A 72,089-nucleotide genomic window follows, 5' to 3' on the forward strand; every position below is an offset into this window, starting at 1 on the left:
GTCCCGAATTTCGTTGATTTTTGTAGATTGGCACATACTGTATCCTCTGGCTCCCCCTTGGACCCTCTCCCTTACAAGTTCTGGAAACTGTTCCATGGGGAACTCTTCCGCCCACTGTATTCCATCTGGTTCAAGTCCTTCTAAACCGCCATGGTTCCCGATGGCTGGAAGCTTGCAGTGGTTTCCCCCCTTCTGAAGAAGCCCACACTAGACCCCACCTGCTCGGCGAACTACAGGCCCATTTCACTGCTCCCCTTCCCAGTTAAAATCATGGTGAAGTTGGTTACCCAGACACTGTCCAGGTACCTGGAGGATAACATCTGTTTCGACGTGGCCCAGTTCGGCTTCCGGCCAGCGCACGGGCACAGAGTCGTCACTGGTGGCCGTGCTGGACAATCTTCGTTCGCGAGTCGACACTGGTCGTTCAGCCTTTCTTGTGCTGCTCGACATGTCGGCCGCGTTCGACACGGTCAGCCACTCGACCCTCATCAGGAGACTGGAGGAGGCCGGGGTAACGGGGCTGGCACGGGACTGGCTAGTCTCGTACCTTCATAATAGGCAGCAGGTGGTGGCATTGCCGCCTTTCAGATCAGGTGTGCGGAAGGTAGGGCAGGGGGTGCCCCAGGGCTCGGCCATCAGCCCAATACTTTTCAATCTGTATCTCCGCCCCCTAATTCAATTGATCAGCTCCTTCGGTATCATGGTATTTAGCTATGCCGACGATACCCAACTAATCTTTTCTCTGGAAGGTAAAGACGCTGTTTCCTTAGAGACCTTTCATCGCTGTATGACAGCTACAGCTGACTGGTTGTGCTCCAACTCGCTCCAGTTTAACAGGTCTAAAACGGAGATGCTGTACTGTTCCAACGATCGCGTCCCACGCTCCCTGCCAGATGATTTTTGGCTCTCTTCTTTCTCTGGGGCAGTGACAGCAGCAGAATCTGTCCGCAACTTGGGGGTCATGTTTGGCCCTAATTTACAACTGGATGCTTTCGCCAATAAGACCATTGCCACTTGTATGCTGTTGCTTCGCATGCTACGCAAAATCCTTCCTGCGGGGGATTATTTTAAGCAGGTTGGACTATTGCAACGCATTGCTTCTGGGTGCTCCTAAAACTCTGTTCGGAAAGCTCCAACGGATACAAAATATGGCAGCGAAGCTGGCTCTCTCTCGTCCGCGAACTGCCTCCTCCACTTCAGCGCTGCTTGATCTCCACTGGTTGCCTGTCCAACAACTGATTCTTTTTAAGGCATCATGTTTAGTTTTTAAAGCTTTGCATGGACAGGGACCTGTTCTGTTGCAGAATTTATTCTCCTGGTATACTGCTCCTCGAATCTTGCGTTCTTTTTCTGCATGCCTGGTAACGGTTCCCAGGTTTCAGAGGTCAAGAATGGGAGGTCGTTCTTTCAACTTTTCCGCTGCTAGTCTTTAAAACTCTCTCCCTCTTTCATTGAGGAGCCAAAGTGAACTTCCACTCTTTAAGAAAAATCTGAAAACCTACTTATTTCCTAAAGTAGTGTGATTCTGCGTGTGCGTGCCAGTTATGCACTGTCAAAGCGCCTGGATACCCTTTGGGTGATTTGTCGCGCTATATAAAACCGAATACAATACAATACAATTTATTGTAATCCCTGGCAGGCGGTAAGGTCATGATCGGTGAGCAGCAATTTAAGGTCCTTAGGGTGCGGCACCATTCTCAAATGGGGTCGCCCAGGGGGAGGGGCCAATGGTCTCTCCTAGAACTTCAGGGGCAGAATATCCACTTGGTTGGAAGGGTGCCGGGGAGGGAGTCACGCTTTCCTTGGGCTGTTAGCCACCCCGCACATGCACTATGACGTCATCAAATGGCGTGAGTGAAAGGGCCCTCCTTTTTGGTATAATGGAGTTCACGGAGCGTACGGGATAACCAGGAGAGGGACGTACTCTCCCGGTAACCGGGCCCTGTGGCGCATGCGCACTTATACATGAGGGCGTAGCTGGACAATAAGGATCTGACACGGTTAACGACCTTGCCGTAGGCCCAAAAATGTTAGGATGCAAAATTCATACGTAGGATGTTAGATTCGGTTAGGAACACACGGTATTAGACATTTGTTAAGGTTAGCCCTTCATACCTGTCTACATTGCTGTAAATCTAATGTCAGAATTTTGCATGTTAATGATTGTGTAAATAATGTTTATTTTAACAATTTTAATTTGTTTTCATATTTTAATAAATACAGCCGGGGTTACGCGAGACCCCCTGCCTTCCAATGAAAACTCCTCACATGGCTAATTACTTTAGGGGTTGATGTGGTGTTTTACATGACAGGGAGGGGGTGGTCGGTAGTCCCAGACCATAACACCAAATCAACTGCAGGGGTGATTGATGACGTCCTTCCAGCTGAATGCAGGCTTCCTTCACCATGGCAACTGTAAGGGGCCCTGGACTTGGCATTATTCAAAAGTGGATGTGCGACTGGAACCTGACTGCGTTAAGGGGTGAGAGTTAGTGGAAAGAGTGCAAGCTGCAGTTCCTGTAGGGGTCCAAGTGCTCTGTGAGTGGACAGAGGCTGTTCGATGCATGGCTCTTCTTGGTTGCAACTGCACAATAATGGCAGCTTCTTCCAGTGTAGTATACATGTCTGGAGAAAGAAGGCTGAGTGGTATACAAACTCCACGTGCAGTTGCAGCTGATGCAGCCCAGCGCGTGTGCACAGCATACGTTAGATGAAGTGAGCCTACTGTTTTTAGTGTTTAGACTGGGGTTGGCGCTGGTATAAATCTGCTACGTGGCGGAGGTCGAGTTTTTGCAGAACTCCGCACTCCAAGTGGAGCACAGAGTGGCATAAACTTTGCTTACCCTGCTGACCGAGAGGAATTCTTAGCCCACCCCTACTGGAACACAATGTCACTTTTCTCCTGCAAATTCATCTAATTTTCTAATCAAAATCATTTGTAATAGGACAGTATATTTTGAACTTGAAGCAACGCTAGGATAATTTGAAAAAATCAGTTCATTTAGGATGAATAGAAGCCTGTTTGGAACAGAAATATTCCTTGGCTGCTAAAATTCTGGAAGATTTCCTCTTGGGAAAAGTCCTACATCTTCATGATCTGCTTTAAGCCATTTTCTAAAATTCTGTTTACACCACTGTGTATTTATAGTTAGGTCAAAATTTCCATAGGAAAGTTCTTTTTTGTTTTGCTCATAATAATATCGTTTTATGAATCTGTGTAAACTTTAAAAAAAACGTTCACCTATCACTGTTCTTTCCTGGACATTTTTGGGGGTAATCTGTCAAGTGGGAGCCAAGAAAAAGAGTCTCCCAACATGTCATTTTCCAATGTTAATTTCCATCAGACATTTTGAGACGTGATATGGAAATAAATCAAAACAGAATTGCACCAAAATTGGCAGAAAGTTAGAAGTTTACGCAGAAAGTGTGCTGTTCATTATTTTGTTCAAATACTTCAGCCATTTTCGACAAATTCTTATTTAAAGTAGTGCTTGGGGTGGAAATGAAGGGGTTTACATTTTAGTGATATGTTACTAGCTCATCTGGTGATAGTTCTGCAGGAGTGCTTCAGTACCACAACTTTAAAAAAAGGGGCCTCTTATTTGCCAAGGATGCTTTTTCTCCTGTCAGACTTTTCAAAATTGTTGGGCAGCTACTGGTTCTGCAGTACTGATAAATATTTCTGATTAAGAAATGATGTTTCCTCAATAACATGAATATGTTGCACCAAAAACGAGGAAGCTGCCTAGAGTATGCCTATTTTGTATTCTTTGAATCTATTTTTTTTGTCTCACACTGTACCTACATGCAGCAGAATGTGGAGGAATCAAAGCTTTTATTGTTTTGTTGTACTTAGTTAACTCAGAAGGATTCTTCCAAAGAAATGTAGCTGTTCTATGCCTTTTCGTGCCTGCTACAGCAAGCCTATTCAGAATATGAGTATATCATTGTTTCTAGTCTAACTAGACTTTCTCTGTCATAGCTAATGACATGTTAAAAGGGGCTATATTATTATTTTTTAGAGAACGGTTTTAGATGATGCTGCATTACATTCTGTATTCTGATTTGTTAAATATTGTGTAACAATTTGATGATCCTACTGACAAGGCTTCATTTTGAAGGTGAGCCATATCTGGTTTGCACTAACTTTAGAGAGGAGACCCACATCAGTCTATTTCATGTTTAGTACTTAAAATATGTTTATTAGATTTACTGCTGTATTTGTCAGACTTATGTTAATTCCTTATCATGGCTGATCAAGTATAATTTTGCCTTCTATACTGATTTTTGATCTTTAATAAATGTTTATGGTTTCTAACTTTTTTTGTCTCAAGAAGTCCTATTTTACTGATTATGCTGACTTTTTCATTGGTGATTTTGATTAAGTTAGGGGCGCACTGTCTAATAAGTTTTTGAGGTCAAGACCGCACCTGTTCCTGTGAAGATGATTTACCAGGTTATCAAAAATAGTGTCAATAGTATCCATCAATATGATTAGCTGCAACTTGAAGAAAAATGTTGGTGGCCACCATTCCAAGACCAAGCCTTGGTGTCCTAAAGTTGTATAAAAAAACATATTAGTGAGCAGGCTAGGTATTCGAAATGACCATCTTTTGCATAGGACACCTCCAGTGTTTTTTTTTGCTTTGTTTTGCAGAGAACTCTGTGCACATCACCCGTTATAACCAATGGTGAAGTGCCTATAACCCCACTTTCCACATAATGAAAGTGACACCCCCTGGAGAGCATACTTAATTTACTCTTAGGCCCCTAATCATGGCCTGCAAGTTAAATCGCACAAAAGCAGACTGCAGCACGCATTGTCCCATTCAATACAGTGACAGTGCAAACCTCATTGCAGGCCTACCCTCTGTAGCTTAGCTATTGGCATTCCTATTTGACTCTTAGAGTGTATCCATTTGTATCTCTTCCTTAAATGACTTTGCTTTTTGTACATTTGCAATTTTTCTTTCTGTTTGTATCTCTTTCTTGTGTTACTTTACATCTTGTACATTTTCAATTTTTCTTTCTGTTTGTATCTCTTCCTTGTGTGACTTTACATCTTGTACATTTGCATTTTTTCTGTTTGTATCTTTTATGTAACGCATGTAATCCTAAGTCCTTATGTTTTGCAACTGGTTCTTATGTAAAGCACTCTGACACCTTCAGATAAAGTTTGCGCTCTATAAAATCACATTAAATAAAAATAAATAAGTAATAAATTGTACCAGTCAAAAAATAAGACACCCCTAAGTAGGCATTACTACCCAGAAGGCAGGGTGCATGTCATTTAAAAGCAGCACATTAACACGTTTAACTCATCCTTACCATGGAAAGGCCCCATAAGCTATTTTCACTGTAGCAGGGATGGCTGCTCCTTATGAAAGCAATAGGATACACTATTACATTTAATAATGGTATCCCCAGCTATGTAATAGTTGCAAATTTCCTTCTTGAATGTTTTACAGTATTTAAACAAGCCCAATTCACTGGAAAAGTCAGAACTGTAATACATATTCTGGGAAATTTACTTTTGTAAAGTTACCATTTCCCTGTCAAAAGACTCTGGATGACCATTTGCATGAGACCAACAACCACCTGGCAGCTGAATAGCTCCCTTAATGAAGCGTATGCTTGCTATCTGAGAGTAAGATGTTGAGTGTGGCGAAGTATTCTTTTACTATTATGGCAAGATGTTGATCTGGCCTGTGATCAGAAGCTCAATTAATTTCAAACAGTCTTACTGTGTCACAGCCAAATATTAGCTAAAAGCCTGACACCTGGACAGGGCCCTCTTTTGTCCCCTCAGCCAGGCCGGCTTTAATCCCTGTGGGGGAGGAGCTGCTTCCCAAACTGGTTAGGAGTGGCTACAGAGGAGGGGTTGTTCATTTCCTTGGGCACACCTCTCAGGTGAGCACACAGGGTCTGCACAGAAAGAGAAGGGTTTCAGAATCTAGGATTTAGGCAGAGATGAGCACTGTGGGTTTGTTTGCAGTAGGACACTCAGGAAATGTTGCAAATGTGTCTAGGGTTGCCCTTGGAAGCCTTCATCCCATTGGTAATTCAGGGGCCAGGAGTTACCCCACAGGTTGGTGCCAGGCATAAATGTGACACCCACAGTGCACTAGTCAGAATATAGTCTGGACCTGTGGTAGAAAAGAAGGCTGGATCTGCTGTCTGTAACCTACTAAGAGTCCAGAAGACTGGGCCTGTAATCACTCTAATAGCCAGACAAAGAAGTAGACTCCAAGGGTCTAAGGCTGACCTTCTGTTCAAGGTACAGGAGCACAACAAGCTACAAGAAACCTTGCATGCAACTGCCCAGCTGACCTGCACCAACTGGACCTGCCCTAGCTACTGGAAACTGCCGGAATGAGTCTTGACCCCAAGTGCTGTCTCCAAGGTCATGGACTTTTGGCTGGTGTCAAAGTGGATTCCTCCCAGCTTTTCCTGAAACCTGTTACTTAAAAGCTGTTTGACTCCAAAGACCTCATATAGAACAGGACCAACCTGCCAAGCCGATCCAATGAAGCTATGTTTCCTCTGGGCCAAAGTTTTAAGTTACTCTCGGCTTGGAGATTTTTTGAAGCAGTAAATCCAATTCAACAGGACCTCATGGAGAAGGTATCCAGCCTTGTGGAGCCCTCTTTGGCTAGAGCCTGCAGCTGTGCCCTGCTGAAAAAGTCTGAGTACTAAGAAAGTGCGAAGGTAGAAATCTTCACCAGGTGAAGATGGAAAATGTAGCTGGCTGAGGAGGGACCTTCTCTTGGCATAAAATTAAAATTTCTCCCACCTAGAGCTTTCCTGAAAAAAGTCAACAGCTTCACTGAGAAATTTTCGAGTGGCTATCCAATGATTTGGAGCTCTTTTCAGCCATAGTCTGCTCCTTCCCCCAATTAAGATTTTTGACTTCCTTTTCAGAGACTAAGGGCCTGAATAAAGTGTGGCAGTCCGACTCCCCGATTTTGACCATTAAGGTTGGACCGCCACAAGACCACCACCAGAATCATGGATCTCATGGCGGCAGTGGGGAAAGTGGTGAGGATTGGAGTTTGTGCAAATGCAGACACCACCGTCCCAATCACAACATGCCTTTCCACCTACCTTGAAAAGGTTGTCGGAAAAGCAAGGAAGAGGCCCCAAACAGGGTCCCAGGGTGATTTAGCCAATTGGGCAAAGTGCATGGGGGGACAAGTTGTGCCCCCCTCTTATTACACTGTCATGCGTGCACTGTGTGTCATGCATGAAATGGTTCATGATACACAGTGCACCCAGCTTGCAAATGGCACGGCCATGGTGGCAGCATATGCTTCAGGATTTCTATGAGCTGAAGCATGCCACAGCCATGGCTTCTCCAACACAACACTGCCATCCCAGCGAAGTAATCCTAATACTGCGGTTGGGATGCAGCTGGCTTGGTGATGTTCCCCCGACAGCCCCAACGGCAGTCGCACCGCCAAACTCATAATCAGGCTCTAAGTTTGAAGGTAAACTTCCCACAAGGTTGAACCTGTTTATTGTATCCGACCTGTATTCCATTGCATTTGGCTTTAACTTGTGGATGTGTATCAGTCAAATGCTTAATGCTTGTTGGCACTTTTTGTGCATTAATACTTAAAGAATTAATATCTCCTATTTTCTCAAAATTGGATGTTTGTTGGTTTTTGTGTCATTTTATTTATCAAAAGATTTCTAAATTGGTTTGGGATTTTCTCTGTGTAATATTTTTATCTTATTACTGTTTTGGTACTGCATAAAAAACATAACATATTGCCAGTCTGCTGTGTATCATAGCTACCAGTGAGTTGAGCTCAGTTCACCTTGACACAGGTTGTGGTTATTATTTAAGGTGGCTACTCAACCCTCTCAACTAATACCCCAATTTCTTACAGTAGGGACACCATAACCTCCTGGAACTAGTGCATGTGGGGAAGGGGGCGGAGGGGGAGTGGGGGGGGGTCTAGAGGGATCTTTCCCCAGGGACCAAAAGAAATTGTGACACAGTTGCTGTGGTACACTGTAGTGTAGTTCCTATATACCTAATAGGCTCTGCACATTGGAATAATATACACTGTAGTTTTTGTATAGGACTGAGGTCAGTATATCTCTATCGAGTTCATTAAACTTAATTACTTGTGTGTGCCAGCTAACTCAGAGGTCACTAGAAACTTCTCAAATGAACAAGCAGGGATTATTTTCTGACAACCACATAAACATGACAACTTTTTTCCCTTAGAATTGTAACAATCTCAGAATTGTGGAAACAATAGATAACCGTTTCACTCAGTCAATTGTGCATGCTTCGTTTCTACAGAGTTTACACAGAAATATGTTGACGGGCGTTTCAATAAAAAGGGTTTATTGAACAGTCTTATTTCTCGTGCAAGAGGTATGAACTGATACAATCCTAAGACAGAATGCAAAGTATAATACATTCAGAGTTAGCAGTAAGATGAAATAATACTGCATAGCATGGCTTGTAGCTTTGGCATATATTCATAAAAAACATACATAAATAAAACAGGCTAAAATACTCATCTGGTGCTTCTAAAATAATCCTACACCAATGTACCTAACCTAAGTGTAGTAAGAGGCAAGATATACTCTTCAGCGGACACATACTTCAGAGGACACAATCTCTCTTTGAAGTCTTAGATTTGTGTTCTTACAGAGGATTAAGCTGTTGACCTAAGCAGCTGTCTCTTTATTGACATGGATAAATGTTTGTTCTACCATTTGCAAAGGTTCCTGCAGCATTTTCAAAAACTGGATCAGTTTGACTCACTATGCTCTCCTCCTCGCTGCTCTCAATATCTCAAAATGTACGTGTATATTTGGGTAAAGCACTCCATTCGTCCCCTTTGTTCACCCTCCATCATCATGGCTTTAGCTACTGCATTCACTTTCCTTTGTAGCACATAATCATTGAGAGCCCTGTATTGCTGAAACAGGCGTTGCAATATGTAGAATGTTGAGTACCAACAGGGGGTGCCTCCATTATGAGGGCTTTTCCAGAAACTCTTTTAGCAGGCTGAATTATCTTCAACTTATTCCTGTCGTTGAAAGAACAAAATTTGTGCAAATCCCGCGGCCGGTGAACAATAGCTTGTTGACTACTACTTTGAGGAAGTTCATCATCTTCCTCACTTTCAAGTCTTTTGAGAACCTTCCTTTTCCCTTGTCTCTCATGGCAGTTTCGATCGGGGTCCAATACATGTCAGGGGGACTTGGAGAAAAAGGGGGGGGGGTGCTTCCTTCCAAGAGAAGCTCCGTTTTCTGCTCTGCTGATATCTCCGGAAGATCAAATTTAACAGACTGTAGTTGTTGTTGAGTGACTGTTGTTTAGTGAGTTCCCTGCTGGGAAATACAGATTTTATGCTCACTGCTTTCAGCCATGACTACAGTCATTGCAGCACTGAGAGACATCTGTTTTGATTTGGGGTTAGTACCATTGTTGTTCCAGAGAAGATTCGCTTTCCAGCCTCTTCCTACCCAGAGGAGGTTGCATCATGAATGTTGTGCTGCAGGAAAAAGGATGAGAGAACCATCCCAGTGGTGGCAATAGAAAACTTCTACTTACTGGCCACATTCTCGGCAGGAGCTCCCTTCTTTGGCACCATTACTTTTGATTTTTGTATGGGTCAGTAGCACAAGCAGAAGCACTTAGCAAAGATGCATCTTGACTCTAATTCAGAGACTTCTTTCTGTCTCAGTTAGTATCCGCTTGCGTCCCTACCAGCAGTAAAAAAATAAGAAGAAAGAGAGTCAGATATGTCGGTACTTCTCAATGAAAACATGTAATTAATATCATCATCATCAATATTATTACAATTGTTTAACTCAATAATAACAATAGCTAGTTGCTCTACATGGCCCAAGGAGCAAACTTTTGAAGGTGGGCAGAAATTGAATAGTTTATTAATAAAATTCCTGATGTAACTTCCAGGCCATTTGGGAGGCTGTAGGGAGGAAAACAATGGAATGGAATAATAGAAAAATATGTTTTATCCCTCCACAGTCCATAGGGTGCCAATAGGAGGCAAAGATTAAGAAAAAAATAATAATATGTAAATACCTCATGCCTCTCCAAGGCCTATGAGGCACCTATGGGAAGCAGGGAGAAGCAGGCACAAATTGAATAATCTAATTTAAAAAAAAACTGTTTACTATAGACCACTATAATCAGCCGCAAGCACAAATTAATATACCAGGAAACGATATTAGTAAAATGAAAAATGAGCAAAAATGACACAGGTTTCCTCTAATATTATTGTTGATAGAAAATGTTGTTAAAAAGTGGAATAAAATAATGAATAATCAGAAAGATACACTGACTCCAGCAAATGGTGGTTGCGCACCACATGGCCAGCAAATAAGGAGATTTGGAGAATAAAGGCAAAATGGCCACACAAGCACACACACACCCACACGCATACACACCCACACAAACACACAGAAATATACATACACAACAGACATACACTGTACCACAAAATTGTCACCCATAATACAGCCTCACTGTCTCAACAAAATGGTCCTTGCCACATGGCTAGCAAAGAAGGAGGAATGAAAATCAAAGAGGACATTACCTTCAGTTGCCCTGGTAGAATTCCTTCCTCCCCTCCACTAAAAAAAATGAGCAGGAGTGCATGGAAAGGATAGTACAAATATACACCCAAAATGTGGTTGGGCCTCTCAACAAGCCTCAATACACCACCAGTAAAGTAGTAACAACATTGTAAATGGAATAAATACAAGCTCTATCCTGGCACCATCTGTATCCTGATTGAATCATGGTTAAGTTCCCCCGACTCTGTTTATTGCAGGGGCAACAGAAAACTAGTGTGACCGGAGTACAGCTTCGTTGTGGGCGGCGCTCTCATACAGTGCCCAGCAAGAAAGTGACTGTGCCGTCTTCCGTGTGTGGGTCAAGACCCCATTAGAGGCTCAGAGGGGCAGCGCAGATTCTGAGACCTGGTGAGGAGACACTCTGCCATCCGGCCTGTCTGGAACACTGGCTTTTTTGAAGAAATGTGAGTCAGTTCCTTCCCCACTGGCAATGCTGTGTGGCCAGCACACAGAGGCTGACCGAGCCTTGCAAGTAACAGTGAACTTGTACGCTGGGACCACGTTGGGTGCTCAGAGAGCGTTCCTCCGATTTGGCAAGGTGTCAACCCATGGAGACCAACCAGGATCGGCCCACTGTGAGGGGCATTTTGCCAGCCCTTGGGGAATCCATGTTTGAAGCAGACAGGCTCCCGTAATCGGGCACAAGGCAGTAGAAGCACCTTCCCAACATCCAGCCTCTAATATAATCAGGCGGGCCCACTCAACCACCATTACTCCTTTGCTCTTTTTCTAGTGAGGGCCAGAGGGCATGAGGGAGTAGGAAGAGGCAATCTGCTGACATTCTGGATCCAGGAGGCCTGCCATTGTGACACTAGGGGCTGGGACAGAGCTGTCCGATGACATCGGAGCGGTCCTGCTGGATGGTGAGACCTACGCAGTGCTATATGTGAGGGACTACCTGTACCCTGGGGCTATGCCCTCCACCTCATTCAATGCATTGTAGGGGCATGTCGACCCCTGCAGGGTGTGCCAGGTCCAGCCGCAACAGTGGAACTGAAGGCGTGGGAGGAAGCAGCAGACCTTCACAGAATACCATGACATGGACACTAGGGCAACAATTGCTCTCCCTGACCCCTCTTGAGTGCTGAAGTACTAATGGGCACTGGCACCTATGTGGATTCTCGTTTCAGCTGTGGACTCATGGATGAAAACAAAACGTGGCAGGACGATGAGACACAGATGCAAATATTCTTCTGTACTGAACTCACAAGTAAATACTTCGAGGTACCTATCTGGGGAGTTCATATAACACCTGAAAATGGAACTGTCACAGCTCCTATTGAGGAACAAGAGTGAGACATTTTTGGTCACTTTAAGGGATGGATGTATGTCTACGGCCTCTTGGGAAACCTACAACCGTCAGATTATGAAGGTATACCTTGAATGAAGAGCGCTACCCCAGGCACATCCCAAAAAGGGGGTGGGGTCGCACACCACTCACTCACCAGCGGGATCGCCCCCAAGGACTATGGTCAGTGCAGTTCCGTATTCCGCGATGTATCCATCTTCGCCATCCCTGGACACGTGTTTCAGGGTATTTACCCCTCATCAGCAGGGAATAGGCCATCTTCTTATCTTCTGGGGTTGCCGGTGGCTGCCAAATATTGCCAGGTCTAGTACCACACGGGCGCGCGGGTGCGGGGTCCCAGGCTCGTCAGCCCGCTTAAATATTTCAAAAAGGGGGTGGGGTCGCACACCACTCACTCACCAGCGGGATCGCCCCCAAGGACTATGGTCAGTGCAGTTCCGTATTCCGCGATGTATCCATCTTCGCCATCCCTGGACACGTGTTTCAGGGTATTTACCCCTCATCAGCAGGGAATAGGCCATCTTCTTATCTTCTGGGGTTGCCGGTGGCTGCCAAATATTGCCAGGTCTAGTACCACACGGGCGCGCGGGTGCGGGGTCCCAGGCTCGTCAGCCCGCTTAAATATTTCAAAAAGGGGGTGGGGTCGCACACCACTCACTCACCAGCGGGATCGCCCCCAAGGACTATGGTCAGTGCAGTTCCGTATTCCGCGATGTATCCATCTTCGCCATCCCTGGACACGTGTTTCAGGGTATTTACCCCTCATCAGCAGGGAATAGGCCATCTTCTTATCTTCTGGGGTTGCCGGTGGCTGCCAAATATTGCCAGGTCTAGTACCACACGGGCGCGCGGGTGCGGGGTCCCAGGCTCGTCAGCCCGCTTAAATATTTCAAAAAGGGGGTGGGGTCGCACACCACTCACTCACCAGCGGGATCGCCCCCAAGGACTATGGTCAGTGCAGTTCCGTATTCCGCGATGTATCCATCTTCGCCATCCCTGGACACGTGTTTCAGGGTATTTACCCCTCATCAGCAGGGAATAGGCCATCTTCTTATCTTCTGGGGTTGCCGGTGGCTGCCAAATATTGCCAGGTCTAGTACCACACGGGCGCGCGGGTGCGGGGTCCCAGGCTCGTCAGCCCGCTTAAATATTTCAAAAAGGGGGTGGGGTCGCACACCACTCACTCACCAGCGGGATCGCCCCCAAGGACTATGGTCAGTGCAGTTCCGTATTCCGCGATGTATCCATCTTCGCCATCCCTGGACACGTGTTTCAGGGTATTTACCCCTCATCAGCAGGGAATAGGCCATCTTCTTATCTTCTGGGGTTGCCGGTGGCTGCCAAATATTGCCAGGTCTAGTACCACACGGGCGCGCGGGTGCGGGGTCCCAGGCTCGTCAGCCCGCTTAAATATTTCAAAAAGGGGGTGGGGTCGCACACCACTCACTCACCAGCGGGATCGCCCCCAAGGACTATGGTCAGTGCAGTTCCGTATTCCGCGATGTATCCATCTTCGCCATCCCTGGACACGTGTTTCAGGGTGTTTACCCCTCATCAGCAGGGAATAGGCCATCTTCTTATCTTCTGGGGTTGCCGGTGGCTGCCAAATATTGCCAGGTCTAGTACCACACGGGCGCGCGGGTGCGGGGTCCCAGGCTCGTCAGCCCGCTTAAATATTTCAAAAAGGGGGTGGGGTCGCACACCACTCACTCACCAGCGGGATCGCCCCCAAGGACTATGGTCAGTGCAGTTCCGTATTCCGCGATGTATCCATCTTCGCCATCCCTGGACACGTGTTTCAGGGTATTTACCCCTCATCAGCAGGGAATAGGCCATCTTCTTATCTTCTGGGGTTGCCGGTGGCTGCCAAATATTGCCAGGTCTAGTACCACACGGGCGCGCGGGTGCGGGGTCCCAGGCTCGTCAGCCCGCTTAAATATTTCAAAAAGGGGGTGGGGTCGCACACCACTCACTCACCAGCGGGATCGCCCCCAAGGACTATGGTCAGTGCAGTTCCGTATTCCGCGATGTATCCATCTTCGCCATCCCTGGACACGTGTTTCAGGGTATTTACCCCTCATCAGCAGGGAATAGGCCATCTTCTTATCTTCTGGGGTTGCCGGTGGCTGCCAAATATTGCCAGGTCTAGTACCACACGGGCGCGCGGGTGCGGGGTCCCAGGCTCGTCAGCCCGCTTAAATATTTCAAAAAGGGGGTGGGGTCGCACACCACTCACTCACCAGCGGGATCGCCCCCAAGGACTATGGTCAGTGCAGTTCCGTATTCCGCGATGTATCCATCTTCGCCATCCCTGGACACGTGTTTCAGGGTATTTACCCCTCATCAGCAGGGAATAGGCCATCTTCTTATCTTCTGGGGTTGCCGGTGGCTGCCAAATATTGCCAGGTCTAGTACCACACGGGCGCGCGGGTGCGGGGTCCCAGGCTCGTCAGCCCGCTTAAATATTTCATAAAGGGGGTGGGGTCGCACACCACTCACTCACCAGCGGGATCGCCCCCAAGGACTATGGTCAGTGCAGTTCCGTATTCCGCGATGTATCCATCTTCGCCATCCCTGGACACGTGTTTCAGGGTATTTACCCCTCATCAGCAGGGAATAGGCCATCTTCTTATCTTCTGGGGTTGCCGGTGGCTGCCAAATATTGCCAGGTCTAGTACCACACGGGCGCGCGGGTGCGGGGTCCCAGGCTCGTCAGCCCGCTTAAATATTTCAAAAAGGGGGTGGGGTCGCACACCACTCACTCACCAGCGGGATCGCCCCCAAGGACTATGGTCAGTGCAGTTCCGTATTCCGCGATGTATCCATCTTCGCCATCCCTGGACACGTGTTTCAGGGTATTTACCCCTCATCAGCAGGGAATAGGCCATCTTCTTATCTTCTGGGGTTGCCGGTGGCTGCCAAATATTGCCAGGTCTAGTACCACACGGGCGCGCGGGTGCGGGGTCCCAGGCTCGTCAGCCCGCTTAAATATTTCAAAAAGGGGGTGGGGTCGCACACCACTCACTCACCAGCGGGATCGCCCCCAAGGACTATGGTCAGTGCAGTTCCGTATTCCGCGATGTATCCATCTTCGCCATCCCTGGACACGTGTTTCAGGGTATTTACCCCTCATCAGCAGGGAATAGGCCATCTTCTTATCTTCTGGGGTTGCCGGTGGCTGCCAAATATTGCCAGGTCTAGTACCACACGGGCGCGCGGGTGCGGGGTCCCAGGCTCGTCAGCCCGCTTAAATATTTCAAAAAGGGGGTGGGGTCGCACACCACTCACTCACCAGCGGGATCGCCCCCAAGGACTATGGTCAGTGCAGTTCCGTATTCCGCGATGTATCCATCTTCGCCATCCCTGGACACGTGTTTCAGGGTATTTACCCCTCATCAGCAGGGAATAGGCCATCTTCTTATCTTCTGGGGTTGCCGGTGGCTGCCAAATATTGCCAGGTCTAGTTCCACACGGGCGCGCGGGTGCGGGGTCCCAGGCTCGTCAGCCCGCTTAAATATTTCAAAAAGGGGGTGGGGTCGCACACCACTCACTCACCAGCGGGATCGCCCCCAAGGACTATGGTCAGTGCAGTTCCGTATTCCGCGATGTATCCATCTTCGCCATCCCTGGACACGTGTTTCAGGGTATTTACCCCTCATCAGCAGGGAATAGGCCATCTTCTTATCTTCTGGGGTTGCCGGTGGCTGCCAAATATTGCCAGGTCTAGTACCACACGGGCGCGCGGGTGCGGGGTCCCAGGCTCGTCAGCCCGCTTAAATATTTCAAAAAGGGGGTGGGGTCGCACACCACTCACTCACCAGCGGGATCGCCCCCAAGGACTATGGTCAGTGCAGTTCCGTATTCCGCGATGTATCCATCTTCGCCATCCCTGGACACGTGTTTCAGGGTATTTACCCCTCATCAGCAGGGAATAGGCCATCTTCTTATCTTCTGGGGTTGCCGGTGGCTGCCAAATATTGCCAGGTCTAGTACCACACGGGCGCGCGGGTGCGGGGTCTCAGGCTCGTCAGCCCGCTTAAATATTTCAAAAAGGGGGTGGGGTCGCACACCACTCACTCACCAGCGGGATCGCCCCCAAGGACTATGGTCAGTGCAGTTCCGTATTCCGCGATGTATCCATCTTCGCCATCCCTGGACACGTGTTTCAGGGTATTTACCCCTCATCAGCAGGGAATAGGCCATCTTCTTATCTTCTGGGGTTGCCGGTGGCTGCCAAATATTGCCAGGTCTAGTACCACACGGGCGCGCGGGTGCGGGGTCCCAGGCTCGTCAGCCCGCTTAAATATTTCAAAAAGGGGGTGGGGTCGCACACCACTCACTCACCAGCGGGATCGCCCCCAAGGACTATGGTCAGTGCAGTTCCGTATTCCGCGATGTATCCATCCCTGAAACACGTGTCCAGGGATGGCGAAGATGGATACATCGCGGAATACGGAACTGCACTGACCATAGTCCTTGGGGGCGATCCCGCTGGTGAGTGAGTGGTGTGCGACCCCACCCCCTTTTTGAAATATTTAAGCGGGCTGACGAGCCTGGGACCCCGCACCCGCGCGCCCGTGTGGTACTAGACCTGGCAATATTTGGCAGCCACCGGCAACCCCAGAAGATAAGAAGATGGCCTATTCCCTGCTGATGAGGGGTAAATACCCTGAAACACGTGTCCAGGGATGGCGAAGATGGATACATCGCGGAATACGGAACTGCACTGACCATAGTCCTTGGGGGCGATCCCGCTGGTGAGTGAGTGGTGTGCGACCCCACCCCCTTTTTGAAATATTTAAGCGGGCTGACGAGCCTGGGACCCCGCACCCGCGCGCCCGTGTGGTACTAGACCTGGCAATATTTGGCAGCCACCGGCAACCCCAGAAGATAAGAAGATGGCCTATTCCCTGCTGATGAGGGGTAAATACCCTGAAACACGTGTCCAGGGATGGCGAAGATGGATACATCGCGGAATACGGAACTGCACTGACCATAGTCCTTGGGGGCGATCCCGCTGGTGAGTGAGTGGTGTGCGACCCCACCCCCTTTTTGAAATATTTAAGCGGGCTGACGAGCCTGGGACCCCGCACCCGCGCGCCCGTGTGGTACTAGACCTGGCAATATTTGGCAGCCACCGGCAACCCCAGAAGATAAGAAGATGGCCTATTCCCTGCTGATGAGGGGTAAATACCCTGAAACACGTGTCCAGGGATGGCGAAGATGGATACATCGCGGAATACGGAACTGCACTGACCATAGTCCTTGGGGGCGATCCCGCTGGTGAGTGAGTGGTGTGCGACCCCACCCCCTTTTTGAAATATTTAAGCGGGCTGACGAGCCTGGGACCCCGCACCCGCGCGCCCGTGTGGTACTAGACCTGGCAATATTTGGCAGCCACCGGCAACCCCAGAAGATAAGAAGATGGCCTATTCCCTGCTGATGAGGGGTAAATACCCTGAAACACGTGTCCAGGGATGGCGAAGATGGATACATCGCGGAATACGGAACTGCACTGACCATAGTCCTTGGGGGCGATCCCGCTGGTGAGTGAGTGGTGTGCGACCCCACCCCCTTTTTGAAATATTTAAGCGGGCTGACGAGCCTGGGACCCCGCACCCGCGCGCCCGTGTGGTACTAGACCTGGCAATATTTGGCAGCCACCGGCAACCCCAGAAGATAAGAAGATGGCCTATTCCCTGCTGATGAGGGGTAAATACCCTGAAACACGTGTCCAGGGATGGCGAAGATGGATACATCGCGGAATACGGAACTGCACTGACCATAGTCCTTGGGGGCGATCCCGCTGGTGAGTGAGTGGTGTGCGACCCCACCCCCTTTTTGAAATACCCAGGCACATCCCCCACACAATAGCTCATTTGTGGTGCTGGTACATTGGGTACCGCAGGATAGACAATGGCTGTGACCATGCTGGCAGGGGCGAGAGAAGGTGGTCGAGCAGAGGTAGTTACCTAAAGCTTGGATTTTACTTGGAGCACCATGATGGCATGACAAAGGAGCTCTAAACTTGTGAGATCTTGCAGGCACCAGCCTTTAATGAAGTGTGCTCTTTTCACACTGTGATGCCCCTTAATGAGAAGCATGTGATACAACACTCTAACCGCAAAATATACAGAACTTCTCACTGCTTTGCAAAATCTAAAGACGTCACTGGAGCCTTAGTTAGGCAATTTTCTAGCATAAAGCCTGTTTTGAATCACTTTTATGAATAATAAGGTTTGTTTAAATGTAGTATATAGGGTTTTGATCATTATATTACATTTCACATATTTCACTACGTTTTGTCTAGCACTAAATAACAGACCGTTTGAGTACAGAACGCCATATGTATAAAATGAGCTCTTAATAGATTACGATACTATTTATAAATAACGTACTATTTGTAATTGTCCATTTACAGTTACCCCTGACGAAGGGCTGGACTCAAGCCCGAAATGCATTGCGTTTTAAATAAAAGAATGCTGCTCTGAACTATTCAGTGTATTTGGATCTTATTTTCTGAAGAAGTCCGGATGGGCGCACGAAAATATGAGAAGTTCTTAAAATGCAGGATGATGTACATGTGGATTGGATAAATGAGATGGAGAAATCGAGGCAAACATTAAGAATATTATTGGATAAACTTTGAAGAAGGTTATATGGTTGAAAATAGGTTGGATCTGGTATCCATTGAAACGCAGTGCATCTGGGAGTGGAACGTGTATCACGCGCTCCCCACATGTTTGTACTAAGCCAAGTGCATTCAGGGCTTTGCACAGCCCAGTACTGCACGCAATCTGTAAAAATTATATGGACTTGATTAAATGGACTATAATATGTGAATTACGGTGTGCAGACCACCTCATTCACTGTTTTAATACAATTGCACTACGTTGTTTTTGCACCCGGTACATAGTAAAATTTGAGAGAAGGTTTATCACGTTCCGAGCAACATTTGTAGACGGTGGTAACGAGAAACCTATGGAAGGATTACAGTATGTTTTGATTAAGGACATTTTGTGAAACTGTGTGTTTTTTAATATTGCAGCCAATAATAGCACGGACTATATAATGTGCATTCTAGTGCATTATGGGTATTTTAGTTTTTGCACAAGCTCGTAAGGAGTCAGGTGATGACTATGTGGGTGGAGCAAGAATGGTTTAAAAGTTAGGTTTTCACACGGGGAAGAAACGTTTACCTGCAGCGCATACTGCGCGTAGAAAGATATGACTGAGCAAGCAGGTATGACAGACCTTTGGATGATAGAAAGGTGGTTAGTAATACAAAGGTTTAATTTGCAAAGAAGGCAAGAACATATGTGAAAGTTGTTTGCACCCATTAGGAGAGAGATTGGAAAGGGAAGACCACTCGGTCCCCCCGAACGTATGGATGGGTGCCCCGATCCCCCCGGGAAACCGTGTGGGCGGGGGCGTGTTTCGGCTGGTATGCCCAAAGCGGCGTAGCCGGAGCACGCCCTTCCCGCCCAGAAGGGGTTGTCCTAGACACCCGCCCGGAAGTCCGCGCACGGATGGGCGTACCTGAGGCGGGCCCCGCCCTCCCGCAGATGGATAAATAGAGACAGGAATCGAACAAAGCTTCCTCTTGTTCCAGTGCTCTGGAGGCTGCACCACTCGTCGCTCGTGAGCCCTCGAAGGAACAAGCGGCAATTTTGACCCACCCACCATCCCCTTTTTTTGCAATGTTTTTGTTTGAATAAAGTCATTGTTGGTGATATTCGAATGTATTAAAAAGATACAATCACTTTTTGCATCATGGATGTATGCCTTTGATTGAATAAATGTTTGTAGGACTTTTTTCCTTTGTAGAAAAGTAGAGGAATGTATCAAATAATAAAAATTGTCTTGTGTTTTAGGACTTTTTTCCCTTTGTAGTAATGTCTAAGTTGGCGAATTATCAAGCTGTTACAGATTAGGCGTATTTTTCTTTCCTTAGTAGGTAAAACAACTGTCGTATTTATTTTTGTCGGGCAGTAACGTCATGATCGGTGAGCAGTGATTTCAAGGTCCCTAGGGGGGGCGCCACCCAGTACAAATGGGAGCGCCCGGGGGAAGCGGCCATTGGCCCCTCCCACGGGGAGGCGGCACCCACTACGGATGGGTCGCCTAGGGGGAGACGGCCATAGGCCCCTCCCAGGGGGAGACGGCTATATGCCCCTCCTACGAATTTCCCGGGGGCCGGATATCCGCTCCGGCGGAAGAGAGTGTGGGGAAGGGGGGGAGTCCATGCTGTCCTTCTTACGGATACCTCGCACGAGAACTCGGACGACCTTTAAGATGGCGTCGAGTGAAAGGGGGCCCCCACGACAAGGGAAGTTACAGTTGGCAGCGAGGGTAAAGTCCTCTGCGCATGCGCCACTCACACCGTGAGGGCGGGAATTTGGTAGTAGGGATCTGACACCGGTTAAGACCTTGCCGTTGGCTCTTAATGCTAGGATGTACAATTTTATTTTAGAATGTTATGCATTTTCAGGATGCTAGACTCGGCTAGGAAACCTTTGTATTAGAGATCTGTTAAGGTTAGCCAAAGAACTTGTCTTCAGCAAAATGTAATGGAAGTAAAATTGTACATATTTCATGAAACGTTTTAATTTAAAGTTTTAAATTTTGTTTCATATTTTAATAAATACGGCCGGGGGGGTAACTCCCCCCCGCCTTCCAAAAGTTCAAACTTGTGTCTGTCTCCTCCCATGGGGAATTGGTGTTGGGAGGGGGTGGCGGGCATCCCGGCCCATAATAAAAATGGCAGTTTCACGTACGTCAGGAAGGACGAAGAGAGCTAGTATACACACATGATTTAAGTATGTGAAGACGAGGTGAAGCGTGGAGGGGAAGGGTTCGTGATTCTATTTTAGGATGCAAGATGATGTTTGAGCTAATGTTCGGTGGGTTTACTTCCAAAGGTCAACATAATAGAAAAGATGGGGTGTTATGTGGTTGATGTTTTCATTTTCTAGCATAAAGCCTGTTTTGAATCACGCTTATGAATAATAAGGTTTGTTTAAATGTAGTATATAGGGTTTTGATCATTATATTGCATTTTATATATTTCAAATTTTTTTGTCTAGCACTAAATACCAGACCGTTTGAGTAAGGAACGTTATATGTATAAAATGAGCTCTTAATAGATTACGATACTATCTATAAATAACGTATTATTTGTAATTGTCCATTTACAGTTACCCCTGACGAAGGGATGGACCAAGCTCGAAATGCATTGGGCTTTAAATTAAAGAATGCTGATCTGAACTTTTCAGTGTATTTGGATCTTATTTTTTGAAGAAGTCCGGATGGGCGCACGAAAATATAAGAAGTTCTTAAAATGCAGGACGATGTACATGTGGATTGGATAAATGAGATGGAGAAATCAAGGCAAAGATTAAGAATATTATTGGATAAACTTTGAAGAAGGTTAAATGGTTGAAATAGGTTGGATCTGGTATCCATTGAAACGCAGTGCGTCTGGGAGTTGAGCGTGTATCACGCGCTCCCCACATGTTTGTACTAAGTCAAATGCATTCAGGGCTTTGCACAGCCCAGTACTGCACGCAATCTGTGAAAATGATATGGATTTGAATAAATGGACTATAATGTGTGAATTACGGTGTGCAGACCACCTCATTCACTCTTTCAATACAATTGCCCTACATTGATTTTTACACCAGGTACCTAGTTAAATTTGAGAGAAGGTTTATTTAAACTCAGGAATCCACACATGGCGAAACATCACATTTCGAGCAATATTTGTAGACGGTGGTAACGAGAAATCTATGGAAGGATTACAATATGTTTTGATTAAGGACATTTTGTGAAACTGTGTGTTTTTTAATATTGCAGCCAATAATAGCACGGACTATATAATGTGCATTCTAGTGCATTATGGGTATTTTAGTTTTTGCACAAGCTCGTAAGGAGTCAGGTGATGACTATGTGGGTGGAGCAAGAATGGTTTAAAGTTAGGTTTTCACACGGGAAAGGAACGATTACCTGCAGCGCATACTGCGCGTAGAAAGATATGACTGAGCAAGCAGGTATGACAGACCTTTGGATGATCGAAAGGGGGTTAGTAATACAAAGTTTTAATTTGCAAAGAAGGCAAGAACATATGTGAAAGTTGTTTGCACCCATTAGAAGAGAGATATAAAAATGGCAGTTTCACGTACGTCAGGAAGGACGAAGATAGCTAGTATACACACATGATTTAAGTATATGAAGACGAGTTGAAGCGTGGAGGGGAAGCGTTCGTGATTCTATTTTAGGATGCAAGATGATGTTTGAGCTAAGGTTCGGTGGGTTCACTTCCAAAGGTCAACATAACAGAAAAGACTGGTTGTTATGTGGTTGATGTTTTAATTTTCTAGCATAAAGCCTGTTTTGAATCACGTTTATGAATATTAAGGTTTGTTTAAATGTAGTATATAGGGTTTTGATCATTATATTGCATTTCACATATTTCAAAAATATTTGTCTAGAACGAAATAACAGACCGTTTGAGTACAGAACGTTATATGTAAAAAATGAGCTCTTAATAGCTTACGATACTATCTATACACAACGTACTTATTATTATTATATTTCTTATATAGCGCCTGAATCGACCCCCGAAGGGGTATCTCTGCGCTTGCCTTGGGAACCTGTCCTGGCTTTTCCCTGTGAGATAGCCCCTACAGGGCATCCCCAAGGTGAAAGCCAAGCATCCCGCCGCGGAGGGCCGTTGTGGAGATTAAGCAAGCTTAATGCCCAGAGTTGCAGAGTGTGAACCATTGATTAGGTCAGGCACCGAAGCGAGAATTATCGAGTCCATGGACATTTGAGCTCAAGACCCTGCCGCGTCGGGAATTGAACCCTGGTCCCGGGTCTGACCTCTGCTTCAGGGTCTGCCTGCTCTAACCAGTGAGCCACACTTCTCCACGTACTATTTGTAAATGTCCATTTACAGTTACCCCTCTCGAAGGGCTGGACTCAAGCCTGAAATGCATTGGGTTTTAAATAATAGAATGCTGCTCTGAACTATTCAGTGTATTTGGATCTTATTTTCTGAAGAGGTCCGGATGGGCGCACGAAAATATGAGAAGTTCTTAAAATACAGGACGGTGTACATGTGGATTGGATAAATGAGATGGAGAAATCCAGGCAAACATTAAGAATATTATTGGATAAACTTTGAAGAAGGTTAAATGGTTGAAAATAGGTTGGATCTGGTATCCATTGAAACGCAGTGCGTCTGGGAGTTGAGCGTGTATCACGCGCTCCCCACATGTTTGTACTAAGCCAAGTGCATTCAGGGCTTTGCACAGCCCAGTACTGCACGCAATCTGTGAAAATTATATGGACTTGATTAAATGGACTATAATGTGTGAATTACGGTGTGCAGACCACCTCATTCACTGTTTCAATACAATTGCCCTACGTTGGTTTTTGCACCCGGTACCTAGTTACATTTGAGAGAAGGTTTATTTAAACTCAGGAATCCACACATGGCGAAACATCACGTTCCGAGCAACATTTGTAGACAGTGGTAACGAGAAACCTATGGCAGGATTACAATATGTTTTGATTAAGGACATTTTGTAAAACTGCGTGTTTTTTAATATTGCAGTCAATAATAGCACAGACTATATAATGTGCATTCTAGTGCATTATGGGTATTTCAGTTTTTGCACGAGCTTGTAAGGAGTCAGGTGATGACTATGTGGGTGAAGCAAGAATGGTTTAAAAGTTAGGTTTTCACACGGGGAAGAAACGATTACCTGCAGCGCATACTGCACGTACAAAAATATGACTGAGCAAGCAGGTATGACAGTCCTTTGGATTATATAAAGGGGGTTAGTAATACAAAGTTTTAATTTGCTTAGAAGGCAAGAACATATGCGAAGGTTGTTTTCACCCGTTAGGAGAGAGATATAAAAATGGCAGTTTTTTTACGTACGGCAGGAAGGACGAAGAGAGCTAGTATACAGACATGATTTAAGTATATGAAGACGAGTTGAAGCGTGGAGGGGAAGGGTTCGTGATTCTATTTTAGGATGCAAGATGATATTTGAGCTAAGGTTCGGTGAGTTTACTTCCAAAGGTCAACATAATAGAAAAGACCGGGTGTTATGTGGGTGATGTTTTAATTTTCTAGCATAAAGCCTGTTTTGAATCACGTTTATGAATAATAATCTTTGTTTAAATGTAGTATATAGGGTCTTGATCATTATAATGCTTTTCGCATATTTCACTAATTTTGGTCTAGCACTAAATAACAGACCGTTTGAGTACAGAACGTTATATGTATAAAATTAGCTCTTAATAGATTACGATGCTATCTATAAATAACGTACTATTTGTAATTGTCCATTTACAGTGACCCCTGACGAAGGGCTGGACTCAAGCCTGAAATGCATTGGGTTTGAAATTAAAGAATGCTGCTCTGAAATATAGTATATTTGGATCTTATTTTCTGAAGAAGTCCGGATGGGCGCACGAAAATATGAGTAGTTCTTAAAATGCAGGACGATGTACATGTGGATTGGATAAATAAGATGGAGAAATCGAGGCAAACATTAAGAATATTATTGGATAAACTTTGAAGAAGGTTAAATGGTTGAAAATACGTTGCATCTGGTTTCCATTGAAATGCAGTGCGTCTGGGAGTGGAGCATGTATCATGCGCTCTGCGTTTTTAGAAGGAGACAGAGCATTTATCTTCCAGTTGGCACAGGAGGGAATGGAGTGGCTAGAGTTCAGGGAAGGGTCACATGCCTGCAGGACAATCCAAGACTGACGGGGAATGGAAGTCCGTAAGGAACAAATGTATGTCTACCCACAGGTTGTGGGCCCACCCACCTAAGGAGTCCGTGGTTCACAAACATGCAGAGGTGGTGGCAGAGCTGGAAAGGACTGGCTCCCCAGGGTCTGGTTCTGGCGGCCCATGTGGAACTGGCAGCCCTTACTTTGTGGCTCCCTTCAGGACCAGATATCAGAGGCCCTATTGAGGGGTCGTTATAATAGAGAATGGCCAGCAAGGGGTTTTGTTTGTTATGTAAATTTTCAGCACTGTTAGGGCTTGTTTAAGGGCAATCAAAGTACCTAAACCTGAGATTAATCAGCAGCTGTTCTGTTAAATTCAAAAGAAAAAAGTTCCTAAAACAAGGAACACAAGATGTTACCACACTAACATCATATATACAATGAATGATTAATAAAACATGAAACCAGGATTTTTGTTTGTCTGAAAGTTATTATTTGAATTCAAGGCAAAAGATATAAATTTCTGTACAAAAAATGAACATTGACATAGGACAGGGTACATACATAGATATAATATGGATATTCAAGGTGTTGGTTGCTTTTCCTTTGACATATCCAAAAATAAAGTCCAGACTGCTGAGACACAGTACTTAATTGATTTCAACTACCAATCAGAAGAAAATCAAAAGCTGACATGAAACAAAATATGCAGAATTGGACTAAACAAGTCGACGTTTCGGTCTTTTTTCGAATTTTCTTAAGATCATCATCAGGACAAAATAGTGGTATATACAATTGATGACCCTTTTTTGTATCAAAAACACGTCAGTTTGGAGTTTGTGACGGCACCCGCACCTTCAATTATGGCGTAGAAATCGGGCAATGAACTAAATCAATTTTACGTAGCATACACTCGTAGTGAATACGGTGCTGTAGTGGACAGGTTCTGGCGGTTAGTCCAATTTGTGTCGCTTTTCAAATCGCTTGAGTTTGTTTGGAGTTTTTGGCTACAGAACGTCTGTTTGATTCAAAAAAGGGTCATCAATTGTATATACCACTATTTTGTCCTGATGATGGCCTTAAGAAAATTCGAAAAAAGACCGAAACGTCGACTTGTTTAGTCCAATTCTGCATATTTTTGTTTCATGTCAGCTTTTGATTTTCTTCTGATTGGTAGTTGAAATCAATTAAGTACTGTGTCTCAGCAGTCTGGACTTTATTTTTGGATATGTCAAAGGAAAAGCAACCAACACCTTGAATATCCATATTATATCTATGTATGTACCCTGTCCTATGTCAATGTTCATTTTTTGTACAGAAATTTATATCTTTTGCCTTGAATTCAAATAATAACTTTCAGACAAACAAAAATCCTGGTTTCATGTTTTATTAATCATTCATTGTATATATGATGTTAGTTTGGTAACATCTTGTGTTCCTTGTTTTAGGAACTTTTTTCTTTTGAATTTAATAGAACAGCTGCTGATTAATCTCAGGTTTAGGTACTTTGATTGCCCTTAAACAAGTCCTAACAGTGCTGAAAATTTACATAACAAACAAAACCCCTTGCTGGCCATTCTCTATTATAACAAACCCTGCCCGAGCCCGCAAGGGTATATTGGGTTGCTCACCTTCTTATACACTATTGAGGGGTCAGCAGGTAACCCTGGTGAGAACTGTTCTCCTGAAAAGATCCAGACCTTTCTGTATCCTTTCTGATGAAGCTTTGGAGAAAGTAGAGCTGCCGACTCAGTTGCTTTGTATTGTAATGCAGGGGTTTGCCCTGGCAGGATGTGAGGGTGGGAAAGAGCTCACACCAGGTGAGCCATCAAGAAACTCACAGACCACTCTAAATGTCCTTAACTGCTGTCATACATTAACCCGCACTATCCACAGAACTATTATTTTGTTTCCTATGTTGTGGAAGATTTGTGTCCAATCACTGCACTGTTGATATACGGTCTGGAGAGGGGAGTTTAGGGTAATTGTTTTATTTGGTGACATGTGTGTGATGTTGAGAGTGGTAGCCCACCCCCCCTCCCCCCACACCCCAGAATATACTGGGAGCTCACGCAGGTAGACTCTACATGACTCCACAGAACTTCAAACTGCTCCAAAGAAACATGAGAGACATAGGCTCATATGTTAAGCACCACAATACCTCTCCCTACTTACAGAGACAACAGGAGAATTTTGCAGGTCTTCAATAGACACACCTCACAGAACTTATCAAATTACATAGGTACTAGAGGGGCAGTGCTTTTGGCACTTCTTTCTTTGGCTTTGCAAGGGGAATGTTGGTGTTAATGGCCCCAGGGGTCCCCTTCATGGTCTTTCATACCACAATAGATCTTTAGGGCTGTTATATGGTCATGGGAGGGACATTCGATGAAGTGCCTTTGACACTGGTGGTGGTGCACGCCCCAAATGCAAGACACACATCTTTTTTATGTGACCCTAACATCCACCTTACCGGCAGACCCTGTGGTTCCCACAATTTGACGCAGCGACATCAATGGGGTCATGGATCTTACGGATGATAGATCTATGCCCCCCACTTCAAGGGGCTCAGGCAGTCACGTTCTCAGACCAGGTGCTTACATGGGCACACAACATGCAGTTTGGGGGTCTGTGGAGATTGCTACATCCTGCAGAGAGGGAATTCTCCCATTACTCACCAGTGCACGCACTACACTTCAGAAAAGACATGATGTTTGACTCCTGCAACTGATCTCACAGTGCACACAGACGGAATACTGAGGGTGCACCATATCGGATCATAACCCTTAGTGATGTTGCTCAAGTGGGGTAGACCCAGACAGAAAACCCATACTTTGTGCCTGCCTACATCTGCACTGGATGATGCAGGGTTTACCACCAAATAGGTGAAGCCATCAAGTGCTATCTTCAGGAAATTAAAGGACTGCCTGAGGGGCACAGATTGAATGGGAAACATTCAAAGTAGTCCTGAGGGGGTTGTGTTTAAAAATAGTATATGCGGGACAGAAGGGCCTGGCAACAGAAATCCTCACTGTAGAAGAATGCATCAGAGTACAAGAGAGAGATTTTGTGGCCGACCTAGCTAATCGGCAAGTGTTGATGGACTTACGAAAAGACTTGAGTGTGGAATCCCCAAGTTGCCTGATTGCGGCTCTCCGCCTAAAATCAGGATAAGCAGTGAACTCAAAGGCTGTGATCAATGCAGCTTTTGAGGGGTACTATAATGGACTATATGGGGAGAATGCAGAGATAACAGCAGATGCAGCTGACGTGTGCCTGGCAAGGATATAAACCCCCACTAATAATCCCCCACAAAGGCACGAAGTGGGCAGCGCACTGACAGTATAAGAAGTGAAAGAATCACACAAATGGTACATGGAAAGGTGCCGGGCACAGATGGGCTGCCAATTGAGTTCTATGCCTTTTATCATTCTAATTACTGAAAGTGTACGAGGAGGTGGTAACTCAGGGGCATCTTTCATCCTCCATGAGAGAAGCGATGAAAGTCATACTCCCGGTTTGCGAGGCAAGATGGCCGCGTTGAGGCTGTGGTGAGAAGTCGCACCAAACTCCTCTCCCTCCTATACTGCCTGATGGTGATCTAAGGAGGATCCTGTGCTCCCCCCGATGGAACTGGTACACTGGGCACAGGCAGGCTTAATTTGGTGTAGACTTGCGAAGAAACACCTGACGTGCGGACTAGTTTTGGCCTGGCTCAGAAGGAAAACCTCCGGCTGGACCTTCGAACTTCGGGGGCTGAAGCAACATTTGGCGAGGATGCCCCCCAGACCTGCGAGGCAAGAGAAGGCGATAATACAGCTGGACCCCACTGTACCAAAGCTCGGTATGAACAGCTCAAGGATGTAGACTGTCAGCGAGCCGGCCGAGCATCCGCAGAGGGCACTCGGAGCAATTCGCAGAAATACAGTCGTTGTCTCTAAAGGAAAGAAGATGGAGACACACTCGAAAGTTCTGGCTCGGGCTGAGCAGGTCACCCCCATGAAAGATCTGCTTGATCCTGAAAAGCAGAAACAAGGAAAAGTGGGAGAGAAGACTAGAAACAAGGATTCTGCTCTAAGGCAACCCACCTCAGCTGAAGCCTTTTCCCCCAAGCTCACGCTGCAGTCTGGTGAAAAGCCGGTCCCGAGTGAAAACGTCCTCGAGGACGCCACAGACGCTGTAGACGCTCCGGTTGCTAGGCAACATGCTGATTTGAACGCTCGCAGCAGCGAAGGCTCTGGAGGTAGAGCGGACACGGGTAAAAAGATCCCGGTAACTCTAGCGGCAGTCTCAAGCTCCGATAAAACAACTGCTCCTCTGGGGATTCCAAGGAATACAGAAAGCGGAGCCGGAGCGGAAGCAAAGGAAAATTACGGTGAGGAAGCCGCCACCGCCGCTGCGGGGGGGGTAAACTATACTGAGTCAGAAACAGGAGTGAAGAACTCTATGACAGGGAGTGCTGACATGATGGAGGCCCTTATGATGGTTGAGGCTGAGCTCCAAGAACCACGACGGGCTAGAAGCACCTGGGGTAGTAATGTCAGCTTGGTAAGGAGAGGTGAAGGAGGTTCAGGCGAAGGGGAACGTTTCTTCTCTCCTTACGAGGATACAGACACAACCCAAACCAGTGATCTCAGCTCAGATGAGTTGTCAATCTCTGGGTCCAGCACATCGGGCAAACAAAGTACCCAAAAGAAAAGATGGCCCAGGGTAAAGAGACATGGCCCGGGGTCGGAGTCGCCCATAGATCCTGGGAATATGGAGCATGGGAACAAGCTGGCATGTTATGTTAAATGTTATGTTAAAAATACTTGTTACCGTGCACGGTCACCAATTGGTTTCATGGCGCTCAGAGGCAAATGGAGAGAGGGCGCAGGGAAAGGAGTTCCAGGTGGACGGGGCAAGAAAAGAAAAGCAGGCACCACCGTGTTTCTTACGTTTAAACCTGGGAGTGATTAAGAGATTGTGGGTGGAAGACTAACCCTGGGCGTAGTTCGCGGAGTCGGACTCCGCGGAGCTACGCGAAGACGTAGTTGCACTCCGCGAACTACGCGTAGCTCCGCAAACATGCGGAGTTGCTTGCTGGGCCCGTTCGCGCGCCGTTTTTCGTCTTCGGGAGCGCGGTGCGCGTGTTCGGGGCGTTGCCTGCATGCTCGGGATGACTAGCGCGCTAAATTACCACCGAGGTTTGTCCCGCCTGCTTGCGTTCCCTTATTTCCTGTTCCGGGTCACAATTAACGTGGTCGCGTTGTGCAAGACATGTTCGGGAACTCATCTTCTCGTTCGCACTACAAAAGTGCGTGATCGCGCTAAATATCGCGCGAACCTACCCATGCGGTCGCGATGGGCGCAGCCATCTTGTGGATCACACACTCTGGCTATGGTTTTGGGCCTACTTTTGCATCCTGTTAAAATCTCTTTAATCCTTGTCTTTTTACCCACTTTTTCTAACTTTCTTTAGTTATTACCTATTTCTCTCTGTGCCTAGGTTTATATTTTTCATTTTATTTCTACTTTTACAACTTTTCTATTGCTTTTTACTTCCTTCTTGTTCTTTTACCTTGCTTCTTCTTTCCCCTACCTTTTTGTCTTGAACTTTTAGTTTTCTTCTACCCTCCACCCAGAACCATGGTCAAGGGCGCCAGCAGCAGCGGCGGCTCAAAGGGCAAGGCGCCAGTGCCCCAAAAAACTAGGCTGCCTTGCGGCAGAATGCGCCCCCAAGGGGTGAGGCCCCGCCAACTTTTTGGGGAGGAGGAGGTGGCTGCCCTTGTTTTTTTTATCCAGCGCTACCTCCCCTTGATGTTGGCAGCAGGTGGCAGGCCCGGCTCCGGCTACCAGCATATTGAGGAGCGTCTCCGGCGGTGGGTGAAGGTGCGCCGGGCAGTCTTCCGCTGCTCCGGTATCCGGCGTACCCACCACCAGCTGACCCACCGTTGGGCAGACATTTTGGACCGGGAGCAGGACCTGTTGGACCTGCTTGGCGTCGAGGTCGTGGGTCTTGGTGAGTGGCTACCCAAAAAAAAAGTGTGTGTAATATATCTCTATACTATAGTAGTATAAGTATTGTTGTTGTATCTTTGTAAATCTTGGCTGAATAAGTAACGCAATGACTGGTGCTCCTAGTTACATTTCCGATGTATTCCGTTATTATATCTACTGTAATTGTATGCCACTGGTCTATGCTGCGCTTCTTCATCTTCACTGACTCTTGCGTGTTCAATTTGGCGCTAGCTTTTGCTGTTTATTGGTGTGAGATTTTCTTTATTGTAGAGAACTGAAGTTAGTTAATGCTATTAATAGAGTCTTCTTGTCCTTCCTTTGTCCGTCAGTGAAATAGCCGTTGATGGATAATTGTACGTGTTTGCAATGCATATTGTATCTTTTTTTCACGGCCTTCTCTTCTGCATGAATAATACTCCTCTGGCAATGAATGCAAAAGTTACTTTGTTCTTCTTACCTCAGCCAGGGCCGGATTTAGGCATGTTCAAGCTGTGCAACTGCACAGGGCCACCAAACGCCAGGGGCCACCCCACCAATATATATCCTTAATTTAATAATCCTCAGAGGATGGATACATATTTGCGTGGCGGCCCCTGGCAGGGATTTGGTGCCTCCGGCTCTGTTCCACTTCCAAACACCCTGACTCCCCCCTCTTCACTGGCCTCCGTGCTCCGCCCCGACCTCCTCTTCCGGGCCCCCCACCTACGCTCCCTGGCCAGGAGTCCAGGACCACCATGAGCCTATAGCTGCCCCTGCCTCAGCCCTCCATAGAACTGATGTAGTTTGTTTATTGAGTGGGTAGGGCAGCAGTAGCATTCAGTCAGTAGCAAAACAAAATATGATGCCATGAACGTACAATTTCGTGTTAGTTAGTATGCACAAAGTTAAGCTTGTCTCCTCCTTGCGATCTATGTATTTTGCTGGCAAAAAATGAAAAAGAAATGGCTACTTACATTCTTGAATCTGTGGTGTTGTTCAGGTCTTACTGCCTCTGTGTTACTTAGTAATCTGCAATCAGAATGTTTATGGAACATTTGATTTGTTTTCACCAAGTACACTAGTCAGTGAATCATGCAAGGCAGTAGTCATTTGGTAGACCAATGTTTGTTTCTTTTAATGTTGTAGCAGTGGTTTTTGAAATGCTTGCTGTCTATGTTTCACAGCACTCAATGTTTTCTCTTTCTTTATTATTTCTTACATGAACCACAGAACCCAGGGGCAAGCAGAAGGCTGGGACCGAGTCGGCGGGTGAACGTGATTGTGAACCACAGGCACAGAGCTCCTCTACTGAGGATCCTGCTGCTGTCCCTAGTAAGTCCAACAGTGTTTTCTTTTGGAACAATGATATTTCCCTAACTTTCTAACGGAGCTTTTTTTCCAACCGATTAATGACATTTCACCTAACTGTTTAGTTAAGGTATCAATCTTTTCAAAAAATCTGTGATCGAATAGCGGAAGGCACAGGGTCCACTCCTGTCTTATGCTTTTTCCTCTATAATGTCTCTTCTTTGGCAATTGACACCAACCAAGTATGCATGCAGATAATGGTCTACTATTTTGTAAGCGTTAGTAAGAAGAATACCACTACTACTCTTGCGGGTATTCTTCTATGCAGTGACATACATAACTATGTATGCACCCCAAAATTGGATGTTGTTGTTGTTGATAGGCAGGTTGGACCTTACTTACTTACAGTCTTACACCTCAGTCACAGAACTCAGAGGAACCCACAATTCAATGAACGACAACCTATATGGGCTCAGTCATTGGTCAATTATTCAATTACCCCTTTCCTGAACCCCAATATGAAGATGCCAAATGCTTTTTTTATTACACAATCCATACCCTAAGTAACCCCCTTTTTCTCACTCTCTCGTGTAAGTCTACAAGACAACAGACACTGAAAATATACTCCCGAGTCAATGTGGTACTTCAAAACCTTTATTTTGTTAGAAGTAACTAAGTAAGTAACATCAATGTTTTTAAGTTGTTCTGTCAAATACGTCAAGGGCAGGGCCACCAGAAGAAATCCAGAGTTAAAAAAGGCTCAATAAAAAGTATCCTACATTTGTACAGCTACCAGTGCACGATAGGGAAATGTGGGAAATGTCCGAGACCCCTCACCATTGAACGTATACTGGTTGCATATGCCTCTTGTTGGTAAGCTCTGCAAATCTTTGCTTCGTAGAAGTAAATCTTCTCATCTGCCGAAAGATAATGACAAAAGTGGTGCACGTTAGACAGTATGAAAACATTACATACATTTATTCAACTTTTTAGCTGTCATGCAAAAAAGAAGGTGTAACCTGAGGCTGTAAGGAAACTGGACTCCACAATCCACATTCAAAAAGTAAATACGGGCCTCTATTTTCCAAACTCTTCAGGTGTATGCTTTGAACTATCATGTGGCCTCAAAGGCGTCTCCTCGTACTGCGCAACAAGCTGTGAGGTAGCATGCGCAAAACTGTAGACATGTCATTGATGTACAAAGTAAACTGGTTAGGTTACATGGTTCAGTCTAACTTTCCAAGGACTAGAGTACCAGTATAGAATAGATGAGATGAGCTTGGGTACCATACCATACCAAATAAATGCTGATATGTGTAGTGTGTTACTTACTCTGCTGTACTAGGCAATGTGGACTACTAGTGATTACGTTGTACTTAACTGTTTTGCAGAACTCCGTTCTTGGTGAACAAGTACAATGGGGGCTGTGCATCCATCTAAAAAGGTGTACTTAATTACTTATTTTTATTTTTGCAGAACCGGTACCATCCACCAGTGCCGACGGGGGCAGCGGCGCTGCAACGCCGTCAGCAGAGGCGATCCCGGAGGGGAATGGAGGACCACCAGAGGCACCTACAGCAGCACCGGCAGCAGCGGGGGAGGAGACAACAACGGTGGGCGATGGTAAGTTACATTCAATAGTGATCCGCATTACTTGGTGGGTGGGGAAAACTTCCTCACTGTACTCTGATATTTATAGTGAACTTGAAGTTCTACTGGACAATATATGACGCGCGCCACTGTTCTCATTACCAAGCTTAGCAAAAGCATTACCACCGGCCAGAATTGATAAAATTAGTTATACATGCCTCTTCTATGTGACTACAACTCAGCTGTGAAAGGTTGGTGGCAGACTAAAAAAGTCTTATCCACAACATTACATGACCGCGATGGATTAACATGAGATTGATTTTAACTAAAGTATGATGAAAGTTGCAAGGAAAAAGCTCTAATCATATAATATAGAAGGATACTTTGGAATCAGCAATGCAGGTGTTTGAGAGCAGTTGGATGCGTGGGTTGTTGTGGAAGCATAGAAAGTGGAAAACACAGCTGCCTGCGTGGGTGGGAGACACATCCAATATTGGTGGTTAGTGGATAGTGGATACTAGTGTTGGCAGCGGTGTTTTGGTTAAACACAAAGGCAAGGGAAGGAGGGGACCACTGGATGCATTCTGGGTCGTTGCTGGCGAAACACAAACCACCTAACGTTTGTTGGCGATATAAAGAATGATAGTCTCTAGAGTAGACATTTATTAGTACTAGCTGGCCACTGTTAATTTAATGTTAGTTTGAGACTGTCACTTTTCCCGGAAGCACAGAGTATATGATATAAAAGAACGAGATATGAAAAAGACAGGTGTTCGTATGTGACCGTTCAAGTACACCCATACTATGTTACTAGGGCAGGCATAATGCCGTGCCAAAAAGGCAGACAAATGAAGTATATAAGGCGTAGAATAGAATGTTCAAGATAGATAAAACAACATTTTAGGTACTCAACTTGCTTGCTATTGCTACTGTACTGTGCCGCCCACTATGTGTTGGATCCATTTTGCGTTCTTTATTTGCTGGGATTTTTGATTACAACAATTCTGTCTCTTTCTTTATAGTTACTCCTTCTAAACCAACCAGGAAGGAGCTGGCAGTCCGGGCCCGTCAGCGGAAACTGCAGGCCATCGTTGAGGCCTACCGCCGGCTGGTGGCTCAGGCCGAGGAGGAGGAGGAGGAGGCGGCGGCAGCAGCTGCTGCCTCTTCCAATGCCCCGGCCCCCAAGCCTGCAGGAGTACGTCGGCGTGCTCAGGCAGCCGCCCGCCGCCAGATTTTCCCTGCATCGTCCACCCCCCCACAACAACATGGCTGCCAATGTAGGTGCCGCCAGTTCGAGCGCAAAATTCTCCTCCGGGTAGCCAGGCTGGAGGCTCAAAGCAGTCAGACTAAAAAACAGATAGAGGAGCGTGTCAAGATCCTGGTGGATCAACACTTAAAAGCCCGCCGGCTATGAGATGGACCCTGTTTGCCCCTTTTTCAATCCTTTTGTTGGTGGGTGGGAATTGGGTGTTGGGTTTTTACTATTTTTTTACATGACATTGAGCGTGGGAATTTGGTTGGGGTTAGGGGAGGCGGGTAGGGGGACAGCTTGGTGTAGGATTTATATATATTTTTGTATCATCTTTAGTTTTATATATATATTACATTATGTTAAAATAAACGAGACAAAGTTATTGTAAAAAGAAAACATTTGAAGTTCATTTGCGTTTCTTGTGGGGTTGGAGGGGGGAGTGTTTCACCAAATAAACGTTGTGCAACCTCGCAAGGTTTAATTTGGCCATGCAGGTCGGCGGACAGTGCTTTTTAATAATAAAATATATTGCCCACATCTTTAACATGCAAACAGATAGATGCAGTAAACCCTCACCGAGTTATATTGGTAGTATTAGAAGAACGACCAGTCTGTCTTGCGTTATACCTCACTGCAAACTTATCTTACCTGTGATTGCTGATGAGATGATGATGATTTATCATGAAGTGTGGCACTGCAAGGGCTGCATTTGATTTCCAAGACAATGGCGAAGAATCTGTGGTTCAGAATCAGAACTTCTGTGATAGTAGACAGACCCTGCCAGTAGCGACAAAAAGAAAGAGACAGTCATTCGCGTGACAGACAATGTGGGGGTAGTATAAGTAAGTACAGTACATTGCATGGGTGACCCAATATTGCAACTGCTAAACTGAAACAAAACAATGGTTTTGGGGACTGGAAACAAAGTGCAAGAGAAGATAAGAAGTTCAACGTTACTTGTAGTACTCACGGCAACGTCAAACTCTTCTAAATCATAAATGCTTTACACTTTAAACCCAAAAAATAAATTACGCCAATTCATTAGATGCATTCGTTGTTTGATGTTAAATGGTAAATTATTTGGCGTTATACACAGAGCTTGAGTTGGGAAGCCGCAGAAGATCCTGGCCATGCCTTGTTGACATTTCACTATTGTTGCTTTGACCACATCTGCCCCAGCAAGCGCGTGATCAAATTGTTGGTGTATATTTAATGTAAGAAACATCACACCTCAATGTAACCACGCAGCCCGGGGGAAGAGGGTTAGGGATTGTTTAATGGATGGGTACGGGGGTTTTGGGAAAGGTTTGAGAAAGAAAAACAGTACGCATGGAGATTGGAGACAACAAAAGCAAAACAATGAAGACGATGATTTATGATGTTGATCAGCTAGCTAATGATTGTAAGCAATGGACGTAAGAAAAGGACACGCTGAATATGATTCTTGGTTTCCCGCAATCCAATTGCTTGATGATGAGGATCTGTGGTAAGGATGAGAGTTGATGCTCATACTATAAAGCAGTGGGTGAACCGTGAAAGATGTCCAGCCTGAAAAAGAAAAGGCAAATACAAAAGAATGTGAATGACCTAAACAAATTGTAATACAGTGAAGATAAAAAAACAATACAAAACAAGAGGAGTAGTCGTATGAGAGGACTTTCAGACTGAGGCGGCTTGGATACAATTTGTATAAGTCTACTAGTTGCATATCATTTTTAATGTAGAAGTACAAAAAAAGACAGGAGCAAGCACACAACAACAGGCCCACGACGACACAGGTTTGGCAGTTATACAAACTGCATTTCCCTAAAAATTTCAGACCCACAGAAAGGTGAATGAAATTGAAAAAGCAACCTAGCATTTACAAAATTAATCAACAAAATCAATGCGTCATTCTCAGTCATCAATCATACCACTATTGTACTCTACCACAGCACTGTGCACAAACATGTAGTAGCCTGGGTCTACTGTGCTGTGACTCTTATTTGTATTTTATTTATTACCTTGTATTCCACTCCAAGAAACATCGTGCATCAATCAGCTCAGATCCAACCGCCGGACAGCAAAGATAAATTAAGTCCTGACTGCATCTGTAGTAGTAGGAACACAAGTGCGTAAATAATTTCTATTATTAGTAAATAACATGGAAGAATTGGCTATCACGTGAGTCTGAACTGAAGTTACTAATATACTTCAACTCCATGCACATTAGCTCAGAGTCAGCCAAAAAATACATCCCATGCAATGCATGGCATTCATTTTTATACCTGTTTTGCTCTTCTTCTCTTTCACTGTCAGAAGATTGATCACAGATGCTGCCGAGCCTTTGTAATGCGAGTCATCATCACAACAAGTTGACTTCAGTTGTGGATGCCTGCTCAAGTTTCTTTTGACACAGAAGAGTCGTCTCTGAATGCCTGCAGACAGAGGTGGTAGCCTTAACAGTAAGACTCAGCAAGGCAGTTATTATGAGTTGCAGATTTCAAATGAAATAGAGGATGGCTGTAGTCATGTACGGTTCACTTATTATGGAGGGACTGTTAGAGGCTGCATTATTGTTATTGTACTATACTCCATCTACAACATCAAATGTATGGCTGCCAAGATGGAATTGTATTGACTTGAGTGGGAGTCAAGAAGATGCAGCAAGACTCTGAGGAGTGCAGTCAACATGGAACATAAATGCACAGGCGTGCAACTCCAGGAGGTAACTAAAAAAGATACAGCAAAAATAAAATGCACAGGTGTGCAACTCCAGTAGGTACATTAAAAGAATGAGTGGTGGGGATGGATTTGGTTGAGCTTTTTATTTTAAGATTAGCAGTTATGCACCAGAAAGTCATTTTTAATAAGAAAATAAATAACACAAATAAAAGAAGGGAAAAAGTCACAATTTAACAGCCTATTGGTCAGGGAAGAGGTGCTCGTCCTCAAACTCTGCGGGTCCGGACAGCAGTAGGTCATGTAACCCAGCAGTGATAAATTCTTCGGGCTCGCTTTCTTCATCCTGCTCTGATTCACGTACAGTATAGTCTGGTGGTATGAAGTGTTGATTCATTTTTATCATTGTCAGCCTCTCGACGCTTTTGGGGGAGAGACTGGTCCTTTTCGATGTCACAATGGCACCAGCAGCACTGAAAACCCGCTCAGAGGCGACACTGGCTACAGGACAAGCCAAATACTTTATCGCCAGCCTGCTCAGCACTGGCCACTGTCTCCTTCTTTCATACCAATAGACCAATGGGCTTTGCTCCATGAACACCTCTGTTGTGTCATCCAGATAGGCCTGAACCATCCGCTCAGTGTTCAATGGTGCTCGGCTTTGCTGCTCCTCTTTCCCCTTTGCAACAGCAACGGACTTACCCATTCCCTTCTGTAGAAAAAAAGCAGTTATGCTTTTGGTTGTGTCTGCTGAATCAGATCGTGCAGGTGCTGCTTTTGGTACTGTTGGTGCCTGCTGGGAAGCGGACGCACCGCTCTCATGCTGTGATGAACTTGCCAGAGTTGCCTCAGGAGGATGGCCTGGAGTACTTTGACTGTCCTGGGCTGGCACTGTCAGGCCTTAAAGTAACAGCCGTTCAGTTTCGAAATCATTAGCTTCCACAGCTATGGAACTTTTGTAATTGGCAACATCCCCATCTGAAAAAGGAATGACTGCGCTACTGCTGACAAACAATTTGTACCGTGGATCCAAGATTGTTGCAGTTATGTAATTTGGATCTGACACAATCATTTTAAGCCTTGCATTTACAGATAAGCGGTTGCGTAAGGCCTTGGCCAAGGTACATGCATCAACTTTTTCTTCGTCACCTTCGTATGCTTCACAGACCTCCTTCAGCTGTTGCTCGAGCATGTACAACAATGGGATGGCTTGGCCCATAGTACAGTCCTCCCTGCTAACTGCACGTGTGAACACCTCAAAAGGTTGTAGCATCTCTGTCAAGCATTTAATGATGTCCCACTGCCACATCTCAACGGTCAGGCTTTTAAGATTAACAGTAGGATCCACTAATCTTCTTGACATTACATAAGCATTCAGTGGTATGTACTGCTCAAAGAGACGCTCAAGCATGAAATAAGTCGAGTTCCAACGTGTTGGGACCTCCTGGATCAGTGCTTTGACTGGCAAATTATGCTCCCGCTGAATGACGCGTAGCAGCTTCCGCGCTTTGAAAGAATGGTTAAAATGCGTGCATATTCTTCTGCAGATGGTCAGTATGTTGCTGACTTGTTGTTCATGTTTCAGAAAGTCTTGCACGACTAAGTTAATGCAGTGTGCCAAACAGGGTACCCTGAAATACTGTCCATCTTTCATTGCCCTCACTACATTACTGCCATTGTCGGTGGCAACAAAACCAATCTTAAGGCCTCTTGGTTTCAGCCATTCAAAGACCTTGCTGTTAAAGTCAGACAAAATGTTGTCAGCAGTATGAGTTTTCTCCATACCAAACATGGCTACAGTTGCATGTTTGCGAGTGTCATTGAAAATCCCAGCAACATCAAGAAGGCCTGATGTTAACTTGTCTTTCACACCTGCAAAAGAGATCCAGTGTGCGGTGATGCACATGTAATCTGCTGTGGCTTCGCGACTGCTCCACATGTCGGTTGTCAGGTGGATACAATGGACAACACTCTGTTGTAAGGCTTTCCCAATCAATCCCAGCACGTCGTGGTGTAGTGCTGGAATAGCAACTCTTGCAAAATAGTAGCGACTGGGAACGTCCCATTTTGGGGCGAGTGTTGCCACTAATTGCCGAAATCCCACTGCCTCAACAAATGAAAATGGGAGAAGGTCCAGTGCCAACATTTTTGCAAGTTTCGCATTGTACAAACGTGCTGTTGGGTGGTTCCGCTCGTACTTTCCCTCCTGCCTAAACATGCCAGTAATGGTAAGCTGCTTGGTAATTCTGTCTGTTCTGCTAGACGGACCACCTTTCAACGCAGACTTTTCACTCCTTGCCCTTGGTGTCTCCGGCTGACTCTGGTGCCACTGAGAAGTTGCTGATGCTGAGGATTTGGACTGCACCACTCCAGTGCTGGCGACAGGGCTCATTGGTGTACCACTCCCAGATAGGTCATCGTCTCCCTCTTCTTCCATGAGTGGACCTTGTAGTACTGTATCCTCCCCACCAACACCAGTGCTTACATCTTTTTGTAAGCTTGCAAGGTGGTTCTCCCATACAATTGTGTGTGTTTTTTTCATATGGGTCGTTGGGCCTCCAGTACCATAGTTTGTACCAATCTTACCACGACTAACATTGGTGTGACAAATGGAGCATATAGCAATGTTCTCCTGATGTGGGTGAACCGTAAAAAAATCCCAGACTGGGGAGCTAAACTTTTGTCTCCTGCCATAGGAAGAGGAGGACCCACTTCCAATCCCGGATGAACTGGAGCCTTTTGGTTGCATTTCCCTATGTGACAGTTCAGTACTAGTACTGCCACTACCTCCTTCTGTTGAGGTGGCGCTTGCGCTGGATGTCGCACGCTGCCGGGCCTTCGCTGATGCAAAAATGGGAGCTGGTGTTACTTTGGGCGCTGAGTGTGTAGGAGTTACACGTGCTACCTGCTCATCACTAATCGCAGCCCTTCTAGATAGGGTGAAAATGCTGGTCTCTACATCCTCTGCACCAGGAATAACGCTTGTGATGATGACATTGTCAGTGTCAGACCCGTCTTTATCACCATCAGCATCCTGTTCACCTACATCGAACTCCGGAAGTTCAAGCCTTGACGGATCCTTCCTTTTTCCCAGCCTGGTCTTTTGATGCCTCTCCTTTGAATGCTCAGTTCTTCGTCGTGGATGATAATCCTCATCAAGGTCATCTGAAGGGATGCTATGCGAAGAACTCGATGCACTGCCACCAACCCTCCTTTCCTTTCGTAAATTTAAAGACAGTAGATCACCTCCAGAAGTGGCTTCCTCTTCTTCTTGCTCGGAATGAGGCTCTACTTCCTGAACTGCCCCGACATCGGGAGGAACAACTTCCACTATTGCGTGTGGAGACGGTGGTTGTTGTTCTTGAGGAAGTACTATAGCGTGCTGTGGTTCTTCAACAACTACTACTGTGGGATTTGGTTGTTGTTGTTGAACAACTATTGCGGGCGGTGGTTGTGGTTGTTGAACATCTACTGCTGGCGGCGGTTGGTCAGCACTTTCAGCTTGCATAGATTGTGTGCTACTTTGAGACGGCGATAAGTTAAGTTCAGGCTCAGTATCACTGCTTTGTAACACTAGGTCGGCTACCTCTTCGACCCTCATGTGCTTGGCCCTGGGTTGGTGGCTTGCCCCCGCTAATGCCGATGTGCTGGCTCCAGCTTGCACCATGGACACCGCTGCTGCAGGCGTACGTTTTGGGGGCCCAAAAAAGGTTTGGGGGTCCATACCAGCCTTAAGTGACACTTCCTTTTTCTGTACCTTCTTCTCAGCAACTTTCTTGGTGGTGGAGGACCTGGTAACTGCTCTCTTAGGACCCATCTTCTTCTGATGTCAGCAGCACACAGCAGCACTCAGTAGCACAAATTGCAGAGATGTGTGGTCAGATGAGTCACACCCCACACGTGGCGTACAATTGAAGGACGTCCGTCTGGCAGTTGAACGGGCGATGGATGAAAACAGCCAGCACCTCCTCAGTCTTTTTCTGTGCACCTACAAGCAAAGAAGACAGAAAACGTCAGTCAAACAAGCAGTAAGCCAACAACACATGAACAATTGAAAGACACACAGGGCAATGTATAAAACACAAAAAAGAAGACTAATAGTACGAGCACCACAGCTCCCAGCTAGAAATAACCAATAATAAAGTCAAGCAGGCCTATCATATACCAACATGGACAGAAAAAGGAGGTTGCCTGGTACACATGAGTCATGACAGGTTAATGCAAGGAAAATCAAAATACACCATGGCTAAGAGTTTGTAAAACTTCACGGCAAAAACACATACAAGTCATAAAATTATTCCACACACAAAAAAGTTACCTACCCCCCTGCCCAGACAACCAACTTGGAAATGCAATGGCATACACACATGCCGTAATGATGGTAATTAAATAGACCAAATAGAAACAGCTACATAAAGCAGCCCCGTTCACTAGTAACTAACTACCACCTCTGGGAGTCTGTCCTACTATCAGATCAGACCAAAAGCAGGGAGGCCAATGATAAATGCACAAAGGAAGTACCTACAAAATGGCCGCCACCACATGGCCTGTCCAGGAAGACAAAGCTACAACCAAAGAAGTAAATAACACAAAAAATGAGGACTTTTTGGTAGCACAGGGGACACATTAAACATTTTCGAGGAACTTTTATGCAACTCGGGACATATTGTTCGCGAGAATGCAAAATCGGCGTGTTCGGCAACGCGAATCGAGTAAAAAGTCGTTATCGCGTTCCCGAGCCAGTACATTGAGCGCGCGAAAAAGACAAAAAAGGTAAGGTCGCGTTCCCACACGGCGCGACGTTACCAAAACTACCCGAGCTGTATTCCTAGGGTTACCTAATGGCAGGGAGTGCCATAATAGCTACACACAAGCAACCAAAAAACTAAAAGTACCACCATTACAAAAAAATGTGAAGCAATCCAAAGCCATACACGGTGTAATTAAAGTTACACCCCAAAAATAGTTGATTAACTTGAATGCACCTATGGCTTTGAGTGGTAGTACCTACAAAAGCCTTGGATGGCTATGGCAAAAGAAGAGGACCAGGGAAGGACACAGAAAATGGCCGCCTCCATAGGGCCAGGAGGACAGGGACACCCAAAGACAACATGGAAAGGGGATGCACCCAAAATGGCCTCCACCACATGGCAAAATCAGTCACAAAGGAAGCATACACAAAATGGCCGCCACCACATAGCCTGCCCACCAACAACAACATAGCAGAATCATCACAAAGGAAGTACACACAAAATGGCCCTCACCACTACATGAAAAGAAAGAGAGGACAGACAATAAATGCCTATGCCAAAGGGACAATGCTTTGCTTCACAAAATGAACACACCAGACACCACCCCCCAAATTGCTCACCCCAACCATAAACAAGAAATCATTACATAGAGGACAGAAAGGAACTGGGAGTGGCCCATGCTCCAGGAAGACAAAGCTACAACCAAAGAAGTAAATAACACAAAAAATGAGGACTTTTTGGTAGCACAGGGGACACATTAAACATTTTCGAGGAACTTTTATGCAACTCGGGACATATTGTTCGCGAGAATGCAAAATCGGCGTGTTCGGCAACGCGAATCGAGTAAAAAGTCGTTATTGCGTTCCCGAGCCAGTACATTGAGCGCGCGAAAAAGACAAAAAAGGTAAGGTCGCGTTCCCACACGGCGCGACGTTACCAAAACTACCCGAGCTGTATTCCTAGGGTTACCTAATGGCAGGGAGTGCCATAATAGCTACACACAAGCAACCAAAAAACTAAAAGTACCACCATTACAAAAAAATGTGAAGCAATCCAAAGCCATACACGGTGTAATTAAAGTTACACCCCAAAAATAGTTGATTAACTTGAATGCACCTATGGCTTTGAGTGGTAGTACCTACAAAAGCCTTGGATGGCTATGGCAAAAGAAGAGGACCAGGGAAGGACACAGAAAATGGCCGCCTCCATAGGGCCAGGAGGACAGGGACACCCAAAGACAACATGGAAAGGGGATGCACCCAAAATGGCCTCCACCACATGGCAAAATCAGTCACAAAGGAAGCATACACAAAATGGCCGCCACCACATAGCCTGCCCACCAACAACAACATAGCAGAATCATCACAAAGGAAGTACACACAAAATGGCCCTCACCACTACATGAAAAGAAAGAGAGGACAGACAATAAATGCCTATGCCAAAGGGACAATGCTTTGCTTCACAAAATGAACACACCAGACACCACCCCCCAAATTGCTCACCCCAACCATAAACAAGAAATCATTACATAGAGGACAGAAAGGAACTGGGAGTGGCCCATGCTCCAGGAAGACAAAGCTACAACCAAAGAAGTAAATAACACAAAAAATGAGGACTTTTTGGTAGCACAGGGGACACATTAAACATTTTCGAGGAACTTTTATGCAACTCGGGACATATTGTTCGCGAGAATGCAAAATCGGCGTGTTCGGCAACGCGAATCGAGTAAAAAGTCGTTATCGCGTTCCCGAGCCAGTACATTGAGCGCGCGAAAAAGACAAAAAAGGTAAGGTCGCGTTCCCACACGGCGCGACGTTACCAAAACTACCCGAGCTGTATTCCTAGGGTTACCTAATGGCAGGGAGTGCCATAATAGCTACACACAAGCAACCAAAAAACTAAAAGTACCACCATTACAAAAAAATGTGAAGCAATCCAAAGCCATACACGGTGTAATTAAAGTTACACCCCAAAAATAGTTGATTAACTTGAATGCACCTATGGCTTTGAGTGGTAGTACCTACAAAAGCCTTGGATGGCTATGGCAAAAGAAGAGGACCAGGGAAGGACACAGAAAATGGCCGCCTCCATAGGGCCAGGAGGACAGGGACACCCAAAGACAACATGGAAAGGGGATGCACCCAAAATGGCCTCCACCACATGGCAAAATCAGTCACAAAGGAAGCATACACAAAATGGCCGCCACCACATAGCCTGCCCACCAACAACAACATAGCAGAATCATCACAAAGGAAGTACACACAAAATGGCCCTCACCACTACATGAAAAGAAAGAGAGGACAGACAATAAATGCCTATGCCAAAGGGACAATGCTTTGCTTCACAAAATGAACACACCAGACACCACCCCCCAAATTGCTCACCCCAACCATAAACAAGAAATCATTACATAGAGGACAGAAAGGAACTGGGAGTGGCCCATGCTCCAGGAAGACAAAGCTACAACCAAAGAAGTAAATAACACAAAAAATGAGGACTTTTTGGTAGCACAGGGGACACATTAAACATTTTCGAGGAACTTTTATGCAACTCGGGACATATTGTTCGCGAGAATGCAAAATCGGCGTGTTCGGCAACGCGAATCGAGTAAAAAGTCGTTATTGCGTTCCCGAGCCAGTACATTGAGCGCGCGAAAAAGACAAAAAAGGTAAGGTCGCGTTCCCACACGGCGCGACGTTACCAAAACTACCCGAGCTGTATTCCTAGGGTTACCTAATGGCAGGGAGTGCCATAATAGCTACACACAAGCAACCAAAAAACTAAAAGTACCACCATTACAAAAAAATGTGAAGCAATCCAAAGCCATACACGGTGTAATTAAAGTTACACCCCAAAAATAGTTGATTAACTTGAATGCACCTATGGCTTTGAGTGGTAGTACCTACAAAAGCCTTGGATGGCTATGGCAAAAGAAGAGGACCAGGGAAGGACACAGAAAATGGCCGCCTCCATAGGGCCAGGAGGACAGGGACACCCAAAGACAACATGGAAAGGGGATGCACCCAAAATGGCCTCCACCACATGGCAAAATCAGTCACAAAGGAAGCATACACAAAATGGCCGCCACCACATAGCCTGCCCACCAACAACAACATAGCAGAATCATCACAAAGGAAGTACACACAAAATGGCCCTCACCACTACATGAAAAGAAAGAGAGGACAGACAATAAATGCCTATGCCAAAGGGACAATGCTTTGCTTCACAAAATGAACACACCAGACACCACCCCCCAAATTGCTCACCCCAACCATAAACAAGAAATCATTACATAGAGGACAGAAAGGAACTGGGAGTGGCCCATGCTCCAGGAAGACAAAGCTACAACCAAAGAAGTAAATAACACAAAAAATGAGGACTTTTTGGTAGCACAGGGGACACATTAAACATTTTCGAGGAACTTTTATGCAACTCGGGACATATTGTTCGCGAGAATGCAAAATCGGCGTGTTCGGCAACGCGAATCGAGTAAAAAGTCGTTATCGCGTTCCCGAGCCAGTACATTGAGCGCGCGAAAAAGACAAAAAAGGTAAGGTCGCGTTCCCACACGGCGCGACGTTACCAAAACTACCCGAGCTGTATTCCTAGGGTTACCTAATGGCAGGGAGTGCCATAATAGCTACACACAAGCAACCAAAAAACTAAAAGTACCACCATTACAAAAAAATGTGAAGCAATCCAAAGCCATACACGGTGTAATTAAAGTTACACCCCAAAAATAGTTGATTAACTTGAATGCACCTATGGCTTTGAGTGGTAGTACCTACAAAAGCCTTGGATGGCTATGGCAAAAGAAGAGGACCAGGGAAGGACACAGAAAATGGCCGCCTCCATAGGGCCAGGAGGACAGGGACACCCAAAGACAACATGGAAAGGGGATGCACCCAAAATGGCCTCCACCACATGGCAAAATCAGTCACAAAGGAAGCATACACAAAATGGCCGCCACCACATAGCCTGCCCACCAACAACAACATAGCAGAATCATCACAAAGGAAGTACACACAAAATGGCCCTCACCACTACATGAAAAGAAAGAGAGGACAGACAATAAATGCCTATGCCAAAGGGACAATGCTTTGCTTCACAAAATGAACACACCAGACACCACCCCCCAAATTGCTCACCCCAACCATAAACAAGAAATCATTACATAGAGGACAGAAAGGAACTGGGAGTGGCCCATGCTCCAGGAAGACAAAGCTACAACCAAAGAAGTAAATAACACAAAAAATGAGGACTTTTTGGTAGCACAGGAGACACATTAAACATTTTCGAGGAACTTTTATGCAACTCGGGACATATTGTTCGCGAGAATGCAAAATCGGCGTGTTCGGCAACGCGAATCGAGTAAAAAGTCGTTATCGCGTTCCCGAGCCAGTACATTGAGCGCGCGAAAAAGACAAAAAAGGTAAGGTCGCGTTCCCACACGGCGCGACGTTACCAAAACTACCCGAGCTGTATTCCTAGGGTTACCTAATGGCAGAAATTGACAGACACCCGAAACCTGACATACCCCACACATAAACATAAGATTTTCTAAATCAATCCAGTCCATCCATGATTTCCTAATTAGAGGTACACCAGAAAAACAGTTGATTACCTTTCATGACCCTATGACTAGTACCTCTGGCCTACTGGAAGAGTAGGCCACAAGTTTGGAGGCCTATGGCAAGACCAAAGTGGCTGGGAAACATAAAATGGCCGCCAACAACACATGGCCAGGCCAACCACAGAAAGTTATTACAATGAACTCAAACATGCCTACACACTAACTACATGGAGTACTAGGGTCAGCTATTGGCTTAAAAAAATAAAAAAACTTTTTCATTACACAAACAGAAATTCCACAGCAGACATTGCTATTGCAGAATGATGACCATAATCCAATGCCAGCCATGATGTTTGTTTACAAACTTGAATAAAAATTTAAACACAGAATTATGATTTTACCCATGGGTACCTCTCTATGTAGCCTGGATGAAATTTAAAAAGAAATACAAGTTGGGACCTCATAAAAGTAGGCACCCATCAATAATTTAAATCAAGGAATGAATAATGTAGTTAAAACATTTTAAATCAAACAAACACAAGTCTACAACATCATACTCACTCATACATTACTGAACTTACTTGAAAAAGAGAATTCAAAATCCAAAAGTCCTCAGTAAGATTCAAAAAAAGCAGTAATGCAGCCAACACACACAGAAAGTGATCCTGCCAGCTCAAAATCCAAATGAAAGTGACCACCTCATGGACAAAGCACTGGGAGGAGCCTGGTGGACAGGAACAGGAAGTTGTAAACTCCAGAGCCCTTCCTCCTTAATATTCAAAAATACAGTAGAAACAGAAAGAGGACTCCTTCCCCCCAAAAAATACATCCAAAGGTACAACTTTGAGGGGTTTCTCACTTGTTTGCTAACCAAAATGGTAATTTATTATTATGGTTTAACTTTTAACATGCTCGCGAGTTATTCTGTGCAAGATTGCAGGTTCTGCGTGTTCGGCAACTCGATCTTACCAACAAACATACTCGCGCGTCCTTATGGCTTTATCGCGCTTCCAATGACGTTATCGCGTTCGCACAGCTGCACGGAAGGGTTTACAAACATGGTGGCCGACGCGACCGGGAAAAAGCGAACGCAGAACCAAGGTAAGCCATTGCCGCGCACGCGATAATGTTATTTAGCGCGCGACAATGTTATGTAGCGCGCGACAACTACGCTCCGCACCGGATAGCGGAGTTATCGGCAGCTACGCGAACTCCGCGGAACGCGGAGTTGCCAAAACTCCGCAAACTCCGCAAACGGAGCGTAGTGCTTCGCCCATGGTTATGGAAGACCTAAGGTGTCGTGAGGGGACGTGAGGGTGAAGGCTGAGAGAAATAAAGGCAGGGGCAGAAGCGGATAGAGATTTGAAAACAGTGCATCCCATTTTAAAAATGCAGCGGTGCGCAACCGGGAGCCAGTGTAGTTTTTTCAACATAGGCGTGACATGTTGGTATTTGGGCAGTTGAAAAACCAGTCTGGCTGCCTGGTTTTGCACCAGCTGGAGCCGGTGAAGGTGGTATGCGGGAATCCCCAGGGTACAGACAGTTGGCATAATCAATACGTGAGGTGACCAGGGCCATGATGACAAGGATGAGAGCCTCTGATGATTAGAACCTTCAGATTTTCCCAATTCTGCGAAGGTGATAGAAGCAGGCCGAAGTGACAGCGTTAATTTGGGGCCGCATCTATAGGTCACTAGAGAAGTTGCAGATCATCTGCGTAGTTGAAGATAGTGACAGAAGAGTGACGAAGAGAGGCAAGAAGGGGCTGCATATATAGATTGAACAAGAGAGGGGACAAGGCGGAACCCTGGGGGACACCACAGGAAAGTGAGATTTGGGGGGCAGAGAAGGTGGACAGCTGAACCGATTGGGAGCGGTGTTGAAGGAAGGACCCAATCTATGACAGGGCCAGGCCCTGGATGCCCGCATTTCTGACACGGTCTATCAGGATGACATGGTCGACCATGTCAAAAGCGGCCGAGAGATCTAATAACACCAGGGCCTGGGCCAAGTTCTTGTCGGCATGGGACTACTCTGCTACTCTACAGACTTATCAGGATGATAACAATCCGCCGCAGACACCTGAGAAAACTCCTATCGACTCTGCCCCCCCAGGCCCCTTTTGACTTGCTATTCAGCACACTTAAGCAGATGCAGGGGGAGGCAAGAAATGAAAGTCAGAGGGCAAGGCAAGCCATAAAACAAATCCATAATACACTAAAAAAAAGTGAATAAACTCTATGATTAGATTGCCGGCAGAATCACAGAAGTAGAAGAGAGAACAGGGAAACTGGAGGAGGAGGTTGGGGCCTGGCAGGAATTCAAAGAGACACAAGAAAAGTTGACGGAGGATTTGCAGTGGAAACTGGAAGATTTTGAAAATCGCCAGAGGCGTAATACCACTCGCCTTCTGGGTGTGGCAGAAGGGACAGAGGGCTAAGACATTATGAAATTTGTAGTGAGACTACTAAGGGGGGCTTTCCCTGATTCAGAGTGGCGGTGGGAGAAGGAGGTGCAACGGACCCACAGGTTCCCCTTTACGTTAAGGAAGGAGCGGGGAGCAGCAGGAGGAGGGGGACAGGCAGGTCTACCCAGGGCCATTCTGATTAATGTAGGGAACTATCTTCTCAGACAAGAGATAATGGACAAGGCAAGACCGGATAGTAGACGGTCATTTGATGGCACCACCTTCTTTGCTAGGCCCGACTTCTGTCATGTCACGGTGGAAAGAAGGTGGAGGCTCAGGCAATTAATAAAGCCATTTCAGGCAGCAGGCTCAGAAGCATACCTCCTCTTCCCGGCTAGGTTGAAGGTAGTTACAAGGGGGAAAGTGAGGATGTTCCTCTCCGAGATTAAAGCCCAGCAATTCCTGGTGGAGCTCAAATCCCAGAAAGGGGGTTAAGTGGCTTAGCAATTAATTAGATACAAGGAAGGCTGGAGAATATCTAAAAGTAGTGGGGGTTCACGCAGGGATGAAGTCGGGCTGGGGTCAAGGGTATAGAGGGAGATGGGGACACAGTGTATATCCCCTTCGCTGCTCATGACGAGCTCAGCTCGTCATGAGGCACAGTGGAGCTGTGCTTATGATGAGCTGAGCTCGTCATGAACAGAGGGTTTCAAAGCCTCTCAGCACAGGAGGGGAAAACCATTAGCAGACAAGCTGATAACAACTAGGGGGGGCACAGGGTACTAGGGTGGATGGAGGGAGAGGGGCGCGACATCCACAACTCAAGGCAGCCACATTTAGGTCATTCTTGACCTATTTGCCAGTAAAGGGGAGGGGGGGTGGGGTAGTTTGGGGGGGCAGGGAGGGAGAGGGGGATAAAGGGAGTAAGGGGGGCGAAAAATGGACACAAATTTATATAGGTAGGAAGGCACAGCACAGAACAAGAATCAGCAGTGAAAAATGTACACAACGAATGCATTATGCCATGGTTGTTTTCTTTATTGTAAAAGAATTTCAGAACAAAAGCAAATATCAATTGATGCTCTGTGAACGGTTCTTCATTTTGTGCAAGATTTTTGTTGTATTTTAAATGGCCTGTAGAATAGCTACAATCAATGTCTGCAGCCTTAACGACATGAATAAGAGACTCAGGGTTACCGCATTACTTAGAACACTCCGGTTAGACTTGGCTTGCCTGCAGGAGACACACAAAGAGGTATCAAGAGGTTACCTCTTGGAACAATTGGGGTTTACGCTTCTGGCAAATTCTAAGCAGTGAACAAGAACCAGGGGAGTAGCCGTATTAGGGAGAAGCAGGGACGTTGTGGTGATAAAGAAAAAGAAGGATCAATGGGGTAGATGGGTTTTACTAGAGATACTTTTTAAGGGAGAGAAGCTTACACTCGCCACAATTTATGGGTCAACGGAGGATGACCCTGATGTTTTTCAATACCTGGATACAGAGTTGGCATTGTGGCCGGAGCCCATAGTATGCTGGGGGGACCTCAATATACATGACCCCAGCAGTATCTTTCTTCAGCCACACGGACAGTATATAGGGAGAAAGAGGAAGTCACACAGGGCACTCTCAGATATGGTGCTACATAACTCTCTGGGCGATCCATGGGTCAAGACTCATCCGTATATTGATGGAAGCACTTTTTACTCATCTCCCCACAAAATTATGGTTAGGTTGGATTATTTTTTGATTTCCAACTCATTGATGACTGGTGTACAAATTGAAAAGAAACCCCAAATTATTTCTGACCATAGCCCACTAATTTTAACGCTTAGACTAGGGCAGACGCAAAGAAGAGAGGTCCAATGGACATTGGAAAAAGCGCTACTGAAGGACGAGGCATATAGAAAACACATGGAGGGGTGGATTAAAAACTATTGGGATATCAATAGGGAAACCACTCCCACAGGGGTGGTATGGGACGCCTTTAAGGCGGGGGTCAAGGGAGAGACACTGAGTTTTGTACTGTCAGTCAGAAAAGGGAAAAAGCTAAAATAGAGGAACTATCTAGAAATCTCCTTAAAGAAGAGGATGAACTAGTATTAGCCATACAGCAGCAGCTATCTTTAGAACAACATCTGCTTAAAATTGTAGCTCTTGGAGCTGAAGCCACGGAAAATATCGCTAAGAAGGCAGCTGAGAATTACCTGATTAAAAAAGAAGCCGCATATGAGCTAAGTGAGAGGGTGGGCCATATATTAGCTATACGAACCAGACAGAGACTAGCGGCATCAGATGTTAAGGAAATAGTGGATGGGCAGGGTAGCACAATCACCAAAGCAGACGCAGTGAGAGAGGTTTTCAGACAGTTTTATATGGACCTATATGCTAGTGGCAATACAGGAGAACTTTTTGAGATTGAGAGCTACTTAAGGGATATCCCTCCGCCGCCGCCCCTAACGGACGAGCAAAAGGAGGGGCTAGACTCGTTGTTCAGTCTTGAGGAATTTATGTCAGCCTTGGCTACTCTCCCTTCGGGTAAAGCAGCGGTGGAATTCTACAAGGTATTCCAAGGGGTGCTTGCTATAGATATGTTTAATGTTATTTTGCAGGCACAAAAGGGAGAGTCAATTCCAGACTCATGGGGGGAGCAGACATTATTGTGATTTAAAAAAAAGGAAAACCACCAACTGCATCTGGTTCTTATAGACCTTTACTCTAATGAATACCGATGCCAAAATGTATTCCAAAATTTTGGCTATGAGACTTGCTGGGATTATAGAGGGTCTGGTATCCCCCAGACAACACGGGGTTATCCCCGGCAAGGGCACTACCCAACATGTAAGAGAGATGATTACAATGTTTGACGCGGCAGGTACCCTGTGAGACCCTATGGCAGCTAAGAATGCGTTCGATAGGGTCTCCTGGGACTACCTATGGCATGCCCTGAGATGGAGCGGCATAGGAGAGGGCTATATAAAAGCTATAAGGACCCTATATAAAGATCCAACGGCAAGGATTAGAGTCAACAGAGGACATTCGGCAGCAGTTAAGATCTGTAAGGGGACTAGGCAAGGCTATCCATCATCACCCCTGCTGTTTGCATCATACCTAGACCCCCTCTTGCGCAGACTGGAAGGCAACCCTGAGATTCCCCCAAATGAGGGAGAACGGTTGTGAGGTAAAAACGCTAGCCTACGCGGATGACGTAGCCATCTTGACACCTAATCCATCTGTAGCTATTGGAGAAATGGAAGTCGAGGCGCAACGGTTTGGGCAGATCTCAGGATATAGCTGGAACAGAACTAAGACCCAGATAGTAGGCAATAGGTTTGTAGTTTGTAATGATCAAAGGGTGGTAAACTCAGCTACATATATGGCCCCCTTAATGAACAAGGTAAAGACAGATTTGGAAAGAATGAACAATTTGCATTTATCTCTAGTGGGCTGCACTAATGTTATCAAGATGCTGATATTGCCAACATTTTTATATTTATTTAGGTCAATCCCATTATTTTTTGAAGGTAGTTGGTTCAATGCACTAGAGGTAATCCTCAATAGATTGATATGGGCACAGGGCAAGACGCGGAGAGCCTATAGATTCATATCTCTTCCGCGAGAGAGGGGCGGGTGGGGTGCACCAGATTTTAGATTGTATTACTGGGCTGCTGCCATACAATATATGCAAGGGTTGCTAGGGGGAGGAGTACTGACCAAAGAATTACAAGCTACTCTACCAAAATTTATACTGCAGTTTTAGGGGCAGAGGCGGAAAACTGCTTCTTAAACTGCACAGATTTTGGATATTATAAGAGGACAAGATTTAGGACAGTTGGGGCAGCTATCAAAATTTGGAATGCGTTTCTAAAGAAAGTTGGTTTAGGGAGATTCAACTGGTACACTAGGATGTAAAAAAACAGTACGTTTCCACCAGCAATTTTTGCAGACACAGTAATCACAAGTTGGATGGAGAAAGGAATTGTTCAGATTGGAGATGTGATGGATTCAGAGGGCCTCGTGCAGTTTTCAGATTTGGTAAACAAATTTGGCTTAGATAGGCGGGACTTTTTCAAATACCTGCAAGTGAGGAGCTTTTTATGCAATAAACGGGGTGGTCCAATGGGCTTTGCCAAAATTGAAATATTGGAGAAAATCAGGCTAGGGGGGACGGTACTATACTTAGCTTCTATGCAAGCCTCGCAGAAGGAAAATCCGACGATAGAGAGAAATTCAGTAGGAAATGGGCAGAGAAACTGGACGGGGAAATAAGCTGGTTTGAGGAGTCCCTGGATTTGGGACGTACAATCCTCTGCTCTGCTCCCTTGCAATCACAGCATTACAAAACACTATACTCACTGTATTTTACACCAGCCAGAATAGCAAAGTGAGGCGGCACCACAGGTATAACATGTCCACGCTGTAACTCTTTAGAGGCAGACATGATACATATATTTGCTACCTGTCCCCAAATACACACTCTAATTAGAGAAATAGAGAAGTTCCTGGATGGATCCTTAGATATACAAACAACACTGAATCCTACAAGAATACTACTTGGGATAGGTCCAGAGGTTAATACACCACAGAGAGAATTAATGTTTATTGCTATGGCAGTCTATAGACTAAGCATAGCAAGGGCGTGGCTGGATAAAACCCCCCCAGTAATGCAAGTGTGGTTGGCTAATCTTTTGGCTGCATATAATTTGGAAAAGCCCATCTATGCACGGAAAGGCAGGAAAGGAAGACAGTTGGGCCTAAGAATATGGGAGCCTATTACTAGATGGAAGGAGGCTATGGCGATAATCTGAGCAATTCTTTTTCTTCTTTTTTTATTTTTTTTATTTATCTCAGCGAAGAGATTATGATATAGGTGAAGAAAGTTGTAAGAAAATATAATAGCAACCTATATGGTACTGTGTATAAACTGTTGACAAACTATGAAGTCAAATGTGTTAGGATGTTGTATATATTCTGTGCAAATTGAAAAAAAAAGAAAGTCATACTCCCTAAGCCCAGTGACAGCCTATTTTCCCCTATCACTGCTAAATCTAGACATCAAGGTGCTTGGCAAGATTTTGTCTACTCGATTGACTGAAGTGGTGGTCAGAGGGCAGTATTACCGGACACTGGGCTAACCTGGCAGTTTGACTTTATAAAGTATCTGGGGGTTCACTTTTATCACAGGGAGACTTCCTTGCTAGCAGGGTGTAGTATCCCTTTTAGGTTACTTTATTAGAATTGTTATGTTTCCTGTTGTGTTCTACATTCTATATGTGGGAGTTGCTTAGATCTATCTGGCTCTCCTATCTTGGTGGTTGTACAAGCTGTTTCCTCTTATCAATAAACTACCTTACTTCAAGAATCTGCTTCCTGATTACTTCATATTTTGGCGACGATCGGGATTTGAACAAGGACCCATCTTCTGAAGTATTTTTTTTTAATAATCTCGAGAAACAGCGTTCACGCATTTCAAAGGTATTTTTTTATTATTCTTATGCGTGTAAAATGATTGCACCAGCGGCTGTCTTTAACTTTGTGCTTTGATTACACCTGCGGGAGTATATTTTCTTCACATCGTTTAGTTTGTGTATCCTGGATTTTATTCTTTTATGCCATTTGCATATTATTTTTACGAACTTATTTTCACAAGACTAACTTTGTCTGATGCATTGTTTCTTCGCTTTCTTAAACAATTGCTAATTCGTCAAGTCGCATATATTTTCTATTTTCATACCTTAAGCCTCCGCATCTTTTGAACTTGTTCAGAATTTCCGTTGTGTGGCTGAGCGAGCTTCCGAGTACTTCGTGTCTGCTGAGCGAGCCTCGGAGTACATTCTACACGACGTTCGTCAAAGCGTCACGCACGCAGAGGTCAAAGCGTCACACGCTTAAACGTAACGTAGCTGCCATTTTGTTTATTTTTGTTTTTCTCCGTTTTAAAAAAAAAAAAAAAAGCTTGATGCTACGATGCTACAGCACTACGATGCCGCGCTGTGACAATTAATGTTGACTTAGGTAAAGCGCTGACATCCTTACATCAGTCACTCCCCTTTTGGACCAGCTTACTGTTATTACCAATGGGCAGGATTGCCATTTCTAAAAAGCTGGTGCTGGTGTTACGCAGGCTTGACATAACTGATATGAAGCAACAGTAGATGAAGAGTGGCTCTCAGCAAGCTTTACGCAGGTCTAGTAGGATGAAGGCTGCGGTGTGCCCCTGGTCGAGTAGCATGCGGATGTTGTCAGTGGCAGCGAGGAGGGCGGTTTCGGTGCTGTGGTTGCTGCAGAATCCAGACTGGGTCGCATCTAGGATGGAGTGCTCTTTGATAAATGGGCATATTACAACTCTTTTGGCAATTTTGACGGTGAACGGGAGTAGAGAGATGGGTCAGTAGTTTTTCAGGTCCGTAGGGTCGGCAGTGAGCTTCTAAAGGAGGGGCTTGACCTCTGCCTGCTTCCAGTCATCAGGGAAGGTGCCGGATTGGAGGGAGGCATTGATAGTCTGAGCTAGTTTGGGGGTGATGGCCTTCTGGTAGATGTGAGGTAGGCAGGGGTCAGTGGGGCTCCAGACCGGGTTTGCCTTATGGTCTTGGTGATGAGTTCCATTGTGGCGGGGCTCCAGGTGGTGATGGCTGGCTGGTGGTCAGCGGAGGTGGAAGGGGTGGTGAATGGCGTCTGGCCGCTGAAGTGGTCATAGAGGGTCTTGATCTTCTGATGGAAGTAGGTGCTGAGCTTGTTGCAGAGTTCCTGGGATGGTGTGATGTCGGGCCTTACTGGTGGGTTTGGTGAATTGCTGTATGACGTTGAAGAGTTCTCTGTCGTTTGTTGTGTTGGTGTTGAGTTTGTTCTTGATGAAGGTCCGTTTGGTGTACCTTATGAGCTGGTGATAGTACATCAGGGCACTCCTATGGTTGTTTAGGTCTTCTGTGGTTTTCCGGCTTCGTCATATTTTCTCGAGGCATCAGTTGGTGCGCCTGCCGGCTTGGAGGTGGCTTCAGGGGGTGTTGTTTGGCAGGGTTGCAGAGGGGGGCAATCTTGTTGGTGCATCTGGAGATCCATCAGTGGAATTCTTTGGCTGCGGAGTTGGTGTTGGTCGTGGTGGAGGGGAGTATAGAGGAGGGTGGAATCAAGGTCTTCCTCAGTGATTTTGCTCCAGTTCCTTCATGTCGGCCGTGGGGCCGGTTTGGGTGCTGTGGTGGTGTTGAAGGTTAAATGTACACAGTGGTGATTGGTCCAGGGGGGCTGCTTGGTGTGGCTGAAGTGGACGTTTGACTGTTTTGCAAAAATGGGGTTGAGGGTGTGTCCTGCTCTGTGCATGGAGGTGTTGACGAGTTGCTTCTGTCTGAGGTTGGAGAGGTTGTTTGAGGAGGGCTGTGGAGTTGGGGTCGCTGCGGTCGTCAAGGTGGAAATTCAGGTCTCTGAGTAGGATGTAGTCCGCGGAGGTGATGGCATGGGGTTTGACGGTGTCGGTGATTGTTTTTGTGGCCAGGGAGTGGGGTCCCGAGAGTCTGTAGGTGAGGGTGCTTTGGAGCATGGTCCCAGGGGAGGTCTGGATCTGGAAGTGGAGGTGTTCTGTGCTGGAGTGGGGGAGTTGGAGGGAAGCTTTGTGTGCAATGGTGAGTCCTCCTCCTGGGCGGTGTGAGTGTTCCTTCCTCTGGATCTTGTAACCCTCGGGATAGCAGTGGAAATGTCAGGAAATGTCAGGACCAGAGGTGGCATTGGCCTAGGGTTTGGTGAAAAAGGCTACTTCGGGCGTAAGGGTGTCGATCAGGTCCCAGTTCTCTATGGCGTGTCTGTGGAGGGAGCGCATGTTGAGGAGGATGCACGTCAGGCCTTCGGTGTCCCGGGCTTCCAGTGACCCTGCGGGGACGTGGGGGTGCTTTAGATGGTGAAGCAACAATGGCAGAGTCTGCAGGAGAAAATTCCATGGGTGTTGTTCGGTGAAATGTTCTGGCAGTCTGGGTGTCTTCCGGGGTTGAGAGTGAGGAGGTGGTGGGGTCATATCGGTGGGGCTCTGGGGAGCCATGGTTCCTGGTGCTGGTCGCAGTAGCGATGCGGACGGGCTCAGACAGGCTTGCCTTAGGTGTGCCAGCGGCATGACCGCGCAGTGGTCGGAATTCTGTAGAGGTGAGGAGGGACGCTAAGCTGGGAGGTGGGAAATGCACGAGGGCAGGAGGGAGGGGTTGCGGGTCAGCAGCGGCAGGTATCTTCGAGAAGGTACGGCGAGGGGATAGAGGGGCGTTGGGTACAGAGGATGATGGGTAGAGGAAAGACGTAGTGAAAGGGGCAACAGTGCAAAAAACGAGCAGGGGAATAACACAGTGAAAGGGGCAAACAAATGCACAAAATGAGCAGGGATCTGACGCAGTGAAAGGGGCAAACAAATGCACAAAATGAGCAGAAGAATAACACAGTGAAAGGGGCAAGAAAAGCACAATCTGAGCAGGAGAATAACGCAGTGAAAGGGGCAAACAAATGCACAAAATGAGCAGGAGAATAACACAGTGAAAGGGGCAAGAAAAACACAATATGAGCAGGAGAATAACACAGTGAAAGGGGCAAACAAATTCACAAAATTAGCAGGAGTTTGTTTACTGCGATATACATCTGAGTTCTTTTTGTACCATATACCCATTGCTAGACTGCCCACATTTGGGACTGTCATCAGCAATGGGTAGGTGTTTTTTTCCACATGTATCATGCATATTTGTGTATACGACACAAATACAGTCGAAATGCTCACACAAACATCGATACATATGGAAAAATAATAACCACCGCTGCAAAATTTCCCCAGTCACATTGCGGTCACCATGGCAAACTCGTAACATGGCAGTCTATAGACCACTGGTGCTGCAGTCGCCAGATGGCCGCCGTTTTTGGGCGGTAGGACTGTTAAACTCATAATAAGGCCCTTAATGTTCATAATCTCTCTTTTATAAACTGTGGTGAGCAAAACATTTAATTACCTGTAGTGGGGTTCATCAATTTGGCCCTGCAACCTATCAAGGGAGTCAGGTTAATTATGCTACCAACAGACCAATTTGCCACATTGATAGACAAGTCATAATAAAAAATATTGTGCTGGAAATGGTTGCACATTGTTTCTTCACTAGTAGGTTTTTGATTAGCACTGATGGAGAACCACACACATTGTTTTTTTGTAAAAATCTACTTAAATTGAAGAGTATGAAGCAGCATCTTTCATGCTTATGGATTACTGGTAAACCCAAAATTGATCTCAACATCTATGTAAAACAATTTGTTTCTTTTATTCTTTCTTTAGATCAGTGCTGTGCTGTTGTTGATTTCAAGGTACACAAGTGTATTTCAGTATGTTGTGGTCTTTTTATGTGTTACAGGTTAAGTCAATGTAGTGTAAAAGAATTGTGGTTCACAAATGATGTGTCAAAAATGTTGTGATTCAAAGATATTGTGGAATAGAATAAAGAAGGTAAAACGATCTCCTTTTAAAGTAATTTAAACTTGTGTTTATATTGTTTTTATTTATTATAATTGTATAAAATAGTTTTCTCTATGTAGTTTGATAAATACTACTTCTTTCAGTACTATAAAAGATAAATATTATTTTATAAATTGTGTTCAATTTATTTTAGAATAGTTTGCATCCTTTTATATGATTTCGTTTACATTTAATTAGACATGTGTAATTTCCTATTGGGTTGTTGGGTTTGTAGGATATCAGGCTTAAGTGTTGTTTAAAATGTAACTTTTTAAATTGACTAGTCTACTTTATGTATAATTTTTAATAATTCTTAAATTATTTAAATGACATTTGATTACTTTCTAATTTAAATATTTGTTGATTTTATTTCATTGTTAATTGGCCGATCAGGTGAGCATCAATCAAGATGGCTGCTGGGCCCTGATGCTCCTGTTGGCTTTAAAGTCCCACCTCACAATGCCCTTGCATTATTGTTGTGAGGTCAGAATTTGCCATTGGAAGGTCGGTGTCTTCATTTTGGGCTACTTGCAGGGATTTTCTCTGCTTGGCTGACATGTTTTCCCTGATGAAAGCATTTCCCTATCAGGATGTACCACCATTTTGATACTCTCCTCATTTCTTGGGAAGATTCTGTGCGCTGCATCATTGATATGAGAACTGCTTATTCTACATGTTTGAAGTATTCTGCAGCATAACGTTGTCCTCTCTTCATCTCTACATTCGCTGTCTCAAAGTACATCAGACTTTTATCAACTACTAGCAGTTCGCCCCAGCGTTGCCTGGGGCAGAAGGGGGCTGCGGGCTGCATTATCCCAGGGCAGAACTCCCTCCCGCCTCCCGCCCTGGACTTAAGCAACACGGAAAGCCGACTCCCTCCCGCCCCCCGCCTCCCGCCTCCCGCCCGGACTTCAACAACACGGCGGTGCACCCGCCGACTCCCTCCCGCCCCCCGCCTCCTGCCTCCCGCCCAGACTTCAACAACACGGCGGTGCACCCGCCGCCTCCCTCCCGCCTCCCGCCCAGACTTCAGCAACACGGCGGTGCAGCCGCAACGTACCTCTCACTGCTCCTCCGCTTCACGCCGGCTCCTCCGGTTCTCTCATGCCGGCACTGTTGTCCTCCGGCTCTTCCTGGTTCTGCTTCTCGCCGCTCCTCCCCTCACTCAGACGTCGCGCTGCTCTTCCTGGTTCTGGTGAACGCCGGCCGCTCCTCCCCTCACGCAGACGTCGCGGCCGGCGCTAGTTGCAAGGGACTACTTTGTTATTTAATTGTAATTTTTTAATCTACGTTTTAATTTTATTTTATGGAGCCTATGTCCATCTACACACCCTGAGGATTACAAAAATGTATTGGGTGTGTGGATTGGCGCTGTGGTTCCCGAGTTTACCTTGCCAAAAGGTGCAAGTTCTCTCTTTATAATAGTAGTATAGATTCTGGGAGGCTTTTAAATTGTACCTCAGACTTTACTCTGGGATGTGAAGCTATACCTGTACATGATTCACAAAGTCCTTCTTGTAATGCTGTAGCAAGTTGACAGAAATTCTCCTCTTTTTTTAAGCTTGGGAGCACCGCAATTATCATTTTGCTGTGTTGAGGAATGTCATCGTCATAGTTTCACTTTGTCTTACCTCATTCACCCGTCCACCAGTTTTCAGCTTTACACTGCGCAAAGGGATTTTTCCTGGTCTCATTTAGAACACTTAAATTGTATTGCCTCACATCTATGTCATATTAGGAGGTCTCTTGGCACATACCCTGTCTTTATCGGTAAGACTCCGAAACAGAAGGATAAATCTCCACCACTTGTTTCTTCTACTAAACTCATCACCTGCCCTAAATCTCGACAAACGGATTTAGACCATAACTCCCTCACAGCATTTCAGGAGCATTTTGGTCACTTAGGTTTCGGGGTATTCTTCTTCTGTGTCTGGAACTCTGCCCGAGAAACCTCCCTCTTCAGTGAAAAGACAAAAGAAACACTCCGATTCTCAATCTAATTCACCCCCTCCTTTCACCTTAGATGATGTAATGGACAAAATAAAAGCTCTGAAACCTTTTGTATTTGAAACTAATGTCTCCCTGATTCGCAGTGAAGAGAAATGTTCCACACATGGCCAGCACATCTCAGCTATTGAACAGAGGATCAGTGATATGAACGGACAATTTGATTCTTGTGATATCTCAGCTAACAAAGAAAATAGAGTTGTTCAAAAGGTACACAGATACCTTGGAAAATAGAAATAGGAGAAACAACTTACGGCTCTATGAAATTCCAGAAAATTTGGTGGGATCTAACTTGATCTTTTGCCTTCAAAAGATCATTGCTAATATTGTGCAACTACCAGACCACATTCTACTTAATATTTAAAGAGCCCACCGTCTTTGTGCTTAATCATCTGCAAGTTCTCCTCATCATAGATCTGTGGGTATTAACATTCTCTTTCTTCAGTACATTGACTTGATGCATATTTTGTACACTGCCAAACAAGCAAGTCCACTATGTTCGTCTGCCAACTACGTGTATTTCTCACAGGAAGAAGACAACACTTTTTAGAACTTCATTCACAACTAAAAGACATGAAAATTAGATGCAGAATTGTTTACCCATGCTTTTACAAAATAACTTATCCAGAGACTTCTTCTAATTTTGAAGACCCAGCTAAACTACTGGACTTTCTCCGTCAACTTCATCTTGAAAAAATTTGAAATCCATGCAGCTGCAAAGACTAGAATGTTATCTATGTTTTTTTTGATAATTTTTTTTGTTCTGTTTGTTGTTTTCCTGCCCTTTAGGAACTGCTTCACACTAGTATCTGTACTCTGTATAGCTCATATATCGCTCATTGTCTTTTAGCCCAAGTGTATCATTTACTGTAATGCCTTCTAAAACATCTAGGCAAAAGGCGAAAAATTGTGATAAAGTGGCTCAGGTGGGTGGAAAACCTGGAAATCTTCATAAAACTATCGACCATGAAGTGTGAGGCCATCCTTTTCTAAGAGGCACAATGTGGAACTACCTCCGGAAGCAGCTCCGCTTGTGGTGGTCCTCAATGGAGTCCCGGTTTTGGAGGATGGTAAAAATGAAAACCAAAACCAGTTAAAAAATAAAGTCATATTTTGGCTCAGGAAGAACCGACCACTTCCTCCGAATGTGAATGGTGAAATACTATACGCCAGGCACCTTTCCTGGCTAGGTCCTAGTATAAAAAATATTACGGGGGACATCATTATAATAAATTTTAGAGATACAAGGGCAGTCAGATATATTTTAGATTGGTTTCCTCACAATGGCAGTAATGCAATCACAGCCCGTGATCTGACCTACTTTTATCCAAGAAATCTGATAACCCCTGCTAGTAATACCAGGCCGCCAGTTCATCATCAGAATTATTACATTAGACCCTTATTCCAACGTGAGGTCGATCGCTTTAGGCCTCAATCTAATCATCGAGATGATCACTTTAGACCTCTATCCCAACATCAGGATGCCTGCTTTGGATCCCTACCCTTACATCAGATTGATCACTATAGACCCTCATTCAATTATCAGAATGATTATTTCAAGCCCCCAGGTATTCACTATCCCTCACTATGGAATAATTTTCCTATTCAGGAACGCAGTTCTAATCATCAATTGTCTACTAGACCATTCCTGATCCCCACCCAGAATCGATTTAACATTCTGTCAGGAATAGACGATATAGAATGACTGACAACCACCCCAACTTCTTTGGATAATCTTAATTTACGCCCCCTAGATAAGCTGATCGTACCTCAAAACGTCTCATTATCTGAGGACAACTGTAGCAGCTTTTCTCCCTCCAGCGATCTTCCAAATAAGGCCCTGGAAAATAGTATTTTGACTGAAGGGCCTTGGAACCTAATAGAGAGATCCTTCTCCGTTGTCTCAGGGTCAAACTGCGGAAATACAAAACCATTCCAAACAACCGCATCTTCCTCCCAAGGTGCTATTATCTGGTAGCTTGACCCTTTCTATTACCTTCTGGAACATAGCATGCTTGCGCCCTAAAGTCGACCAACTTAACTGGCCAGAAATAATTAGAAATTATAATATAATATGCTTCCAGGAAACATGGTCGGTAACCGCTATCCATCTTCAGGGGTACAGACTGTATCACTCAAGTGCACGTCCTTCCCTTTTTGGTAGACCCAAGGGAGGTTTATCAGTATATGTATCTAATACCCTCTCATTTAAGGAAATTGTAGAAATATCAACAGAAGAGAACTATCAGATACTTAAACTCTCAGTGATTCAAGGGCATACATATTTTCTGGTAAATTTCTATAACAACCTGTCACCACTTGATTTTGTGAAAGTCCTAAATAGGATAACCTCTGTTTTAGATGAGCACCGGAATAGATGTTCCTCTTTGCCTATTAAATTGATCTGGGGTGGCAATTTTAATATTACTTTATGTAAAGAATATATTAATCCAAATTGTGGTATTGTAGATGAGGGAGGGAGACCTCTAACACATTTCGCACACTCCAGTGCTGGGAACATTCTAAATGAAAAGCTCTTTACCCTAGGACTGGGGTTCGCAAATGATTTAGTTGAACCCCCAATTGACTTCTCCCCCACCTTTCACGGCAGGGGCTGTAACAGCATAATTGATTTCATCTTGATCTCCAATCAAATGAAGGACGAGCTGCTTACATTTTTAATCGGAGATGATATTAGTAGTGATCACTTCCCCAACAGTGTTACCATCTCAGTGCAAACAGCCCTTAATTCAACTGGTAACCTTGGATTATTAAACCAAAAGGCCATAAGTATAGACAAAATTAATGGCTATTCGGTTAAATGGTCCAAAGTAGATCCAGATGCCATTACAACTAAGGTCATTACCAGAGCCCTTGCTATGCTAGAAACATGCCTACACCTGGATTCCTCTGCAGACCAGATTTTGACTAGTTTTAGTAACATTACCAAGGTAATTAGCAAGGAGTTGCATCAGAAACAAAAGCAGAATTTCTCGCATGAAAAAGGGTGGTTTAATTCTGAATGCCGTAAGGCCCTTTCGACCCTAAAAATAGCCTTACGCAAACCCGAGAGGGATCAACTTGAAGTTAGGAAGCTGAGAAACCTTTATAATTTGGCCAAAAAGGAATGTAGGCAAGAAAGGAAAAAAGATCTGCGGGTGAAGCTTCATGAGAGCTGTAATAGAAAGGATAGCTTAATGTTTTGAAAAGTGGTCAACTCACCCTTCTTGATGGGAACTCTGGCCCCAGCATTGAGGTAGCAATTACAGCCGAGGGATGGGTCTCTCACTTTTCTAAAATATTCTTAGCTGAAGGTGTTAATCCAAATGAAAGTGGGGAGGTAGTTATTACATATACATCACCTTATCCTATTGAACTATCCTTCAGTCACGATGAAGTAATTAATGCCCTGTCATCCTCGAAGTCTGGCAAAGCCCCCGGGCCCGACTGTGTACACTTGGATATTTACACTTATACTCAGGAGCTCTGGTCGCCAGTACTGACCAGAGTAATTGAAGCAGCTCTAAAAGGGGGTATTGTAAAATCTTGGTCAAGCTCTATCCAGTTGCCCATTTTCAAGAAGGGTGATCGCAATAACCCTGCATGCTACAGGCCCATTTCCCTCCTGGATTCTCTTGGTAAAGTTGCTGGACGCTTGATCCTAGATAGATTGCGGGCCTGGTCTGAGGACAACAACATCATGACAGACCTGCAATATGGCTTCCGGGAGGGCCGGGGCACTGTGGAGCAGACGCTGAATCTCTCCCTTCTTATCGGGAATTATGCCCAGGCTAAGAGAGGCAATCTCCACTTAGTCTATGTTGACTTGACCGCAGCCTTTGTGTTTCACATTCAAGGCTGTGGTCAATCTTAACAGATATGTGTGTAGACCCGTCGATAATATCCTTCCTACACGAGTTGTATTCGGAAGCATCAGCCAGGGTGAGATTTGGGGTGAATGGTGAGCTTACTCCCCCTTTCGCAGTCACCAAGGGAGTTAGACAGGAGTGTGTCCTGGCTCCTTTTTTATTTAACCTCTATACTAAATGTCTAGAGAAGGTCATGCTAGAGGGGAGTCAGGACCTGCCAGCAATCGCCCGTCGTCCCATTCCTGCCTTACTTTACGCGGACGACGCGATGATCATGGCGCGTACCCCATTACAACTTCAGAATCAGTTAAACTCCTACTGTAAATTTATGGCCTCACATTGAACAACAAACAAATTAGTGTAACATACTGTTAACATGAATTTTGTTTTGTACATATGTAAATGAGAATTCACAAATATTGAACTGGCAATGTAACCTACAATGATGTGAAATTGTCTTTGAGTTGAAAAAAATATATGATTGAAAATATATGAATAAATACTGAAATACAGTGTTAAAATTTGATTTTCATATTGTGGTGTTCACACACCAAGTGCAGTGTGCGCAACTTAGTCAAGCCTTGTTGCTTGTGATAATTGGGTATTAGTAACAAGGGTTGACAGCCCTTGCAAGTTGCAGCACCCCATTAAAAATTAAAAATTTAAAAGGTTTAGAAGGAGTACAACAGGAGTCCACCCCTATTAATACATTTAATACATATATAGCCATAAAAGTTTGAATGTTCCCACTATTTCCAAGGAACGTGATAAGGATGGTAGATGGGTTTTAGTACGACTCATAATTGATGATGTCAGTTTTGCAATTCTTAATGTATACGGCCCCACAAACCCTGACCTTCTGTTTTGTAAACATATTACACAATTGGTTACTCAACGTTATTCTGACAACTTTATTCTGGGGGGTGACTGCAATCTAGTTATGGACCCATTTCTTGCTCATCATTCAACTACTAGATTTCTCCGCCATAGAGCTCACAAAGTGTCCAAGCATGCTATTTCGCATAATTCCTCTCTGATTCTTGGAGTTTCACCCTTTAAGAATATTCCTTTATTCTGCTCCTCAAAAAAAACAGACTAGGATAGATTATATCTTTCTTAGCTAGACCGTTATTCAACATTTAGGTAATTTGGAGATAGACTCAATTTTAATTTCAGACCATGCTCCTGTGTCTACTTATTTAGATTTCTTCACACTTCCACATCTCTATCTCAGAGGAGATTTAATAATCATTTGCTCCCTGCCAAAGTTTTTTTTTCTTCTTATGAGGAGTTTGTTGAGGAATATTTCAAGAATAATGAAACGGGCGGCTCTTCTTTTCATTTTGTTTGAGAAGCTTTTAATGCTGCATCTATAACTAGATTGCAGTCACACTAACAGTAATAATTTCATATTTTCATATATATATTTTTTTACAATAAAATATAATCCAAAACAATATAGCAGGACCACATTCCTATTATAGGAGAACTCTTCTCTATTCAGGTTGTATAGAGATTTATTTATCAGGCCCAAACGTTTTGTCATGCATTTCCTGCCCTTATAGTTTCTCTCTACCTTTTTTCTGAGCACTGCACTTCTATTCTTTAGGAAAAACATATAAAACAGACAGCAGGAAATAATCAACCTCCCGCTCTGCATAAACTTGATCAGAACATTTTATAATGGATCCCTAATGTACATTTACCTCATACTTATGTCCAGAATGAGTAAATACTTGTAAATGTTTTCCTGATTAAAATTGGCAAAGTAGCAAATCAAATACTTAATGCAGATTGATAGCATGTATACTAAAGTACCTGTGTAAACATAGTCCACATACACAGTATCTGTTCCTTTAAGTACTACTGGATAAAGGTTTGAGTACAGCTGGTATTGTAAGACTGCTCATGACCTCACCCATAATTCAGCTGGCGAAATTACAAATGTTGTAAATATGTTTATTTGTTTGAGTATGTGTTGTTTTGTTATATTTTCCTTGCATGTTTTGTTATATATTGACTTAAATATTCTGACGATATAAGCATCATATCTGGTGTACAGGCTCTGGTTTGCACAGCTCTTGTACGAGAGATGGATAGCGGTCCTAAACATAACTAACATATTTAAGTGATTTTTTAATTTTAATACAGAATAATTACTGTTCTTTAGCTGTATGGCCAGCACTAAACCTGCTGGGGGTTGCCAACCTTTTCTATGCACAGCCTTCAAGTATGCACAGTGGGCATTGGACTCAGAGCATGGCCTTCAGCAAGGTGCTGTAACCAATCCATCATGAGCATTCAAACCCCCTGCCCTTAGCCAAAGTTCTAGGCAGTACAGATAAAGTGCACCATATTTTTCATTTATTCCCCAACTATGGCTCTAAAATCAGCCAACTTGAGACTTACCTACATGTCTAGGATCAGAATAGCTTAAGTGGGTGGACATTCTTGTCGGCTCCTAGCAGCTAAACTGTGGAATAGCCTGTCATTACAGCTTACTCGAGTCTGAGTGTGGCAATCTTTAAGTAACACGTTAAAACTTTTAGTAAGTCAGTGACATCACACTGTGAACATATTTAGGACTAGGAAGCCCTAGTTGGGTAACCATGCACTGTATAAATGTTTAAAAAAACAATGTTGCCAAGTTTTACCATCAGGATGTGGATTTGCAGCCTCAAAAGGTGGTCCCTGTATTGAATGCTGCTCTGAAGTCCAGGTGCATAGGGTGCTAGGGGTCACCACTGACATCGATTAGGAAGGCTGTATACAATATATAATTGTTGGCTGTCAGGTTTCAAGTCTTTATTTCGATTTTTAACAAATCATGAAAGACACATTAAAATACAATCAAAATTCAAACAATGATAAGGATTTAAAGAAAAAAAACAGTTTGAAGAAGAAAAAAGAACAGAACGTCAATGAACAAAAACTAGGCGCATTTCGAACAGACCAATAAAAAGGAAATAGTTAAAAGAAGTATTAGATCTCAGTTACAGAAGAACCTGAATAAATTAAATAAAAAACACATAGAGTTTTAGAGATACATACAATTCATATTGATTAATGGGTAACCATTTCTTGCTTGGTGTGCAAAGGATGCCGATGGAAAAATCTGGAAGCAGGTGATTTAAGCAATATACATATTTTGTCACTTTACGAGACACTATGTGTGGGCCCTGGGAGCTATAACATGTGTTTTAACCTTAACAGCCAGGCCCAGCCCAAATATTTAGCCAGACTTACAACAAAGAGTTCAGAAGTGTTGGTCTTTAGCGCCCAGATGGCTTCTGCAGATGTTTTAAATGGTAATCTCTGAAACAGTGGTTTTAACCATTTCTTCCGGGGTACTGAATATCTGGGACAAGCAAAAAGAAAATGTCCCTCTGATTCTTTATGACCTGGGCAAAATTTACAGTTGATTGATAACCCTGTGGACCATTTGTTTGCAAAAGAGTTCAGAGGCAAGGACCCCACTCTGAGCTGATGATACAGTTTTTTGTCTAGCGGTTTGGTTATTACATCCCAATAGGGCTCTCGGGATAGGTTAAGTTTAAATGTTCGAAACCTGCCTGTAAGGCTATTATTGCTAGAGATTGAAACTCTTTTTGAACGGATCGAGGCCCAGAACAGGGATTTGAACTCTTGCTAGGAGGGGAAAGCATTGCATTGGGGGGATGACCAGAGATGTTCTAAGCCCATGTCGGTGAGGATGGTTTTCACAGCTGAAAACCATGGGATTTTCCCGGATCCTGTGATTGACCTGACTTCGGCTAGTTCTTTTGCGAAGAGGAACAGGTCAGGGGAGGACCATATTCGTCTCCACAGGGCCACCAGCCTAAATCTAGCCATCTCGTTGATCGGAGGGCACCCTAGATCCAGACAAAGGGGAATGGAGGGGGTCGACTGTGGAAGGCCTACTAAGTTCCGAAGGAACTTACACTGGGTTTTAAATAGATTAAGCAGGTCCATATAGCCCCAAAGATCAGCGCCATAAAGAATGGCGGTGGTGATTTTAGCGTCATAGATCCTGAGGGCTAGGAGAACCCGCTTGGTGGTAGATTTTTTTTCCTCTTTTATGAGACAGCCAGTCAACCGTGCAAGTTTGAGATGTTGAGTGTTAATTTGATCTTTCCATCTCAAACGGCTGTCAAGGGTAACCACCAGGTAGGTCATGGTCTCAACTTGCTCGAGATTAACTCCGTTCAGCCTCACGGAGCTCCGGACTGGGTGGTTTCTAGTGAAGACCATAAACTTTGTTTTCCCCACATTTACCACCAGGTTGTTAATGGCACAGTACTCCTCAAAGTGGTCCAAGGCCCGCTGGAGCCCGCTGCGTGTTCTTGAGAGGAGTAGGGTGTCGTCGGCGAAGATGAGAAGGGGGAATCTCATCCCAGCCAACATTGGGGCATCAGTGGGGGTATCCATGAAGAATTTTACAACTTGGTCGATAAATAGGAGGAAAAGTGTAGGGGCCAGGACGCACCCCTGACGGACACCTCTAGTTACGGGAAATGTTTCCGTCACTTGTCCCTGACCACCCCACCTTACCCTCGCGTAGTTGTCCTCATGGAATCTGATAATGAGATTCAGTAGTTCTAGTGGGCATCCTAGGTTTTCCAACACACCCCACAATTTGTCCCTTGGCACCAGGTCGAAGGCGGACTTCAGATCAATGAATGCAGCAAAGATGGTACCGCCACCAAGCCAGACCACCTTCCAATAGATCAGGCAGAGTCTAAACACCTGATCTATGGTGCTTATTCCCGATCTGAAGCCCGCCTGCATGGGAGATAGTATGTTCTCTGTTTCAATCCAGCCCTGGACCCGTCCCAAGACCATACATGCTATGATTTTTTGTATGGAGTCTATTAAGCTGATAGGGTGGTAGTTCCCTGGTTTGGACTTATCGCCCTTTTTGTATATCGGGATTATCTCAGCTCCCTTCCATGATTTCGGAATCGTGGCTCCGTTGGCTAGGGAGTTTGCAATCATGGTTATATATGGGAGCCACAAGGCTGGATTGGATTTAAATAGATCCGCCGGAATCAGATCCATACTGGGGGATTTCCCTCGCAGGGTCAGGGCCAGGGCCAGCTCGGCCTCTGCAACTGAGAAGATTAATTTCTCCCCGAGGGCACTTAACGGGAGTGTCCTGGCCAAGGGATTTATAGTTTTTGGGTCTTCGGCTCTGAATTGGGCAGAATAGAATATTACCCAATCGTCAAGGGGCACATTGTTAGCCTGGGTTGATGAGTCCGGGTCCTTCCCCCATTTAACTAGATCCCAAAACTTTTTTTGATTGTTTGAGATGGACGCCTCCAGAAGATCTGTCCAGAACCTATCTTCCCACTCCCGTTTGGATTCCCGGAGGGTTTTTCTGTAGTGGAGCCTGGCCGCCTTAACTGCGACCATGTCCCGAGATTTAATAGTTGAGATGAGAGCCGAGTGTGCCTCCCTGCATTTTTTATTATACCATTTCTGGGGCAAGGGATTGGTTTTGGTAGAAGCACTTCGGCTCGTGAAGGAAAGTAGGGACTTTAACTGGTCAAAGCATCTAGTGTGTAGGTTCATAACATTGTTAGCCAAACCCGTGTTTACCCCCAACAGATCAATTTTCAACATCTCATTATACACGTTATTGGCCATTGTATTAACATTGTCCCATAATGATTTGTCCTTCATGACCCGGGACCATTTCAATCTCCTCCTATCGTTGGTTAGCAGAACGTCCCCTGTGTGTGAGGTGGTAGGCTCCTCTTGTCTCTTTAAGGCTGGCAGTTTCAGTGATAGTGATAGCGGGTTGTGGTCACTTTCTGGGCGCTGTAATACTGCCATGCCAGTTAATAAAGACCAGTGTTCCAAATTTAACAAGATATAGTCAATGCGGCTCTGCCTCAGCCCATTATCAAAGGTACAAGTGGCCTCTTTATCCGAGATTGAGCGGCCATTACATGCTCGAAAACCCCTATTTAGGCAGAATGCCATCCAGTCACTGCCGCCTCTGTTGCTTTAGCCCTCTTAACCACATTTAGATCGGGGATGTCCCAGGCAGAGTCCTCAGCCATGCTCCAACTGTCCCCCATATCGAACAATGGCTCTATGGTGCAATTTAAATCTCCAGCTAGGATAGTGACAATCCCACTGCCCATTTCAGCGATTTTGTAGTCGATGATGTTTAACAGTGGCGGGCTTCGGCCACCAGGCAAGCCTCTGGCATAAATGTTAAAAATGTGCACATCCCGTTGGTTGGCTTTGCTTAGTTTGATTTGGAGGAGGTCCGGATGCTGAACAAGGAGCTCAGTTGGGTAGAGACCCAAGAAATGCTTCACCCAAGTCGTTAGGCCACCTGAGGCGCGCCCTTTGCCCCCTTTGATCGCAGGTTTAAAGAAGTTGATGAATCCCGGCTTGAAGACTGGCTCGGTTGCCCAGGTTTCTTGGAGCAAGAATGTCGTAGTTATCCACAAAATTCAGCCAGTCAGTAGAGGCGAAGCGGGCCTTAATTCCTGCTATATTCCAGGACATAATTTTCAAGTTGTCATTCAGTGCGACCAGAGGGGGAGATTTCAGAGGTGGAAGCGGTATAGTTACCTGTTTATACCCTCTATCATTCTTAATCTCTATGGGCTTGACATAATCTATAGGATCATCATTTATCATGACCTCTTGGACATCTCTAGAAACTGATAGAATGGATGTCCTAGTCCCTGGGCCTCCCCCCACAGCTACTAAATTGCTTGGTGGATATGGGCTCGCCATGCAGTACCCTATAGGCTCATAACCCGTTGCTTTAACAGGAGAAGGCTCACTGGGTTTATCGTGGAGTCAATCAATGGCCTCAAGGTCAGAGAGGGGGCCAAAATGATTAAAAAGGAAGGGGCGCTGGCGATCAAGAGGGGTTAGTGCCAAGGGGTGTCTTATGGGTGGAGCCTGGCGAAAAAAGGGGTGAGGTTGGGGAGTATTTGCCTATGAGGGTAGAAATATGATAGGGCTAAGGTTTGTACGTCCCCCTGTCTTGCAAACCTAGGTTCTCTTCGGATGGCATCTACCACCCATGCATCTTTGAACAAGATCAAGATGCAATCTCCCTCCAAGTCTTTAGTCCCATGACCCACCCAATCTACTCTTCTCACAAATAGTATCTCCGTAGGAGAGGAGGGTGGTAAGGGGCGGTTTTTGTTTAGCCAGAAGATGACTTTATTGCGGAGATCCCCATATGACTCCTTGCTGCCCGGTTTTAATGTGGCTACACCTGTCAGGACTATAGTGTGTTGAGCTGCTTCGAGCGGTAAATCAACACGGGGGATAGTTGATCTTTTGCGGTTCCCCTCCCTGTGGTTATTGTTGATGGTGCGTTGGGCTCTATTTGCACTGGGGGGGGCAGGATTTGTATTAGATTGGGGGGGTGGTCCCATACTTTGATCCCCACCGGTATTTTGCTTAACCATAGTTTTTGTCTTGGGGGGCTTGTGTGAGAATGCTCATGGCTGATTTGGAAGATGTGGATTTTTGCTTTTTCCCCCTTTTAGGCGTATTGGTA

Source organism: Lissotriton vulgaris, chromosome 7 (assembly GCF_964263255.1).
Source record: "Lissotriton vulgaris chromosome 7, aLisVul1.2, whole genome shotgun sequence".
Classification (NCBI taxonomy): domain Eukaryota; kingdom Metazoa; phylum Chordata; class Amphibia; order Caudata; family Salamandridae; genus Lissotriton; species Lissotriton vulgaris.